Here is a 72,089-nt window from a genome sequence, read left to right on the forward strand (position 1 = left end):
TAGCATCTATAAACCCTTTGTTTTCAGAGACCTTTTAGTCTCAAAAGTTTAATTTAACTTTCTGGAATTAGCTTTTCTTTTTTTTACTCAACATGTTCTAGACAGGTTGACATATGAAATAATTCAAACACTTAACTGTTGTATAGTGATCTATTGTATGACTTGACCATACTTTATTTTATGCATTTTTCCAAAAGATGAAAGCACATGTGATGAATTTGAATACATTCTGGTTTATCTGCAGGGTCCATAGGATCTTCTATCTAAGCAAAGATATCATCTTCAAATAACAACTGGCCTTCTCTCTCTTTTTTTCCAGTTATTCAATTGTAAACTTCTTTATTTCCTTGTCTTATTGCCTCCATTAGGACTTTCAATACAAGAATTTATTGTAGAGGTCAAAGTGGTCATCCTAATCTTATTTTAATTGAATGTAAAACTTCTAAAATTTATTTTTTAAGCAAATATGTACTCTAGGCTTTATAATTATTCTATCAGGTTAAGAAAGCTCCCAAACTATTCCCAGTCTGGTAAGACCTTTATAATGAATCAATGTTAAAAATGACTAAATTTTTAAGTGCTGCATTCTTTTGGATACTTTTTTGATTCTGTTAAGATATCAGGATTTTTTCACTTAAAATTCTAATTAGGGAACATAAATATTTTTTTAAACTTGAATTAGAAAACTCTTGCATTAATGATAGAAATCCATCTATTTTAGACTAGATGAGTAGAGAGGAAATGATCACATCCAACAGTCATTACATATGTATATCCATATTCCAAGGTTCAAATAAATTAATTTGTCCAAAGCCTCACAAGCTAGAAATTTAAAGATAGTGGAAAGCCAGGATTCATCATCAAGTTCATTTACCTCTATAATATTTGTATGCTTCCTATTTCCCACAAACTCACACACACACACACACACACATACACATACACACACACAAACTCTATGTATATGTGAAAGATAAGTAAAATTGTTACGATTTAGATAAGAGGTGTTCCCTCAAATCTTATGTATGAGAAATTTTAGAGGTGAAATGATTGGGCTATGAGAGCCTTAATCTAATCAGTGCCTTAAACCACTGAAAGGGATTAACTGGGTGGTAACTATAGGTAGGTAGGGGGTGGCTGGTAGCTGGAGAGGTGAGTCTCTAGGGGTATGCACTCTCTGTCTCTCTCTCTCTCTCTGTCTCTGTCTCTCTCTCTCTCTGTCTCGCTCTCACTCTCTTTCTTTCTCTCCCAGCTTCCTGGTACCATGTCCTCCGTTACTTTCCTCCACCACACTTTCTACCATTATGTTCTGTCTCCTCTCTGGCCCAGAGCCTTGGGGTCAGCCATCTAATGAACTGAGACCTCTGAAACCATGATCCCCAAATAAACTTTTCCTCTAAAATTGTTCTTATCAGAACTTTGGGTCACAAAAGCAACAAAAAAGCTGAGTAAAACAGAAATGTATGTCTATATGTACCTACTAATACATCTATCTACACATACACATATTCATAGGATCATTTGCAGCTTATTTATTCTGACCTTGGGAAAACAAAAAATATAATACTCCTTGATTGAACTAAAAAAAGAGAAATGCCTTCTTTTGATTTAGATGAGTTGAATTTAAAGGCTCTGTAGCCCTGGGGCACCATGGTGCCCTGAAGTATGGGAACTCCTGTTACTGTTGGGAAGTAAAGCAGGGGCTCTAAGTTATAGGAAACAAAGCCAATACAGTTGCTCTGATAAGATTAATCAGAGCTGGGAGGTTGCACAGCCATTTTTACCTGACACAGAAACAGGATGGAGACCATCACAAACTGCGGACCGATAAAGAAGGCCTGTGAGATGTGGGATTTGGGTGAGAAAGTGTGACAGCTGAGACTAAAGCACAGGCTCTTTTCTTTCCTATTCCTCCTTCTCTATCTCTTTCCCTCTCCTTTTAACACAACCTAAAATGAAAGGTCATTAGAATAAGTTAAGAATTAAGAGGAAAGATACAAAAGTATACCTTGACTTTCTTTTTAACATTTTAATGATTCCCTCTTCAAATCAATTCCAAATACATCTTTAAAATGGTGTTACATAACTACTGCAACTTAGTGAAATACATAAATCTCAAGGTTATGAATCTGGGGAGACAGGAGAGGAAATATGTCAGAACCTTCAAACTTTATGCTAGGACACTACTGCCTCCCTGTGGCATGATTCCAGAATAACAAGTTCTGACTGTTCCAAGTTCCTCCTTCAGATCAGTTTTGACAGCCAATGTCTCAGCAGCCATGGCTTGGAACACAGAGAGTTGTTATGAATCTAAGGAAGACATATCTAGGGAGATATTAGACAGAAACACAACCACAAACAGTTACTCAGGTTTTTCTTTCAGGTCTCCCAGATATGGGGGCAGAGAGGCTAAAGAAAAGGACTTTACTAATGGAAAAAACCTAGGATTGGGAAGCACTTGAAGAATAGTGAGTGGCTTGTGAATGATTGTGCAGAAAGAACAACAGATATTGCATCGAGTCTAGACAACAGGCATTGTGCTTTCACATGTTATGTAAAATTGTAAATATATGAGCTCCGATCGTATATAATCACAAATTTTCCATTTATTGTCTATTTGACTGCAATACGTTACTTGGTCTTCTATAGTCCGTTTCCTTGTTTGTGGAATAGTGACAATCAGTAAGTCCCTCCATAAATTTTTGCAACATTTAAATAATGATCACAAAATTTTACAATAAACTCTTGCTTCTTTTCTCACAACATTTATAAAGCATGTAAAATTTTTAGTTAATACTATGAGTGGTTTATATTCCAAAAATTGTATTTTTAAAATTTTTATTTGTTCTAATTAGTTACACATGACAGTAGAATGCATTTTGACACATCATACATAAATGGAGTACAACCTCTCATTCTTCTGGTTTACATGATGTAGAGTTATACAGGTTGTGTAATCATATATGCACAAAGGGTAATAATGTCCAATTCTTTTTACTATTATTTCTACCCTCAAACCCCCTCCCCTCCCTTCACTCCCCTTTGTCTAATCCAAAGTACCTCTATTCTTCCCAAGCACCCCCCCACACACACCTTATTGTGAATTAGTATCCGCCTATCAGAGAAAACATTCAGCCTTTGGTTCTTTGGGATTGGCTTATTTCACTTAGCATGATATTCTCCAGTTCCATCCATTTATTGGAAAATACCATAATTTCATTCTTCTTTAAGACTGAGTAAAATTCCATTGCATATATACCACAATAAATTGTATTTTTAAAATCCATAGTGCTCTTTCTATATTTCAATCAAGTAAGGCAAACACACTGTCAGCTGAGCTGTTTCCCAAGTTTGGGGCAGGGGGGATGAGATTTGAAGGTGAGAGAGAGGCTCTGCCTTTAAGATGCTTTAATGAGAAGGAAAGCTATGTTGACAGCTACAGTGCCACATAGTGAGGTATCTTCTACCAGTGTGACAGGATCACTGTGGGAATTCTGAGAATGGAAAATTCTTTCTGTATCAGATGGTAAGGGAAATCTTTATACAGAAGCTATTTGTCTTAGCCTTATTCAGATAAGCAAGTGTTAGGAAGAGGAGTGAGGAAAAAGTCATATAGGCGGAGGAGACAGTTTGTAAAGAAGTAAGTGAGCACTTTTTAGGGTTTTACACACAGACACTGGAGTCAAACAGGGTTGAGTCTGAATCCTACCTCTGCCCCTAACCTCCTTTTTGACCGTAGGCAGGCCTCCCCTTTCTCCATCTCCTGGACTAGAAACAGCTCTGATAATTGCTCCCTGTCATGGTAAGTTGTGATGAATAAATGAAATGTGCACATAACATATTGCCTAGCTGTGTTATTATTAACATCCTTCTCTCTTCTAAGTTGCCATCATCTGAAAAAAGTAAGCTATCCATTAATTCTCAGCTTTTTTTCTCTTTCAGAAAGCAGAACAAACCTTATTCAGTATACAATTAGTTTTAAGATAAATCTGAATCTCAGAAACACTAAAATGAGAAACAAAATGTGCATCTTAGAATCAAGGAAAGTGTATCATCCTCATGAAGACTGTCTGCAAAGAATCTTTCATGTCATGCTGAATATTTGGATTTGATCTTATTGTTAAAATCCTTCCCTTCTTGCTAGTTTCCAGGCATTTTGTATGTAGCTCTTAAATCATACATACTTATTCATATGAAGTCTGTGTTTCTCATGTCCCCTGCACAAAGTGGATGTTCCACAGACTGAAATTAAGCGGAATCGGACCAATTTGGGAGAGGGGTGAGGTGAGAGGTGACCATTTAGGACCACATGCTAGAATTCCAAGGAATGGACATAAGCTCAGTGCCAAATAAATATATTTTAAAAAGCCATTTCTGCCTGAGCCTTATTGTTGACATCTCATTTGAACACCACCCCACCCGACCTTGCATTTGGCAGTCTGAAAACAAAAACTAAGTACCGGAATCATCAGCACCACCTATGGATTTACTAAAAAGGCAAATTCTCAGGCTCTGCTCTGGATCTATTGAAATCAGGAACTCTGGCTGGGGCCCAGCAACCAGGTTTTATTCTAATTCAGGATTTGGAGGCCTTTCTAACAACCTCCTGAGTGGTGCTGGTGCTTCGGGTCTGAGGATTACATTTTGAGAAGCACTGAACTACAGGAAGTTGAGCTTCCAGAGCTTCAGCCAGGGCCAATTACTCGGATGGAAAGTTGGCTCATCTGAGCCTCTGTCTCATGGGGTGGGTAAGTCCACCTCAACACATGGTGAGCCTCTCTGATTGGCTGTGGGCTCTGGCTTTGGCTTCTCTGTCTGCTTGGCATTCTCTCCATTCACAATGACACTTAAATATTGTGCTAGGGAGAAACAATGGTGATCCCATCGAGCATTATTAGACAGAGGGTGGAATGATGGGGGAGTGAGATTCTGACCGGGTGTCTTGGGGTCTTGTTAGTGCAAAGCTGCACTTGTCGTCTCCTTGGGCCCCAGTAGCTTTTGCCTCCTGTAGCAGATCCCAGGAAGCTTAGCCAAGTGTGTAGAAGCAGCTCCCCAGTGTGTGAGCCCAGGAACAATTGCTGAGGGCAAGGACAGCCTGGGCTTTATCCTCCCTCAGCTAGAGACTTCTTAAGAAGTTGGCCAGATGCCCATCTTGCCTCCAGCTTCCTCTTAACAAAAGTTCAGAAATGCAGAAAAGTGGCAAGGTACCCATGAGGCTTCCTGAGCCACAGCCTGAACTGCCAGCGCCAATTACAAGCACAAATTGCCCTTTGCCCACTCTGAAATGGTTCAGAAGCAAGCTGGGACAATATTCTGGATTTAGAGAATGCCTGTTGATAAAGGAGAGCAATTAGAACAGTTAAAGCTCTGGGCTACAAATACTGCAGTACTGATTTAAACACACATGGATTTTGTTGGAGGGGTGTTTGAACAGGACAGGCTCCTTCTTTCCACGTTGTTCACATATCCTTTCTATTGCTGTTTTGTTGTGACAGCCAGCACTCCGTTGACCTCCATCCCTGATTAACATAGTCATTTAGTACATGGCTCACCCAAACATTACAGCATCTCAAGGTCATTGTCCTCCACTTACTGCATTCCCAATTCCAATCCTGGTGCTTATGACACAGCAGGTGCTTAATAAATATTTACAAAATAAACTAAAATTATATCAACTGCTGGATCGCTAGTCATTATTGTCTTAACCCTGACACTTTCCATCTTCTCCACAGAGCACACCTTGGTGGTGGTTGTTTGTTTTTGGTTTTGTTTCTTGTTTTTTTTGTTTTTTGTTTTTCCTGTGGAGGGGGTGTACTGGGAATTGAATCCACGGTGCTTAACCACTGAGCCACATTCCCAGCCTTTTAAGCTATGTTTAGAGACAGTAACTCAATGAGTTGCTTAGGGCCTTGCTAAGTTGCTGAGGCTGGCTTTGAACTCATGATCCTCCTGCCTCAGCCTCCCAAGCTGTGTTATTTGTTCTTTTAAAAAATCCCAGACTTCATCTTGGTGCTACCCTGCTTCTTGTTTTAGAAAGACTGAGATGGTGCCGCAGGAGTGAGCAGTTGTGTTCCTCTAGGCTTTACTGAAACATGCAAATATTTGACTTTTATTTTCAAATAGAGATTTTAAGCAGTTTAATAGAACTTATCAAATCTCTTCTCTTATTGTGCAGCCAAGTTTTTCAAAAGCATGTCCAGGTATGCTGACATTATCTCCTACCCATGGATTTTATTTTATTTTTTTTAAACCTCACTTCCTCCTGCAAGTTGGCTCCCTTCTATCCTCCTTTTCAGGAATTATCTACTTTTTGTGTGCCAATATCTTCTTCTTGTCAATGTTTGACAATATCTTCCTCCTTTGGTTTCTTTATATGCTTGAATACCGTGAATTACATTTTCCTAGTCTTATACTTATTTTTCTGAGCTTGATATGTCCTGCTGTCTGAATGGTGGAAGTCTCAAGCCAGGACTTTTAGAGCTTGCTGAGGTTGTGGGGCCCAGTGACGCTATTCATCAATGCTATAATGGTTCTCTGAGCTTGTGGCAGGACAGAACTTCTCAGGTACCTCGAAGTTAGTATGGCCATATATCTTGTTTGGACCAATGGAAAGTGAGTGGAGGTGATGTGTCAGGTCAAGGCAGGAGTTTTAAAAACAGTGTTTGATTTTCCATGTTTCTGTTTTCCTAACTCAGTGATTGCTGAAGCATGAAGAAGGAGGCTCCCTCAGTCTGAAGACCTGACTGAGGCTGGCAGAACAGAGCTCTTTCTTCAAGCCCATCCAGAAGGGACACACAATGAGAGCAAAAAATAAATTTTTCCCATTTCAGCCCATTGAAATTTGGAGGATTATGGCAGGGGATCCTCAAGACTTCTTGCAGACTCAATGAATGACTAAAAAAAATCTACATGACTAAGAAACTGCCATAATTGTGGTTGCAGATTATTTAAAGGGAAAGGGCAAAGTCAAAATTAGCAGAGGAAAAAAAGCACAGGTAGCAAAGTCCAGAGGAAACCAGGTATCCCCTGACCATAGTAACACAAAGGCTGTCAGGGGATTAATAGAAATATATTCCTGTAAGATTTTTCTATGATTTGTAGAGTTACAGAATATTGCTTGAAGGTAGACCCTAAGCTAAAAGACGTAAACTGTACATCATAAAGCTGTCCCTAGAGGAATTTAAAAAATAACTAGAAAAAAATGAACAAGCAAAAGAGTGGCAGCTAATACACCAACAAAGGAGATCAGATGGGATCATAAAAAAACAATACTCAATCCACAAAGACACAGAAAAAGGTGGAATAAGGAAACAAAAACAGCTAAGACAGCCAGGTGTGGTGATGCACACCTACAATCTCAGCTATTCAGGAGGCTGAGGTAGGATGATCATAAGTACAAGGCCATCCTGGGCAATTTAATGAAACCCCATCTCACACTGATAATAAAAAGGGTTGGGGAGTTGAGGAGGTAGCTCAGTGGCAGAGCACTTGATTAACATGCACAAGGCTCAGGGAATCCTCAGTACTCCAATAAAAAAGAAGAAAAGACCCCAGCTAAGAGAATTAGAAAACAAAGAGCAAGATGGGAAAACTAAACCGAAATATATCAAAAATAACAATAAATGTAAACTAAAAGTCCCAGTAAAGGCAGAGATAATCAGATTTGGTTTAAAAAAAAAATGAAAGACCTAAACTACATGCTGCTTCCTAAGAAACATAAAATCACTAGTATATCAAAAGGAAAGTGATAGAAAAAGATACACCAGGCTACAATTAATCAAAATAAAGTCGAAGTGGCTTTATTAATATCAGACAAGGTAGATTTTGGAAGAAAGAATATTATCAGAGTTAAGGAGGGTCATTTCGTAAAGATTAAAGGGCTCTCAAACATACATAGCCCACCTGTGTAGCTAACAAAATATATAACACAAAATTGAGAGAACTAAGGAGAAATAGACAGGTTCACAATAATAGATGGAATTTCAACACTTCTCTCAAGTGTTGTTAGAACAGTAGGCCAAAAGTCAGAAGTTTATAAATGACTTGGAAAACATTTTTAATTTATTTGACATAATTAAAATATATATAATGCTCCATCAAACAGCAACATAATAGACATTCTCTTCAAGTTCACATGGAGCAGTTTCCAAGAGATGCCACATTTGGGGCTATAAAACATGTCTTAATAAATTTTTAATATTTAATTATAAAATTATTTTCCCTGGGCTCAGTGGTAGAGCACTTGCCTCACAAGTGTGAGGCACTGGGTTTGATCCTAGCACCACATAAAAACAAATAAAGGCATTGAGTTCATAGAAAACTAAAAAAAAATATTTTAAAAAATCATTTTCTATAATATAATGGTGTATTAAGAATTGTAATGCAAAAATAAATAAATGAATAAATAAATAAAATATTAAATAAAAAATAAAGGTATTGGGTCCACTCATCTAAAAATATATGTATTCAAAATTTTTAAAACAAAAGAACCATAAGGAATTTTACCTTTATTTATAAGTAAAAAGAACCAATCAAATATAAATAAATAGACTAACGAAAGGAAGTCTAGCAGAGTAGCTGAAGGAGAGTGAGGGAGGCCAGGAGGGGATGGGGAGGGAAACAGGGGGATTGTGAACTGAAATTGAATTCCATGCATGTATGAGTTTTGTCAGGATGAACCCAACTACTATGTAAAACTATAAATCTCTAATTTTAAAAAGGGAGGAATCAATAAAACAAAAACTGGTTCTTTGAGAAGATGGATAGAATTGGTAAATCAATAGCCAGATGTATGTGTGTGTGTGTGTATGTGTGTGTGTGTGTGTGTAAGAAAGAAAGGAAGCGGGACTTTTTCAGCATTAAGAATGAGATAGATGACTTTACTACAAAGTGTATAGATACGAAAAGGATAGTAAGGAAATATTTTTGAAAAACTCATCATTTCAATAAATTTGAAAATGGACATATATATTGAAAACTACAAACTATTAAAGCTCATTGTTATGATTTATATATGAGATGTCCTCTGAAAAGCTCATGTGGTAATGCAGGAATGTTCATAGGTGAAATGATTAGATTATGAGAGCTGTAACCTAGTCAGTGGATTGGATTAATAATCTAAATGGACTACTATAGGCAGGTGGGGCATAACTGCTGGAATCAAGTCACTTGGGTTATGCTCTTAGCATTTTTATTTTGTCCCTGGCTCCCATCCCTTCCACACCCTTTCACTATGATATTCCTGTACTGGAGTTACCCAACCATGGATTGATGGACTGAAACTCTGGAACCATGAGTCTACTCCTCCCCTTTTCTTTCTCCCCGTGTGTGTGTGTGTGTGTGTGTGTGTGTAAAACTCAACACAATTCTAATCAAAATCCCAACAGACCATTCTGTAGAACTTGACAAGCATATTCTAAAATTCACATAACAATGTAAATCATTAGGAGTAATCAACACAATTGAAACATAAAAGCAAAGTAAAATGACTTACATTGCTTATTATAATGCTATGATAATTAAAATAGATCAATGGAACATATAAAGTAGTTCAGAAATTGATTCACCAACATATCGCTTGTTTATGAACAGAAGTGCAGAGGCATTCAATAGAAAATTGTGTTAGAATGGAAAAATGCTCAACTTCTCTAGCAATTAGAGAAATGCAAATTAAAACTACACTGAGATTTCATCTCACTCCAGTCAGAAGGGCAATTATCAAGCATTCTAGTAACAATAAATACTGGTAAGGATGTGGGGGGGAAAGTACACTCACATATTGCTGGTGGGACTGCAAGTTGGTGCAACCACTCTGGGAAGCAACATAAAGATTTCTCAGAAAACTTGGAATAGAACCACTATTTGACCCAGTTATCCCACTCCTCGGTATATATCCAAAAGATTTAAAATCAGCATACTACAATGACACAACCACATCAAGGTTTATAGCAGCTCAATTTAAAAGAAGCTAAGCCATAGAACCAACCTAGGTGCCCTTAAATAGATGAATGAATAAAGAAAATGTTGTTTATATACACAATGGTGCCGCAGTCTGGCTGGGTACAATCAGGAGCCACTTGTCAAAAGAAACTAACTTTATTTTTAGAACCACACACGCCAAACAAAACAGCCTCTCAGGAAAAACCCTCAGAGCCCCAACTGCCACCACCGGCTTTCCACAAGCCTCTCTCTCCAACACAAGCCTCTCTCCACCTCCCCCACTCCTCCTGCTCTTGAGGCCGATTGGCTGGGTCACCTGGGCAGAGCCAAAAAAGTCCCCCAATAAGCAGCTCCGTGGTCTGAAAGGGCAGGGAAACAGCCCAATGAGCATCACCGCAGAGGAGCCAATCAGCTAGATGTTGCTGGGGCCGCTGTGAGCCAATCATCAGCCGGCAGCTGGAAGTTTGCTGGGGCCCCTTCGGCTGTGGCTCTCAACACAATGGAATATTACTCAGCCATAAAAAATGACTATGACTTTTGCTGGTGAATGGGTGGATCTGGAGACTATCATGCTAAGTGAAATAAACCAATCCCAAACCCAAAGGCTAAATGTTCTCTCTGATATGCAGATGCTAACACACAATATGCAGGGGAAGAAAAAGAGTGACATTCAGTGGATTAGTCAAAAGGAAATGAACGGAAGGGAGGGGAAGGGAATAGGAAAGATATTAGAATGAATCAGACAAAACTTTCCTATGTTCTTATATTAATACATGACCAGTGAAACTCCATGTCATGTACTATCACAAGAATGGGATCCTAATTAGACTATGTTATACTCCATATATGTATAATATGTCAAAATACACTCTACTGACATGTATATCTAAAAAGAATAAAAAAGAAAATTTTGCTAGAGTAATTAAAGGTCAACAAGTAGAAAAAAATAAATTCAATCTATAACTCTTCAAATATTAACTCAAAATGGATCATTGTGAGGATATGAAACAACTTGAAATCTTATACACTGGTAATAAGGATATAACATGGTACAGAAACTTTTGAAACTAGTTTGACAGTTCATTAATATTCTAAATATACAATCCCTACCATATGACTCAGCTATTCTATTCCTAAGTATTTACCCCAAAGAAACAAAGCATATGTCCATACAAAATTCTATGCATGAATATTCATAGCAGCTTTATTTGTAACAGAATCAAACTGAAAATAACCAAAATGCTCATTAATAGGCAAATAAAAAAACAAACTGTGGAACATCCATATGTGGTGGGTTAAATGGTGCCCCTCAAATAATATGCCCACTCAGAACCTGTACATGTAACTTTATTTAGGAAAATGGTCTTTATAGATGAATTAAACTAAGGATCTCGAGAGCATCTTAGGTAAAGGATTCACCTAAAATACAATGACAAGTGTCCTTAGAAAAGAAGGGAAGGAACACATCAGAGAAGTTTTGTGAAGTCAGAGGCAGAAATCGAAGTAGCACTTCTACAGAAATTGTAAAGACTGCTTGCAGCCACCAGAAGCTAAGAGAAAGGCATGGGACTGACTCTCCCTCCATGCCTGGAGAAGGAACCAATCCTGCTGACACCTTGAAGTATGACATCAGAAGTATGGCCTCCAGAACTGAAAGAGAAGAAAATTCTGTTGTTTTCAAAGCTACCAAGTTTGTGACCTTTGTTATGGCAGCCCTAGGAAACTATTATGCCACACAACGCAATTCTACTCAGCAATAAAAAGGAATGAACTATGAATATGCACAGTAACCTGAATGAATCTCAACACAGTCATTTTGATTGAAAGAACTTGTACAAACGAGTACATATTATATAATAATTTTATTATATAATATAAAATTCTAAAAATTGTATACTCTTCTAAAATAACAACATATCAATAGTTGCTTCAGGGCAGCGAGGGGAGAACGGCAGAGAGGGCTGAGATGAAGTATTACAAAGGGACACAAGGAAACTTTGGAAGTCGTGGATGGATTCATTAGCTTGTTTTGTTGATATTTTCATGAATGTATACATATGAACTTACCAAATATGTGCCATTTGTTACATGTCAATTATATCTCATATAAAGTTCTCAAAAATGTGATATAAAACTAGTTTTTTACCCACTTGAATCAAAGTGTGAAATATGATATGTCAAGAACTATGTAATGTTTTGAACAACCAACAATAAAAATTTTTTTAAAAACTAGTTTTTTTTTGTATGTTTGTGTAAAACTCTGACCACTTAGATATTTTTCTTCCTCTCCCTCTAGTTCCCCTTTCTCTAGGTGAAGTCTGTCTGCAGGGAGAAGTGATCTCATGGCAGCAGAGGGGTGCCTGTCCTCTGCGGGGTGCCTTAATATCCTCATCACTGGTCTACATTAATAAGGCCATGTCTTCTTACCCATGGGAAGGGTCAGTACAGACTTGATTGGCTTGTTTATTCTACCTACATTTGATTTCCTTCTATATGTGTGTGAGACTCTGGGTTTGACCTCCAACATACACACATCCCACAATGTCTGAGTTCTTGCTATTTTTCAGGTAAAGTTCTTAGCACTATAGATATAATCAATCATCATCAAGACCAAACAAAGCCTTATGAGCTTACATTCTATGAGATGAAATAGACAAACAAACATGACTAACAGGTATTCCTAATGTCCAGGGTGATCAAAAAGAAAATTAACTCAGAGTAAAAGCCTTGTAGAGTAGTAGCAGCTGCTGCTTTCGATAAGGGATACACAGAGACCTCTCGGAGGAAATGTCATTTAAGCAGAGACTGGGGTTAGAGAGTCAATCTAATCTTTGGGAGACAAATGCCCAGGAAGAAGGGACAATAGGTATGAAAATCCTGAAGCACAAGGATACCCTTGGCACGTTGAGGAAGAAAGGCCAGCAGGACTGGAGCAGTATGAACAGGAGTTGTTAGGAAACGACATGGTGGCAGGGACTCTGGATGTGGCAGGACAGTGTTCTTTGTCCCTAAGCACAATGCAAAGAGAACACAGAGTTTTAGGTAAGGAAGTGATGTGATCTGTATTCATCCTAAAGTGATCATTCTGGCTACCACCAGAAGATAAGAATGGGCCAATTAGGAGGCCTGGCAGGAGTCCAGGAGATGAACAATACAGTTTGGCCAGGAGGTGATGAGACGTGATCAGATTCAACACACACTTCGAAGGTACAGCCAACAGAATTTTCTGATTATGACAGAAAAGTGATGATTTTAAAAAATATATTTTTAAAAATGATGATTTCAAGATTTTTTAACATGAGAACTGGGCAAATGGTGCCACCATGCCATATGATGGGAAAGAATAGGTTTTCAAGGTGGGTTGGATTAAGAATTCAGTTTTGCTTAGTGAAAGATATAGGGTAGTTAGAGAAAAGTAGGAATTTGAGTTGTCTATGGGATGCATCTGGCCATAAAAAATAGTCCGTATGATGAGGAATGATGAAGGGAACTTGGACTCTTGTTATAGTTTAAATATGAGGTGTCCCCCAAAAGCTCATGTGTTAGACAATGCAAAAATTTTAGAGGTGAAATGATCAGGTTATGAGAGCCTTAATCTAATAAGTGGATTAATCCACCAATATAATTAACTGGGAAGTAGCTATAGTCAGGCAGTAGGGTTGGAGGAGGAAGGTCACTAGGGTGTGCCTTTGGGATTTATATTTTGTCTCTGGTGAGCAGAGCTCTCTCTTTCTACTTCCATGTCATGAGCTGCTTTCCTCCTCCATACCCTTCTGCCCTGATGTTCTCTCTCACCTTGGGAACCTCAGCAATGGTGCTGGCTATCTGTGGACTGAGACCTCTGAAACCATAAGCCCCAAATAAACTTTTCATCCTATACATTGTTCTTGTCAGGTCTTTTGGTCACAAAACCAACAACAAAGAGATGACTAAATAAACTCCTTGTGGAAACCAAGGTAAATAAGGAGAGAGATCATAAAGGAAATAGCTCAGATGCTCTTAGAGAAATAGGGAAGGTAACTTCTAATTAGAGTTATCTTCTTGAGACTAATCTTTTAAGCAGTTCACAACAGTAAGAAGGCAGTGTTCAGATGGGGCCCATGGTGATCTCACTAGTAGTACTTGGAGCTTTAACATCAAAACCAAGGATGGGACACTGTGCCTTTCCCTTAAATCCTGCTAAAGACAAGCATAGGGTTAATTAGATATCCATCCCTTATCTGTGGTAACTACCCTGACATTTTGTCACAAGTTAAATGCATTGTGACTTCACTCCAGATTTTAAACCTCCCCTTCTCTCCACTCTGTATTTCATTTTTTTAAATATTGATACATTTTATTACATTAAATTCTTTTTTTAAAATTCTGAATAGTGTAACTGGGTATGGGGGTCTATGGATAATATCTTCACAATCTTCATCTAAAACTATTCTAAAAATTTTAAATATATTGAAAACTATATGACAAGAAATCAAGATATAATTGGATAAAAACATAGTTCATATAGATTGAGATTTTTGGTGTATAAAGGACTCTTACAAATCACTAAGAATTCAAATAGTAGAAAAATAATATATAGTAAAGAAAATACAGATGTGATTAGGTCATATCTACTTAAGGTCAACTGTGTCATATGATGTAACCTAATCAAAGGATTAAAATCCATGAAATCCACAGTCCTGGGGCCTCTATACAGTATGAACACCAGCAAGATAGATAGTTTTAGCAGTCACTTTAACAACCACTGACAAAGTTCAGCTCCATTGATTCATTAGGGAATCCACTCTGTATTTCTGCATGAGAGCTCGTTGGATCTTTCCCACCATCAGTGGGCAGGTTATGGGAACTGGAATGTACTATCTCATGTCCTACCTACCCCAACACACCACACTAAAATTCCTGCTATGCCATGACCACCCCATGATGGTATTGCATCCTCTCTGGGGTTGCTCCTCCTCCGGATCTATTTTCAGGGAGAAGAAAGGCCTTGTTCCTTCTTACATTTCTAGAAACATTGAGGGATTTTACATGCACCATCAAAAAAAAAAAAAAAAAGAAGAAGCAGGTCCCTCAGAGTTTCACACCTATACCTAATTTATTTCTTCTCTAATATTCATTTCCTGCCTCTTTTTGAGTCTGTCCCCGTCTCCCTCTTCCTCTCCCTCTGATTTTCTTCAGGAATTTTTTTTTTAATTTTTTCTATGGTTTTTATTATCATTCACTAACTTTTGATGATCTTCCAAGACAAAGACTTTTAGAATTCAAAACACCATTTTTCTCTCAAGAACCTAGCTCTTAAAGCTATGTTTAAGAGATGCTTCAGGCCGTATTTTGAAATTTGTATTCTTCTTTCAGACTCATTCCTGCCAGTCTCTCAGGATCGGGGATGGCTAGTGCAATGGGCAGAGGACAATGAGGCAACAAAAAATCTCCAAAAATAAAATTTAAAATTTCATAATAGTATCCCTTTATCTTACCATTATCCTGTGGATTCAGTGGAGCCTGGGATGCGGCTGGGAGGAGAAAGCCAACTGTCCCAACTCTATGAAGTCACCGCTGAGGTCACAGAGTGTTGAGAGGGAGGGGAGGTCAGATGTGGGGAGCAGAACATTCCTGCAAGATGAGGCTCAAGGAGGGGGAAATCTAGAAGAAGTGGGGCAGAGTGTGATTTGGATAGCCAGGCAGGTAAGTTTCTGGGCATAATGGACCTGGTTCCTGACCGGGGTTTGGCAGTAGTGAAGGGTGGGAGTGGGAGAAGCAGGAGGGAAACTTCTCACGGGAGGATTTGTCTCTTACTTGGATCACTGCTTTGGACTTCAGTTCAAAACCTGGAACAGACTGACCTCTAGCCTATAGTTCTACCAAGCAAGATGCTGACTGGGGCGGGTGGGGTATTTGCCAATATTGAATTTACCAAACACTACTTCTTCCCTGCCCTAGAGCCCACCTCAACTCATGAAACCTCCAGTCAACTCCTTACCCCCAACCTTAGATATTTTTCTGTATAAGTTACTAAGGAGATTTTAACTGAGCTGAATTCTTCCTTCCTCTCACTCTTATCTTTTTTCACACATATGTACATACATACCTCCCCCAACACACACACACACACACACACACACACACACACACACACTGATCCATTCAAAACACAGATGCTTTCTGAACTGAGACCAGGACCAAACTTCCTGTCCAGTGGGTAAGTGCTTTCTTCTCACTATGTGTCTGCCTCTCCCCTTATTCACTTCTCCCCAGTACCTGGAGCTCTCTTCAGCTCCAGGATCCTTGGTTCTTGTGCAAGAGCAAATGGCAGAGCATGCTTACCAAGATCAAAACCAAGAGGCAGAAATGGCATCCATGGAGCAGAGAAGGTAAGTGGGATGAATGATGATTCTCAAGAATCCTTAGAATGAATATACTATATGGGAGAAGAATTAGGGTCACCTATCACCTGTCTCCCCTCTCTCTTCGCCTGGTTGTCCTTGTTGTGGTAGATGGGGACTTTCACATGTCCCCCTTTTTCTGTATCTCCTCAGTGGAAAAGGACAGTCTGTCACAGTAACTCAAGAAAATGGGCATCAGTTGCAATTCCTCAAGGAGACAGTTGGGTATTGCATCCTAGGGACATTTGTTCTTAAAAGGATGACTTTTTCTTAAATTCTTTATGTCCTCAATAGTGTAAATCAAAGTCAGTCACATACCTTGGGCTAGGGTGGTAAAGAGACCCAGAAGCTGCTGCTTAAAGCTAAATATAAGCCAAAGCAATTTCAGCCATTAAGTCAGGGGCAGAGGGAAGAGGCTTTCTGAAAGTAAGCATACAGATCAGGAATTGGAACTTGGCTTAAGCCTTTGAACTATGCAGCAGTGTTTTGTTTTTGTTCTTGCATTATTAAGGATTGAATTCAGGGGTGTTTCTACCACTGAGCTACATCTCCATTCCTTTTGATTTTTTTACTTTGAGACAAGGTCTCACTAAGTTGCAGGCTGGCCTCAAATTTAGAATCCTCCTGCCTCAGTCTCCCAAGTAGCTGGGATTATATATATGTGTCACCACGCCCAGTGCAACAGATGTTTTGAGATTAAAGCTTGTAGGAATTAGGGAAGAGAGAGTAGAGGATTTTTGGGCTGCCTATCTCACTTAAGTGCCCAGAGTGGTTAACAAGGCCTCAAGCCTGAGAGCTAATACGGAATTGAGAAGCCTGAAGCTTGGGAAAAGATAAAACCTGCTCTAAGAGCATGCATTGTCTTCCAGACGGCTACAGAACCCTGAAGAGAAAATAGTGATTAGATATTGGAGTCTCTTTCACTTATATATGAAAAAAAAAAAAACACATAAAACAGACCAGAGTACTACCTTCTGATGAACAGATGATTTGGAGCAGTGAAAGTGAACAAGATTAAAAATAATCCTAATAATAATGTTTGAAATAACAGTTACAAAGGCTTCCTACACTCCTCTGCCAAACCCTTAAGATACAAATCATTCCTCCTGTTTTATAGATAAGGAGATAGATTCATACAGGCAGAGACTTGCCAAAAATCCTAGAATGAGAGAATCGTGAGGGTAGAATTCAAAATATTCTGTCCCTAAATTCCAAATTCTTCCTACTGCAATGGAATTAGTCTTCCAATAACTCAACTATGAAATAAGTGGGACACAAGAACTTAGAGCAATCAAAATAGAGTAGAATCAAACAGACCTGCTTTTACACTACTGTTACAGCAAAGCCTTGGTTTGCTGCGTAGCAGAGTGGACAACTCACACCTCCCTCACAGGACTGTTTGTGGATAGGGTATGTGGATCAAAGCACCTACCTTAGAGCCTGGTTCTTTGAGCCATTTGAGGATATAACCACTATACTTCCATTGTGAGTCAGTCTCTCACTTGTGCGTCTGCCTCTTTCTGCCACTGTTTCTTTATTCTTCCCCTCCCTACCCCACTTTTCTCCATTAACACACACACACACACACACACACACACACACACTTCTTTTTCCCAATGTATTTGTGTCAATTATTCACTACCTCTGTTGGCAAGGGTTTGAACTAAAAGTCTGGTGGAGAAAACATAAGGTGAACCCCAGTTCTGTTATCATTTCCCAGGGACAGGTAGACAGAACCCTTGAGAGGAAAAGCCATCAAAGTAAAGGTGTTTGTAGAATAAGAGGCATGGCTTGAGCCGGAGTGAGGAACAGCTGTCCCAGTTTCCATGGGTGAATACCTCTCCAGCAAAGTTTTATGCATGATTCACCTGATATGGTGGCTCCCAGGGAGATTTCTATTCTGTCCTTTGCTATTTGGATCAAAGTTCTTCAAGATTCCCCAACTAACTGGAGATCTGTTGAGATCACCGTCTTCTTGGGCTCAGTTACTGCTCTCTTCTGTGTTCCCTGACTCCTCTTGGTCACACAACTTCATACCCTCATTTGGAATGATGTATGGCAGGAACCCCAGACCAGAAGTATAACAATCCTTGGGTTCTGAAACATGTTTTCTCCTCTGTCATATTTCCCCTTTTCCCCTTCTGAGAGTCCCATCCAAGGGCCCTGAAACAATTCTAAGATGTAATGAATGTCTTACCCCTCCCTCTTCCAGTTTATTACCCTGGCTTCCTGTGGCCTGCCACCCCTACATAAGTCTACACATGACCAGCATATCCGGACTGTTTGCTCAGGACCCACTATAATGGTAGATCAGATTGGTTGCCTTAGTTTCACCCAATCTTATTCCTGTCCTTCTGTCAGTTACCTGCCTAACCCTGTATACTATACAGCTACTCCTTCTTCCAGGTGACTTTGGCACTGATTCTAGTAGTATTTAGGAATGAGAGCTTCAGTTGTGCTGTCCAGAATAAACAAAATCTTTCAACTGCTTCCTTAGCATTCCATCCCCATCCCTGCCCCATCAGAGGACATGAAGAGACAAGGGAACATATTTAAGAGGGTCAAAAAGAGCAGCATTTTGATAATTGGATGTACCTCATCAATAAGCACCTGGATAATTTAACCACTTAAGAAGAGTGAAAAGTAGGAAATAGATACAATTAGGCAGGAGAAAATGGTATGATTTAATAATAATGACCATCACCTTCACCTCCATCTCTTAATCCTTTGAATCTTCAAAGTTCTATCACAATAGCCAAGATTCTGGGGAAAATAAAGCTGCAAGTCCCAGAGGAGATATGAGAGTCCTAGCAATTCTTCCAAAAATTTTGCATAGAAACTTTTAAAGGATTCCTTTTTTTTCACCACATTGATGTCTATTTTGTGAATATTTTGTAAGGGTTTTTTGAAAATTTTTACTGGTTATTTTTAGTTATATATGACAGCAGAATCCATTTTAATATAATTACACAAGCAGAGAATATTGAAGAATTCTTGCTAGGAGTTGTAGGATGGAGTTAGGAGAAACCTTTAGCTTATTTCCCTCTCCTCATCAGATTTCTATCATCCTTTCTTTCTAGCACATCCATTGAAAAGACAATCATACCACAGGTGGGTAAGACATCCAAGTCCTTTGGGGATTCCTGGGGATAAAAGGAGGAGAAGAGGCTACAGCCAGAAGACAGAAACGCTGTATCTTGGAGGGTTTGTGCTTTGTGGTCCTAGGGTTTGGGGGCTGGCTGGTAGGTCATCATGTACCAAGATCAGTTAGCAATTCCAATACCACACGACTCCAGAAGCAGGCAGGCTACATGGGTATTGATATAACAGGGGGATTTATAGGTCTCTTTGTACCTGGTCACCCACTAATTAGATAAAGAGTTGAGCAGGAGATGTGAGCTGAAAATGACTAAGCAGGACTGAAGGAGAGTTTGAGCTGTGTGAAATATGGAGAGTGACTTTGGGTGTCTATTCCAATTCCAAGAAACATCTTTTATTCCACCATGTCAGATTCTGGGAGAGTTAGGGTAACATTGCCAAGATATGTCTCTTATTTCAACAGGAAAGAGATATAAGGATCTCAGAAACCCTGTGGGACCAGGTGAGTACAGAAGGGTCACTTTTGATGTTATGGTGAGAGGTAGAAGAAGGGAGAGAGAGCTTAAGAGAGGAACACATTTCCTTCTCTTCCCTTGAGCAGTTTGCTGATTAATGGTGAAGGATTACCATGCGCCCTCCTATCTTTTTCTATTACTCATTCAGTCCCAGACCTTTAGAACTCTTCATGCCTGTTCTTTCTTCCCCTTCCAACACCACCTGTTTGAAGTTGTCATAAGTCCTGTTTGTTTGAAGTCTGGTTTTAAGAGTGTCTAATCCTCCAGTTCTTAGTGACTGCCACAGACCTAAATAAAAGCACAGATTTGGTCAGATTCAGTTGATAGAGTTATGATCTGAGCCCTACAGTGAAGGCTGATATATCTTTGCATTTTTTAAAAAAATGTTCATTTTTTTAGTTACAGTTGGACACACAATACCTTTATTTTATTTATTTATTTTTATGTGGTACTGAGGATCGAACCCAGGCCTTGCATGTGCTAGGTGCATGCTCTACCACTGAGCCACAACCCCAGCCCCGATGTCTTTAAGCCATTTTAGATCAATTATTCACCATCTCTGTTTACAAGATTTTAGATTAAGACTCACCCTGGAAGAGAAAACGCCTTGTGAACCCAAGTACTGTGTTATTTTCTCTCCCCTCCACACTCCTTGGGGAAAAGAATTTTCAAAGTAAAGGTGTTTTTAGGATCAAGGTCATGGCTTGGATTAGAGCAAAAAACAGCTGTCCCAGGTTCCATGGAGAAGCACCACTCTAGTTAGCAGAATTCTGTGCTTCTGGATACTGGCCATTTTACCAGTGAAGTATGAGAGGAAGAAAGCAAAAGAATATGAACCTGGATGTGAAGAATTGTCTTTCCTGTGGTTAGGAAAAAATTTTATATTGATTCCATGTTAAGGGAGTATTACACCTTAAGAATTAGACAAAACAGTTTCAATTGATTTAGAGAGATTCAGTCAAAAAATGTCTTCCTTTGTGGAAGATAGTTGAGACAGATATTCTGTAATAAGTGAAATTGTTTCATCCCATCAATAGGGTGTTGTGTTGTTTTATATTTATTTTGAATTTATAGTATGTCCCATATTTTAAAAAGCAGGAAAAGATAATTTGGAGAATTTCACCCATTTTAATTAAAAAAAAAAAACAAAGCTTCTTCTGCCAGCCTCCACTGAACATACTAAATGAGTAATTTTTATTCTATTCCTAATGACTCCATAAGTTTTACAAAAGGAAGTAATCTTTTTCATCACAATGCTGTACATTAGCATAACTATTTCATATTCTTACAATTATTGTATTAGCTAAAGAACAAGTTGCTTTTATAAAGGTCAGAAGTTCATCCTGTTGATAATCAGTAAATAATTGGATACCTGTAATATAGCAAAGGGTAAACAAAGGGTTGCTGAGAGGAAATAAATTGATAATTGGCCCAGTCCACTCCTTTGACTATTAATCTTCCATGTGCACTATTATACACAAATGAAAACTACTGATTATCTAAAAAAAAAAAAAAAACAAACTTTAACCAAACAAGATACCATTACCTGTCATAAAGCTTGCCCTTTTCCTCCAAATGAGGCAATCCAAAGTTCCAACAATCATTGTAGATACAATAGACATTGTAGATACAATCTATCTACAGCTGGATAAGTATAAATTTACTTTTCTATGAAATTGCCAGAACTTTTTCCAAAGTGACTCTGATTTTACACATCCCTAAAAACAGAGTTTTAGATGCTCCATATCCTCACCTATTAGCTGTTGTTCTTCAGTGTATTATAACCTAAATACAAATATGTGCTGGTTTTAATAGCTATGCTTAGTTTCAGAACAAGGACTGATTGAACAGAAATGAAATATAATAGTAATTTTCATTACACATTTTGTTCACAGACCATTCTTCGAATGCTTCACTGCATTTCACCCATTTACCATGTGGAGAAATGGCGGCCAAAAGATATGTAAAGAATGGAAATCAATGGGAGTTTATTGCTGGCACAAGAAAGCCACAGTCCCTTTGCATTCGTACTCCATAGTCTAATAGTTGGGAGATTAGTTTACTTGATTCTCTACATAAAATCCCTTTGTAATAAAGTAATGTATGTTAATATTAATTTTTCTATATTTTCGTCTTTAGGTACTGACAGCTTTTAAAGATATACAAAATGAGGTGAGATTAAATCTTGTTTCTCTAGATTTTCTGGCCTCATCGCCTGCTCTTGATCTCACTTTTTCCATGCCCTACTGAGATGTTGACTCTGACTGCTGTTTTAGCTTCGTTTATTCATCTAGAGATTTCTCTTTTCCAAGAACAGCACTGACTTGTCAGTCCAGACATCCAAGGCAAAATGCCTAATAATTCCCTCGAGGAAATGTGATAATATAAAGAGAAAAACTTATTTACCAGGATTTTTCTCAGCAAAAATACTCTGGGTGGTTATATAAAATGCTGATAAGTGGTGAGTGCAGAGGAGTCCCCAAGTGGCATAATAAACTGCCTTGTTAGGTAAGTATGTCTATTAACTGCAGGGAAGTGCAAATTAGAGGCCAGGACTAAAGTTTTGGGATAAAGAGAGATGAGTCTCCTCCTTTGCTCCATACAGATTCTCCATACAGATTTCAGTCTATTTTCTGAACACTGATCTAATAAATAATATAATCAAGCATGCACTATATTGTTGGCCTTCCCCGAACACTGAATTATTTTAGTTTGTTCAAGGTGCTGATACATCTTGGTCCTGTCAAGATCACTGTCACATTTTTTTTCTTTTTGCTCTGTTTACAGCAGAGAGTAATAGGTACTCCCTACACATAATTATTAACAAACTAGTTACATAAACGTAGGAAAACATATAACTTGGGAGAAGTATAAACATCATAAACCAGGGCAAACGGGAAGCTTCTGGTACAGATTTTTTGATTAATCTAAAAGATATAATTTCATTAAAATTAGAATCTAAATGTAATTCAAACTTCCTGTAGTCTTAGGAACAGTATATTGCTCTCCTTTCTTGGAAGGAATGATGGGAAAAGGGATTGAGAAGTCCTTAAGATAAGTTTCCTGTATTTCACCAGCTGGACCACTTTTGGCCTTAGAACTGAACCCCTTTTTACGGACGGTGGGAGAAGCCATGCTATTGTATCCTGTCACAGGGTCTGAACTTAACCTTCATGATATGACAGCCTATGCTTTTCCTTGGCTGTTGGTAAAAAGGAGCACTAGATAGAAATCAGAAGGTTGATATTTCCATCGGGTTTTGCCTCTGGGTTCAAAATACTTCCACCTTCTCAGAACTTTAGTCTCCTGAGGTCTTAATCTCCTCCAAGCAGAATTTGAGCTAATAGGAGGAGGAGGAGCTTGTTTAGAAGGGGTTTTTGTGTATAATGACTTCCAGCCACTCAGGACCTACATATAAAGTTAACATCCATCCAGCATCACACTGCTGAAGCCCTCTTCTGGTGTCAGATACAATCCCTGCTCTCACAGAAGCCCCAGGCTGATGCATACCAGACAACACCCTAGTTAAAGATATAAGGGAAATTTTTGTACTTTTTTTTTATTGGTTGTTCAAAACATTACAAAACTCTTGACATATCATATTTCATACATTAGATTCAAGTGGGTTATGAACTCCCATTTTTACCCCAAATACAGATTGCAGAATCACATCGGTTACACATCCACATTTTTACATAATGCCATATTAGTAACTGTTGTATTCTACTACCTTTCCTATCCTCTACTATCCCCCCTCCCCTCCCCTCCCATCTTCTCTCTGTACCCCATCTACTGTAATTCATTTCTCTCCTTGTTTTTTTTCCCATTCCCCTCATAACCTCTTATATGTAATTTTGTATAACAATGAAGGTCTCCTTCCATTTCCATGCAATTTCCCTTTTCTCTACCTTTCCCTCCCACCTCATATATCTGTTTAATGTTAATCTTTTCCTCCTGCTCTTCCTCCCTGCTCTGTTCTTAGTTGCTCTCATTATATCAAAGAAGACATTTGGCATTTGTTTTTTAGGGATTGGCTAGCTTCACTTAGCATAATCTGCTCTAATGCCATCCATTTCCCTGCAAATTCCATGATTTTGTCATTTTTTAGTGCTGCGTAATACTCCATTGTGTATAAATGCCACTTTTTTTTTATCCATTCATCTATTGAAGGGCATCTAGGTTGGTTCCACAGTCTAGCTATTGTGAATTGTGCTGCTATGAACATCGATGTGGCAGTATCCCTGTAGTACACTCTTTTAAGGTCTTCAGGGAATAGTCCGAGAAGGGCAATAGCTGGGTCAAATGGTGGTTCCATTCCCAGCTTTCCCAGGAATCTCCATACTGCTTTCCAAATTGGCAATGTACAAGAGTAACCTTTTCCCCACATCCTTGCCAGCACTTGTTGTTGTTTGACTTCATAATGGCTGCCAGTCTTACTGGAGTGAGATGGTATCTGAGGGTGGTTTTGATTTGCATTTCTCTGACTGCTAGAGATGGTGAGCATTTTTTCATGTACTTGTTGATTGATTGTATGTCCTCCTCTGAGAAGTGTCTGTTCAGGTCCTTGGCCCATTTGTTGATTGGGTTATTTGTTTTCTTATTGTTTAATTTTTTGAGTTCTTTGTATACTCTGGATATTAGGGCTCTATCTGAAGTGTGAGGAGTAAAAATTTGTTCCCATGATGTAGGCTCCCTATTTACCTCTCTTATTGTTTCTCTTGCTGAGAAAAAACTTTTTAGTTTAAGTAAGTCCCATTTGTTGATTCTTGTTATTAACTCTTGTGCTATGGGTGTCCTATTAAGGAATTTGGAGCCCGACCCCACAATATGTAGATCGGAGCCAACTTTTTCTTCTATCAGACACAGAGTCTCTGATTTGATATCAAGCTCCTTGATCCATTTTGAGTTAACTTTTGTGCATGGCAAGAGGAGGGGATTCAGTTTTGTACTTAAATACTGAGGTAAGAATAAAGTCAAGCAAAAGAGGGGATGGAAAGGTGGAATGGAATTGGGATGTGCTTTTTTCCAATTAGGCAAACACAGGACCCAGCACAAGGGCATTCTAATGCAGAAAAACTACTTTGACTCAAGTGAGCTGGGGGGGTGGGGGGGTGGGGCAAAGCATTTTACCAGTAGCTATTTGCCCTGAGGTAAGTAACAGGGATTCTTTAAAAAGTCCTCCACAAGTACTTCAAGGTTCTTTCAGAGGAAACACAAGAGATTCGGTGAGAAAGGTAAAGTAGGCCAGAAATAATAAATGAGGTAAGCTCCCTGTGTGAATAGTTACAGCTGTAAGTAATGAACTGTTTTTCTCCCAGCCCTAAAGAAGCCACAGCTTGCTCCTATTTACCTATCCATGCATTATTCAGTAGTTCTGAGTTTATCCTCTGTGCAGGGCATTGTCGTCAGTGGTTTGCCTTGAGAGATACAAAGGCAATACAAATTCCCAAGAAGTAGATCTATTCCCAAGAAGTTCATATTTCCCAAGCAGGTATCTGTACCCCGGACCTGGGCTATACCTGGTACACTGAATCCAGATAAGAACATACCCCTTAGTCTCTGAATTCTCATTGTTTTTCAGCTGCAGGAAGATGCCCGGATTCGAGGTAAAAAAGAAACATTCCAAGGTTTGAATAAGGGAACAAAGGATGAAATGGGGGAGGAAATACGGAGGAATTCATCCCAAAGTCTCATCTGGGGGTCTTCCATTTGGCTTAGAGCTGGAGAACATGTCCTCTTTTCATTTCCACCTCCAATTAAGTTGGACATTGATTTTCCTTAAAGCCTCCATGAGCACGCTAGACTCAACTCTGACCATTCCAGTTAACCTTAACCCATTTGGGCAGCTAAAACAGAATATCATAGACTGTCTGGCTCATAAGCAACAGACATTTATTGCTCACAGTTCTGGATACTGGGAAGTGCAGGATCAAAATGCTGGCAGATTTGGTGTTTGGGGAGGGTCTTTTTTTTTTTTTTTTGCTGTTTTTCACATGGTAGAAGGGGCAAGGGAGGTTACTGGGTTCCCTTTTTATAAAGGAAATAATATCAGGTAAGACCCTGTCTGACTTTTCTTCCAAGCCTGGTCAATCACCTCAAACTGGCCTGGAAGAATCCTTTGTGAGATACTCAGGAAACTTTTCACTTTTTTTGACCGTTAGGGAGGTCAGAATGGGGAGGTCAGAATGTCAAAAAGTCAAAAGGGCCAGGATTTCTTCTGCTTGAAGGATGTTCTCCTTTATCCAAGGAAACTTGATTTCATTAAGAGTCCTCACAACTTAATTATTTCCCAAAGTCTCCACTTCTAAATACCATCTCACTGGGAATTAGATTTCAATCTGTGAATTTGCAAAAGACACAAGTTATGCAGTCTATAGCACCTGGGCAGGAATGAAAGGATGCCTTTCTCCCTGGGAACTGGTGTTGAGGGCCTAAGGACACTCTCAGCCCTTTAGTTCAGACATACTTCTTTTCACCAGAGGAGATATGCCAGCACAGAGGAGAGCAGCTTTCCAGCTCTGCAAGGGCTTAGCTTAGCAGGAATAGAAGCATGGGGAGGTCAGAATGAAATGATTATTCAAATTAGTCAATTTATAGTTCTTAAATGCCAAGATACAAATTCTAATGTTTCAGAAAAATATCCAAAATATCCAGGAACCCAGAGTTATATCAAAATCATATGTGGAGCTTCTCCCTCCATTCATCCAAGAAAGAAAGTATAAATCAAGGCTTTTCAAACTTTTGCATATATACAAATCATGTAGTTTCCTTATTTTTAAAAAAACAGTTCTTATTCAGTAGGTCTAGGTGGGTTTGTAGTTCTGAAACTGGCTTTCATATAATGCTAAAGCTGCTGATTAACAGATGACACTTTGATTATCAAGAATGTATATGACAACCCAAAGAGAGAAACTTCAATGTAAATAAAGATTAAATAATATTTAATTCAGAGACTTCCATAGGCCCATGGAAGGGTTGAGGAGACTTGAGCTGTGGATCCAGGAGGCAGAAGGAAGATAAACCCTAAAGGAGATTCTTACTACTCTTGAGGTCTCTCTGGTATTGGAACACTCTGTACTTTTCTAGCTCTTCCAACAAAGCAGAGTGCCAATATCCATTGGGGATCCTTAAAAACAGACTATTCAGGTAAGACCCCGTCTGACTTTTCTTCCAAGCCTGGTCAATCACCTCAAACTGGCCTGGAAGAATCCATTGTGAGATACTCAGGAAACTTTTCTCTTTTTTTGACCGTTAGGGAGGTCAGAATGTCAAAAAGTCAAAAGGGCCAGGATTTCTTCTGCTTGAAGGATGTTCTCCTTTATCCAAGGAAACTTGATTTCCAAAGGTCACCGCAGGTCCCTGGGAACCCCTTTCTCATTACCCAAACTATAAAAATGTGGATGTAGAATCTAATGGCTAGCGTTGATTTTTTTTTTTTTTTTGCTTCCTGAAAGGTGAGGGAGGAAAGCAAAATTCAGGTGAGTGAGAAGAATTCAATTCTCTTTATATCTATTTTCCATACAAAAAAAGGGGAAGGTAAGATGTGTTCCTGTGGTAATGCCCTGAGATGAGGCATTTGATTAACTCCTAAATGACCAGCACTGGTTAAACAGAGCTCCAGTAGCCACATTCACTATGCTTCACAAACAGCTGGTGCCACATTCTGCAACTGCCTCTCTGATAGGTCATCAGTATTCATTCCCATGAGTCTTGCCCCTCCCACTTTGACTACTATACTCCAAACTAAGGATGTGAGTTTGGCAATTGGGGAGAGATTTCCACACCCCAGTAACAGAATTCCTCCTTCCTGTATCCATATCTCAGGAATGAGCAACCGCTCCGTGACATTCATATCATCCTCATCAAAGACTGGGTAAGTGGCCTTATTCTAATAGTCTCCAAGGGAGATGACATCCACCTAGATACGGGTGTGATATCCAAGAATATAGGTAGCTCTGAGCCTTGAGCTTTCAGAAGCCTCCCTCCTAAAAGAGCAAACGTTCGTCCTTTGCCACTCTCCGGTAAAGCTGAACTACAGAGAAAGAACTCCCACCTCCATTTAAATCCCTGTCAGAGATCCCTAGAATCCCAGGGTTAGCCCTAGGCCTCAACATAATAGATTTCAGGAAATTCTCTTTATTCAATTGAGCAAATAAGGTAACAGAAAATGATAGAATAAAGGAATAAAGAACTAGAGACTTAGAATAAAGTTAAAAAGAAAATTAACAAAAGTTTAAGAGTCCCCAAATTGGGAGATGTCAGAAATCTTTTACATGAAGACAAGGAGAGGGGTTGGGGCTTAGTGGTTGAGTGCTTGCCTAGCATGTGCAAGGCCCTGGGTTCGATCCTCAACACCATATAAAAATAAAGAAGTAAAATAAAGGTATTAACAAATATAACTAAAAAATAAATATTTAAAAACAAGAAGATGACAAGGAGAAAAATGATCAGGTTACCACACCAGAGACTTAATTTAGACATTAGGAATAATTTCCAATAGCAACACTGAGAAACAGAGCCCTGAGTAGTCGTGAAAGATGGTAACATCCTGCTTCAGAAGGCTTTAAAGATATGCTTTTAAAAATCAGTTTGACATGTTTTAGATATGGTCCCTGCCTGAACCAGGAAAGAAAGATGAACTCCCTAGGTCCCTGTTTGAACATAATTTGTCATTATCTCAGAGAGTTGGCCCTTGTAAAATAAAACCATGCCTTTTAAAGAGATTGATCATTATGCTTTAACCTTCTCAGTGCTGAAACCATGGAAGGATTAACTGATAAGTGATCTCATACCGACATAAATTGTAATGTAATTATTATAAACCTTTACATATAAGAACCACTTTGGTCAAAAATCCTTTGAGTCTATGATCTTAATAATCCTCTAAAGCATGCAGGAGGAATTTTCTTGATGAAAACATAGGCTCAGTCTGGTTATGACACTTAATCTCCTAGTGCCCAGTAAGAGCTTTTTCCTGTGGGCCCCATATTCATCAGGGAATTGCAGTCCCAGAGCCAGTGCTGCCCATTCCTGGTGGAGTGTGACAACAAAATCCCTAGGGTCAGTGGAGGCCAGGGAGGGGGAGAGCAAAGGGTGGGACATCTTTCCCTCATTCATCCACAACTCCTCTCATTTTGGCACAGAAACACCAGGCTTCCAGATTTCGCTACACCCCCAAAGATTAGATCAGAGTTCAGCACTGGAGTGAAGCCATCAAGAACCCCCTCCCACAACCTGAAGATACAGGACTCTGGCCAATCAGCTTACCACCCTGGACCCTGACATTACCATCAAAGAACAAGGACTCCTCTGCTCCCATCAGATGTTTTACCCAGTTTGCCTTTCCCTCAACTGCCATCCTGCCTACCCTGCTGTACTCAGGAACCCAAGCCTCATAGTTACTTATCCCAACATGACTGAGCAGCACCTGGCAGATTGGTACCACCCAGTGCAAGAATCTCCACGGAATGAGAAGTTAGAAACAGAAGGGCAGAATCAGGCTGGGATTTTTTGGCCTCTGTGATTAAGACAAATAGCCAAAGAGAGTGTGTCAGGTATAGATAGTTCTGTATAGAAAGGAGTATTCAGGAATTAGTGAGATAAGTTATGGAATACAGAGATGGAAAGGTAGCAGTTTTAAAATACACTGATAAATGTGAAGCCCATCATTTCCTTCTGAAAAAAAAGGAAACTTGCATTACTTTTGGGACTTAATTCGGTATCAAGAGTCGAACACAGTACTTGCATAATCCGCTCCTTTGCCAGGGTTCTATTTTGTGTGGTACTTGAGCATGAGGCCTGCAAAGGCACAGAGTGGGGGACAGTCTATTTCCTCAACCCCTTTAACCCTCCTGATTTCTAGGCTCATCTGACACTCCACATGAAAAAGAAGACTGTCTCTCTTGACCACATCCTAGATGGCCCTTTTTTAGGACTCATTGTGAATTCCTTTCATGACAGAATCTGAGTTATAGGTGATGGAGAAAATTGGTTTCATCTCCCTGTGACTTTTTACAGTGAATCTGTGTTTTCTTAGTCTTCTTTCAAATATTTTACTGTTTCCCCTATAAATAATTGAAATTCACAAGATATTCCAATATTTTAGCAACAATATGACATGTATCTAAAGGAACACATACACTCACAAAACTTCTGTCATCGCTCAAGACCCAGTTTGGGTTCAGATATTAATGCAGAAAGTTTTCTTTCTTTTTAGTACAACCTAGAGAGCAAGCATAGGGCAGCAAAGGTCCTGAAGTGGATGATGCTTAGAGAGAATATGGTCTTCTAGATCTCCTCCTTTAGATCCTGTTTGCTGTCTTGAGAGATGGGCAGGAGGGTAGAAGCATCACCACGACGACTGTTTTTACTGCAGTGCCACTTGCCTAGTAAAATACCTAGCAAGGAGAATAAACTTAATTTTTTTCTGCCCATGTGACTATATCTAGAACTCAGCTCAGTTGGCTGAAAAAGAGAAGATATTAGATAAATATCACTGGACCAGGAAGAGAGATTTGTGACTGTGGGCAGACCTGCCACAGCTTATGGTTGTAACCGGGAACTTGGAAATCAAGTGAGACCCAAGAACATCCCAATTGCCAAACAAAGGAGCCTGCAAACAACAACTGAGGAAATAAATGTGACATAAAAAATTGACCTCTTGGTTTTCTCTTGGGTTGTAGAATGTAGCAATGAAATTTTTGAATTATGATATTGAATTTGATTCAAAGAACAACATTATATAATGAGAGAAGACCTGGATTATAAAGTCAACAATTAAATTCTGAATTTGTCTAAGTTAATTTTCAGTGCAGGCATCAGTTTTCTCTCATACAATTAGTAGGCATAACTAGCAAATGCCCTGAAGTCTCCTTTCATTTTTAATATTCTGTGTACTATATGGTTTTGGTATACCATTCCAACAGTAACCTATCGCCATCTATCCAAGCTGGTGACCTATGCTGGGTTCACAAAATCTGACTATTCCAATAACTTAAGAAAATGGTGAAGAAAGCACACAAACACAGAAATATCTTTTCAAAATCCAGGGATGGCTCTGTGACCTTAGGGGTCTATGGAAAGAAAGACAGACACTGGAATTCTTTATTCTTATATAGGGGACACACAAGGGGAGGTTCCATGGAACATTCTATCCCCAAAAAGGCAAAGGTAGGATAATGAAGGAATAGGTGGGTGTAATTCAACCCCATTGGGTGGCGCCCACTCCTGGAGCCACATGTTCCTTATCCAAGTGGAGATAAACCCAATGTTTTGCAGGGTGCCATAACTGTTCAGCACCACTTTACTCAGGACTTAGAGGTATGCACATAGCTTCAGGAGCCACTGAAGTGGCTCCTGACAGTAATCCCCCTACCTAAGGAAAGTCTACTTACTCCAAAAGTATTTCCTATGAGAAAGGATTATTTCTAATATTCATCAAAGATGGAGATATTTGCAAACAAAAATACATTACCTGGCAAGGAAGATAGAATTGTTACGTATTTTCTAAAGAAGATCTAAATAAGTGAACGTAAGTATACAACAACGAATTTAATCTTCAGGGTGAGAATTTGTCACACCAGTATAATGATAAGCAGAATGCATTATAGCAATAAAGTAAGTTTTTAAAAATTTTCACCTCATTAGATGGTCACTTGACATTAGTTTTAATATAATTTTACATTATTAAGATTTCATAAAATTAATGGAGAATTTTTAAAATAAAGGATACCATAATTATTGTGTTGTACCAAAAACAAAAACTAGACCAGGATACCCTCTATTCACCTGTTAATTCAACAGTATTAAAAATGCTTTCAGGAAGAGTCATCATAGCAGATTAGAGAAAGGCTGCATTTCCGATTGTTCTGTGGCTCAGGATTCAAACAGCAGGAATACTGCTTCTCAGTGAAGTGGGCAGAAGAGGGAATTCACTGAAATTCAGTATCAGAGAGTCAAAGTCTCTTAGAAACTCAAAAACCAGGTGTAATGAACAAAGAACAAAACAGAGTACATTGAGGTTAATCTGTTTGTGGCAGCAGCAGTGGCACTGGTTCACCAGAGAGTGGAGGGATAACAGAAATCTGATGAACAAATATGGCATAAAAAAACCCATGGATAAGGTCTGAACTTATCTCCTCCTCCTCTATAGTCATCACTTTCTACATCTTTTCTGTTCCCTCTGTTCACATTTTGAACATTCTAAACTTTCTTTTACCTTCCTATGATATTTTCTTTTAAAGATCTATGTTTTGGAACCATTTGGTTATATAACTCCTGCTCCCACCACTCGTGTTGTTACAGTTACTAATACTGTGGATGGTGTAGTTGACACCTGCTGTTTAATAGCAGATCGAGTTCATGGCTATTTATTGTTTTTGCTATTGGCAATTGCTGACCTCACCATTCCTGTTTTTGTGGTAATTAGTGTTGTAAACATCACATACATAATGCTGTATGTTATCTATTTTAGTTGTTTCATTTGTTTCCCATTTTTGGTGCTTTGAATCTATAGGGCCACTACAAGTTCACAGGGTAGAGACTCTACTGCTAAACTAAACCCAGCCAAGAGAGCACAACTTGCTCCACACACAAATTAACCATGCTCAAACTTCAGTGATACTTTAATACAAAGAATATCAAAGACCAAAAAAAAAAAAAAAAAAACAACAACAAAAAAAACTAATGACCAGGCCCCAAGTAGGAATGGCTAGGGGTTGGGAGGGGTTCAAGTCCCACTCATGGACATCCACTCTTAACAGCAAAAACATTAACACAAAAACTGTGGATAACATGCCTATGAGGGTGCTCATTCTAAATCACTCTAGGACACATTGGCAAGAGGAGGCTGTACCCTAACAAGGCCCAAACATATGAGTAAAAGAGAAATCCATACCAACATAGGCTCAAACCCCAAGAAAGGAATACAAGAAATATACAAAAAAGTAACCTGGCCCCTTATATAGTTCATAATTCACCAGCAACTGACTCTGAAGATATTTAATTAAATAAAAATACAAAAAAGAATTCAAAAGAATGACTATAAAAATAATCAAAGAATTCCAAGAGAACACAGAAAAATAACTAAATGAATTAAGGAAATCAGTTACAGGGTATAAACAAGCAATTTAATAAAGAGAAGAAGATAATGAAAAAGAACAGAAACCTTGAAAATTAAAGGCACAATAAATTAAATATGTTCAGTTGAAAGTCTATAATAGAGTAGACCATGCAGAACACAATCTCAAAAAAAAAAAAAATACCACTCACATGGACTACAGAAACAAGTAGGGGTTTCCATCCTCATATCAAATAAAGTAGACTTCAAGCCAAAGTTAATCAAAAGGGATAAAGAAGGACTTTCATACTGCTCAAGTGAACCATACATCAATAAAACAAAACAAATATAAATATATATGCCGCAAACAATGGAGCATCTACATTCATCAAACAAACTAGAGAATTCTCAAGTTCAAGAATCAAATAGACCATAACACAATAATTCTGGGTGACTTTAACACATCTCTTTCACCACTGGATATATCTTCCAAACAAGAGCTGAACAAAGAAATTATAGAACTCAATAATACAATCAATAACTTAAACTTAAATGACATACATAGAACATTTCATCCATCAATAAGCGAATACACTTTCTTCTCAGCAACACATGGATCTTTCTCTAAAATAGACCATATATTATGCTACAAAGCAACTCTTAGAAAATACAAAAAAAATAGAGATACTACCCTGGATTCTATCAGATTATAATGGAATGAAATTAGAAATCAATCATAAAATAAAAAATAAAAGCTATTCTAACACCTAGAGACTAAATAATTTCTTATTGAATGAACAATGGATTGCAAAAGACATCAAAGAAGAGATTTAAAAAGTAAAAAATTCTTAGAGGTAAATGAGAACACTGATAAAACATATCTAAATCTCTGGGACACTATGAAGGCAGTACTAAGAGGAAAGTTCGATGCATGGAGTTCATTCCTTAAAAGAAGAAAAAGTCAACAAATAAATGACTTAACATTGCATCTCAAAGCCCTAGAAAGAGAAGAACAAATCAACACCTAAAGCAGTACAAGACAGGAAATAATTAAAATCAGATCTGAAATCAATAAAATTGAAACAAACAATTGAAAAAAATGACAAAACAAAAAGTTGGTTCTTTGAAAAAAATAAATAAAGTTGATAAACCTTTAGCCATGCCAATGAAGAGAAGGAGAGAGAAAACTCAAGTTACTAACATCAGTGATGAAACGGGAATATCACGACAGATACTACAGAAATACAGAAGATAATTAGAAATTATTTTGAGAATTTATACTCCAGTAAAATAGAAAATACTGAAGGCATTAACAAATTTCTAGAATCAAATGATTTACCCAAACTGAACCAGTATAATATACATTATTTAAACAGAACAATTTCAAGCAATGAAATAGAAGATGCCATCAGAAGCCTACTGACCAAGAAAAGTCCAGGACTAGATGGTTACACAGCCAAGTTCTAGAAGACCTTTAAAGAACTATTACCAATACTCCTCAAATTATTTCATGAAATAGAAAAAGAGGGAACACTTCCAAACTTATTCTATGAGGCCAATATCACACTAATTTCAAAACCAGGCAAAGACACATCAAAGAAAACTTCAGACCAATATCTCTAATGAACACAGATGCAAAAATTCTCAATAAAATTCTGGCAAATCGAATTCAAAAACATATCAAAAAAGTAGTGCACCATGATCAAATGGGGTTCATCTCAGGGATGCCAGGTTGGTTCAACATACAGAAATCAATAAATGTAATTTATCACATTAGTAGACTTAAAGATAAGAATCATATGATCATCTCAATAGATGCAGAAAAAGCATTCGACAAAATACAGCATCCCTTCATGTTCAAAACTCTAGAAAAACTAGGAAGAACAGGTACTTCTCTCAACATTGTAAAAGCTTCCTATGCTAAGCCCCAGGCCAACATCATTTTAAATGGAGAAAAATTGAAGGCTTTCCCTCTAAAAACTGGAACAAGATAGGGATGCCCTCTTTCACCACTTCTATTTAACATAGTTCTTAAAACACTGGCCAGAGCAATTGGATAGACAAAAGAAATTCAAGGGATACAGATAGGAAAAGAAGAATGGTACAAATTAGCACTATTGGCTAATGATATGATTCTATACCTAGAAGACCCAAACAATTCCACCAGAAAACTTCTAGAACTAGTAAATAAACTCAGCAAAGAAGCAGGATATAAAATCAACACCCATAAATAAAAGGCTTTCTGTATATCAGTGACAAATTCTCTGAAAGGAAAACTATCCCATTTACAATAGCCTCAAAAAAATATAAAATACTTAGGAATCAATTTAACAAATAAGTGAAAGACCTTACAGTGAAAACTACAGAACACTAAAGAAAGAAATTAAAGAAGACCTTAGAAGATGGGAAGATCTCCCTTGTTCTTGGGTACACAGAATTAATATTGTCAAAATGACCATACTACCAAAAGCACTATACAGATTTAATGCAATTCTGATCAAAATCCTAATGACATTCCTCATAGAAACAGAAAAAGCAGTCATGAAATTCATCTGGAAAAATAAGAGACACAGAATAGCTAAAGCAATCCTTAGCAAGAAGAGTGAAATAGGTGGCATCACTACATCAAACCTTAAACTATACTACAGAGCTATAGTAACAAAAATGGCATGGTATTGGCACCAAAATAGACTTGTTGACCAATGGTACAGAATAGAGGACACAGAGACTAACCCACATAAATACAGTTATCTTATATTAGACAAAGGCGCCAAAAACATATATTGGAGAAAAGACAGCTTCTTCAACAAATGGTGCTAGGAAAACTGGAAACCCATATGCAACAAAATGAAAATAAACCCCTATCTCTCACCATGCACAAAACTCAAACTCAAAGTGGATCAAGAACCTAGGAATTAAACCAGAGACCCTGCACCTAATAGAAGAAAAAGTAGGCCCAAATCTCCATCATGTCAGATTAGGCCCTGACTTTCTTAATAAGACTCCTGTAGCGCAAGAATTAAAATCAAGAATCAATGATGATGAATTGAAACTCAAAAGCATCTTCTCAGCAAAAAACAACAACAAAAAAAAAAAAAAACAGAAAATTTTTACCACACACACATCAAATACAGCACTAATCTCTAGGATATATAAAGAACTCAAAAATCTTAACACCAAAAAAAAAAAAAAAATCAATAAATGGGCCAAGGAACTGAACAGACACTTCTCAGAAGATGATATACAATCAACAAATATGTGAAAAAATGTTCAAATCTCTAGCAATTAGAGAAGTGCAAATCAAACCTATTCTAAGATTTCATCTCACTCCAGTCAGAATGGCAGCTATTATGAAGACAAACAACCATAAGTGTTAGTGAGGATGTGGGGAAAAGGACACACTCTTACATTGCTGATGGGATTGAAAATTGGTGAAACCAATTTAGTAAGCAGTATGGAGATTCCTTGGAAAACTGGGAATGGAACCACCATTTGAGCTGGCTATCCCACCTTGGGTTTATACCTAAAGGACAGCATACTGCAGGAACACAGCCACATCAATGTTTATAGCAGCACAATTCACAATAGCTAAACTGTGGATCCAACCTAGATACCCTTCAGTAGATGAATAGATAAGGAAAATATGGTGTATATATATACACAATGGAATTCTATTCAGCATTAAAAGAGAATAAAATTGTGGCATTTGAATGTAAATTGATGGAGTTGGAAAATATAATGCTAAATGAAGTAAGCCGATCCCAAAAAACCAAATACCAAAAGTCTTCTCTGATATAAGGATGTTGTTTCATAATGGAGATTTTGGGGACCATGTAAGGAATGGAGGAACTTTAGATAGGGCAAAGGGGTGTGGGGGAAGGGAGGGGGCATGGGAGTAGGAAAGATGGTGGAGTGAGACCGACGTCATTACTCTAAGTACATGAACGGTGTGACTCTACTTTGTGTTCAACCAGAGACATGAAAAATTGTGCTCTATTTGTATAATATGAATTGAATTGCATTCTGCTCTTATATATAACCAATTAGAATAAATAAAATAAAATAATTGAAAGAACCATAATTCCAAAACCAGTTGAAGGTAGTAACTAATTAAGATCAGAGCTTAAATTGATAAAATGAGAATAAAATAAAACATACAAATGATCAATAAAATGAAGAGTTGGTTCTTTGAAAAGATAATCAAGAGTCATGAGTCCTTAGCCAAACTAATCAAAACAAAAATAAGATCCAAATTAACAAAATTAGAGGTGAAGAACGAGAAATCACCACAAACATCACAAATCCAGAGGATCATCACATATTATTTTGAAAACTCCAATAAATTAGAAAATCTGAAAGAAATAGACACATTTCTAGACATATATGACTTGTCCAATTTGAATCAAGAAGACAGTAGGACCAAGAAGTCCAATACCAAGCATTGAGATAGAAGTAGTAATAAAAGACTTCCAACAAAGAAAACCCCAGGACCAGGCAGATTCTCAGATGAATTCTATCAAACTGTTAAAGAACTATGTCATTGTTCCCCAAATTATTTCATGAAATAGAAAGGGATGGAACACTTCCTAATTTACTCTGTGAAGCCCAATATCACCCCCATACCAAAACCAGATAAGGACATGTCAAGGAAAGAAAACTACAGACCATTTTTTTAGATCTTAAAAATTCTTAATAAAATATTAACAAATCATGTTCAACAACATTTTAAGAAGATGGTATGTCATGACCAACTTGATTTTATCCCAATGATGCAAGGATGATTTAATATACACAAATTAATGCACATAATTCACCACATAAATAGCACAAAAATCATGTACTTATATCAAAAGATGCAGATAAGGCCTTCAACAAAATTTAGCACCCATTCATGATAAAACACAGAAGAAACTAAGGATAGAAGGAACCACCCAAAACATCATAATGGTTATCTATATATGACAAATCCAAAGTCAACACAATAGTGAATGTGGAAAAACTGAAAGAATTTTCTTTAAAGTCCAGAACAAGATAAGAATGTCCACTCTCACCACTCCTATTTAATATAGTACTAGAAATTTTAACCAGAGCAATTGAGGAAGAGAAGGAAATAAAAGGGATAAAAATTAGAAAGGGAGAAGTCAAATCATCCATTTTCAGATGATATGTGCCTATTTTTAGAAAAATCCAAAAAGCTCTACTAGAAGACTGGTAGAACTAATAAATAAATTCAGCAATGAAGCAGGTTACAAAATAGAAATACAAAAATCAATGGCTTGCCTGTACACCAATAATGACTCTGCCGAGAACAAAATAAAGAAAACAAGTCCATTCACAACAGCCTTTAAAAAGTACCTAGGAATAAATCTAATCAAGGTAATGAAAAAAACTCTATAATGAAAACTATAGAACATTAAAGAAAGAAATTGAAGAAGACACACATGGAAAGACTTCCTATTTTTATGGATAAGCAGAATTAACATTATTAAAATGACCATATTATCTAAAGAAATATACATATTCAATGCAACCCCATCAAAATACCATGATTTTCTTCACAGAACTAGGAAAAAACAGTATTAAGATTCATTGGAAGAATAAAAGATCCAGAATGGGCCAAAGCAATTTCATGTTTTAAAAAATGCTTGGGTCATCACAATATCCAACTTCAAATTTTACTACAGAGTTATATTAACATATATGGTATTGGCATAAAAACAGCACACATAGACCAAAGGTATAGATTAGAAGGCACAGAGAAAAACCAATATACATACAGTCATCTGATTCTTGACAAAACTACGAAAAACATGCTGGGAAAAAAACAGCCTTTTAAAGAAATGATTCTTGGAAAACTAGTCATCCATATGTCAAATAATGAGACTAGTTCCTTATCTCTCACACTGCACAACATTTAATTCAAAGTGCATCAAAGACCTAGATATTAGACCAGAAACTCTGCAACTCCTAAAAAAAATGTAGTATCCACACTCCAACATATAGGTGCAGGCAAAGACCTTCTCAATAGGACCCTCAAAACACAGGAAATAATGCCAAAAATAATAAATGGGTGGCATCAAATGAAAAGAAACAATTAAGAATGTGAATAGAGAATCTACAGAATGGAAGAAAATCTTTGTTGGCTACTCTTCTGACAGAGGATTAATAAACAGACTATATAATTAGCTCAAAAAACTTTACCACCAAAAAAACAGATAACCCAATAATAAATGGGGAAATTAATTAAACAGACACTTTTCAAAATAAAAGTGGCCAACTACAAATGTGAAAAACAATGTTCATCATTAGCAATTAGGGAAATAGAAATTAAAACTACATTGAGTATAACATTCTAATTAGGATCCCATTCTTGTGGCTGAAGATGATGTGAAGTTACATTGGTCATGTATTTATATATGAACATAGGAAAGTTATGTTATGTCCAAAAGATATAATAAAAAATTTTTTAAAAACTATACTGAGATTTTATCTCACTCCAATTAGAATACCATAAAGTATACAAACAATAATAAATGCTGTAGAGTATGTGGAGAAAAAGATATACTTTCACACTGTTGGTGGAGAAACATAGTATAATGTCTGTTGTAGTGTCAATACCATGCTGTTTTTATTACTATAGCTCTGTGGTATAATTTGAGGTCCAGAATCGTGATGCTGCCAGCATCACTCTTCTTGCTCAGGATTGTTTTGGCTATTCTGGGTCTCTTATTATTACAAATAAATTTTTAAAGATTTTTTAGTTGTAGGTGGACACAATATCTTTATTTATTTTTTATTTTAATGTGGTGCTGAGGGTTAACCCTAAGACACGTGCTAGGCAAGCACTCCACCACTGAGCCACAACACCAGGCCCCTTACAAATGAATTTTAGAACTTTTTGGTTTTTGTTTTTAGTTCTGTGAAGAAAGTCATTGGTATTTTGATGTGGATTGCATTGAATCTGTAGAATGCCTTCAGTTTTATGGCCATTTTATATTGATTCTACATAGCAAGAAAATTGGAGGTGTTTCCATCTTCCAAAGTCTTCTTTGATTTCTTTGTTCAGTGTTCTATAGTTTTCAATGTAGAGGTTTTTATTTCCTTAAGTAGATTCACTCTCGAGTTCATTTGTTTGTTTTTGTAATTGTGAATGGGATAGCTTTCCTGGTTTCTTTTTCAATAGATTTATTATTGGAGTACAGTTTATCTTGTGGCCTGCTAATGTGTTATTTGTTCATCAGCTCTAGAAATCTTCTGATGGAGTATTTTGGGTCTTCTAAATGTGGATAGAAGACACAGGGATGAATCCACATAGATAACAGTCACCTAATACTCAACAAAGTTGCAAAAAACATTGGCTAAAAGAGATCCCTTTTAACAAATGATGCTGGGTAAAATGGATATCCATATGTAGAAGAATGAAACTAGACCCCTGTCTATCACTCTGCAAAACAAGTCAACTCAGAGTGAATAAAAGGCCTAGGAATTATACAGAAACTCTGAACTGCTAGAAGAAAATACAGGCTCAACACTCCAACATATTGGCACAGGAACCAACTTTCTCAACAAGACTCCTAAACCATAAGAAATAAAACCAAGAGTCAATAAATTGGATGGCATCAAATGAAAAATCTTCTATACAGCAGAGGAAACAATTAGGAACATGAAGAGAGCCTACAGAATTGGAAAAGATCTTTGCCATCTGCTCCTCAAACAGAGGATTTTAATATCTACACTATATAAGAACTTAGTAACTTAGCACCCCCCAAAATTATGCAATGAAGAAATGAGCAAGCTTGCCGGGCTCGCGCTGGGGCTGAGCATCAGGCTGGCAGCAGAGGCGCTGCATTCGGAGCCGTCCCGGAGCCGGAGATGTGGCCCTCAAGAATCTTGAAGTCAAAGAAAATGCCCTGAGTCAACTGGATGTGCCCTTTAAAGTTAAAGTTGGTCATATTGGTAATCTTAAACTTAGAATTCCATGGAAAAACCTTTATACTCAACCATTTGAAGCTGTATCAGAAGATATTTATTTACTCATAGTGCCTTCTTCCAGAATAAAATATGATCCTTTAAAGGAAGAAAAATGGGATCCAACATGGCGGCGAGAGGGGAGGCAGCGCTTTCAGTACCTCCTCAACAACGGGGTCAGAGAGACGCATGGATATGCTTAGATTCGACCTGCTGAGAAACTCCTAGCAAAATTCCACTAAAGAGAGACCGGCCGGGAATCGGTAGGATTTTTGGAGGTGACAGTTTGCGCTAGATGAGTGAATCTCCGCCATGCAGCGCAGAGGTCTAGACCCGCCAGCCGCTGCCCGCGCGACTTGGCAACTGTTGGCTGCCTGCACGCGGCCCCCGCGTCAGGGCAGATAGCCTCTGAGGCGCAGCGCAGCAGGAGCGGTGCAGGGACTCTAGGAAGAGGTCTCTCACCAAGCCTTCATGAAATAGTGAACCGGGAGCTGAAACCAACCAGAGACAGACCAGTCCCACCCCTCCCTTCGGACACTCCGGCAAGGAGCCTGGGGCCCGCCATAGCAAAGAGATGACATCATCAGAGTTCCACCGACAGAATTCCTTCCCAGCGGAATCCACGTTAGCAGGTGTGTGACTCCCACCCCCTCCAGATACAAGCAGCCAGGAAACCACGGGAATCTCTCCGGGGGCATGTCTGTAGGGAAGCAGAGGGGATTCCAGATCCCCACCTCCCCTTAACACCAGCGGCAACACCAAAGATCTTAGCCACCAGTTTCTGGGGGCGTGCCCACCAAAGGGGTCCGGAAAAATTAAACTGTTGGTTCCCAGATCACCCCACCACAGCACTGGGGCTTAGATGAATGACAGAGAGGGTGTTCATCATTTGGGATATAGGACACGTGGTGGGGCTGCAAGTGTAATCAGATCCTTGGGGAACCGCCTCTGGTGAACAGGACCTGGCTGGCTGGCTGGGAGGAGGAACAGGGGGAGGGGCTGGATAAGTGAAAGGGCTCTGGACTAACAGGATTGAGAGACTCCCAGGAGCCACCGTACAGGGATTTCTGTCAGCACATAGAGGGCAGAAGCTCGGCTCAGAGGGCACAGCTCCGCCTATTGGAAGAGAAGAAAATGGGATTCAGCCATAGAACAGGGGATGCCAGCATGGCAGAGATCTGATGTCATCGGAGAGCGGCCGAGGAGAGAACTTCATCAGTGCCAGCGGCGACGGAAACAGTTGGTCCCCTGGTAGGGAGGGTGAGTCACAGATACCCGAGTCTCTCTCGCTTTGTCGTCGAGTCAGAGGGGAGAAGCGGGGCCGCCGCCCGCGCCCGCAAGGTAGGCAGACCTGCAACCAACCTGCAGATCAGGCCCAGCGGTCTGCAGGCGTGGTAGGAGGGGCAGGGCAGAGCCGCCGCCCACGCCAGCAAGGTAAGCAGACCTGCTACAGACTGGCGGATCAGGCCCAGCGGCCTGCCAGCGTGGTACACACTTCACCCCAACTGGAGTAGGGGCATAGCAGAGCCTTCGCCCGCGCCCAGATCAGGCCCAGCGGCCCGCCTGTGTGGTGGTCAAGTGACCCCAATTGGAGTGGGGGCGGAGCGGAACTGACACCCGTGCCCGCAAGGTGGGCAGACCGGCGACCAACCTGCAGATCAGGCCTAGCGGTCCCCGGGCATGGTAGGAGGGGCAGGGCAGAGCCTTCGCCCCCACCTGCAAGGTAGGCAGACCTGCGACAGAACGGCGGATCAGGCCCAGGGGTCCGCAGGCGTGGTAGACACCTCACACCAATTGGAGGAGGGGCAGAGCAGAGCCCCCACCCGCACCTGCAAGGGAGACTTTTCAACTATACAAGAGCAATATAAATATATAGGGGGGAAAAAAATTTCAAAAACACAACAGTTTCACCAAGAAGAAAGAAACACAAGCAGTATGAAAAGACAAGGAAAGAAAGGACTACAAGCAATGCAGGTCAACGCAACTTTAGATGAGGTAACAGCTGCAGCAGATGGAATGTCAGATAAAGAATTCAGGATATATATGCTTCAGATGATCTGGAGTATCAAGGAAGACATTAGACAGCAAAATCAGACAATGAAAGATCACTTCGACAAGGAATTACACAAACAAATCCAGGAAGCAAAAGATCAACTATACAGGGAGATAGAGGTTATAAAAAACAAACAAACAGAAATCCTAGAAATGCAGGAAGCAATAAACCAACTTAAAAACTCAATTGAGAATACTACCAGAAGAGTAGAACACTTAGAAGATAGAACATCAGACAATGAAGACAAAGTATTTCAACTTGAAAAGAACATAGACAGCTCAGCAAGACTGTTAAGAAATCATGAGCAGAACATCCAAGAAATATGGGATAACATTAGGAGACCAAACTTAAGAGTCATTGGGATACAGGAAGGTATAGAACTCCATACCAAAGGAATGAGCAATTTATTCAATGAAATAATACGAGAAAACTTCCCAGACTTGAAGAATGAGACAGAATCCCAAATCCTAGAAGCCTACAGGACGCCGAATGTGCAAAATTATAAGAGATCCACACCTAGACACATTATAATGAAGATGCCCAACATACAGAATAAGGAGAGAATTTTAAAAGCTACAAGAGAAAGGAAGCAGATTACATTTAGGGGCAAGCCAATCAGGATAACAGCTGATCTTTCAACACAGACTCTGAAAGCTAGAAGATCCTGGAATAACATATTTCAAACACTGAAAGAAAATGGGTTCCAACCAAGAATTGTGTATCCAGCGAAATTAAGCTTCAGGATGGAAGATGAAATTAAAACCTTCCACGACAAACAAAAGTTAAAAGAATATGCAGCTAGAAAACCATCTCTTCAAAACATCCTCGGCAAAACATTACAGGAAGAGGAAATGGAAAATAACAATGAAAACCAACAGTGGGAGGTAGGACAGTAAAGGGGGGGGGGAATAATCAAAGAGGAAAACAAACCATGTTTAGTAACATAAATAAACAAATATGGCTGGAACAACAACCCATATCTCAATAATAACCCTAAATGTTAATGGCTTAAACTCACCAATTAAGAGACACAGGCTAGTAGAATGGATCACAAAACAAGACCCAACAATATGCTGCCTACAGGAGACGCATTTGATAGGAAAAGACATACATAGGCTGAAGGTGAAAGGTTGGGAAAAATCATATCACTCATATGGACTTCGGAAACAAGCAGGAGTGTCCATACTCATATCAGATAAAATAGATTTCAAGCCAAAGTTAATCAAAAGGGATAAAGAGGGACACTACATACTGCTCAAGGGAACCATACACCAACAAGACATAACAATCATAAATATATATGCCCCAAACAATGGTGCAGCTATGTTCATCAAACAAACTCTTCTCAAGTTCAAGAGTCTAATAGACCACCATACAATAATCATGGGAGACGTCAACACACCTCTCTCGCCACTGGACAGATCTTCCAAACAAAAGTTGCATAAGGAAACTACAGAACTCAATAACACAATTAATAACCTAGACTTAATTGACATATATAGAATTTACCACCCAACATCAAGCAGTTACACTTTTTTCTCAGCAGCACATGGATCCTTCTCAAAAATAGATCATATATTATGTCACACGGCAACTCTTAGACAATATAAAGGAGTAGAGATAATACCATGCATCCTATCTGATCATAATGGAATGAAACTGAAAATCAACGATAAAAGAAGGAAGGAAAAAGCATACATCACTTGAAGAATGAACAATAGGTTACTGAATGATCAATGGGTTATAGAAGACATCAAGGAGGAAATTAAAAAAATCTTAGAGATAAATGAAAACACAGACACAACATATCGGAATCTATGGGACACATTGAAAGCAGTTCTAAGAGGAAAATTCATTGCGTGGAGTTCATTCCTTACAAAAAGAAAAAACCAACAAATAAATGATCTCATACTTCATCTCAAAATCCTAGAAAAAGAAGAGCAAAACAACAGCAAAAGAAGTAGAAGGCAAGAAATAATTAAAATCAGAGCTGAAATTAATGAAATCGAAACAAAAGAAACAATTGAAAAAATTGACAAAACTAAAAGTTGGTTCTTTGAAAAAATAAACAAAATCTACAGACCCTTAGCCATGCTAGCAAAGAGAAGAAGAGAGAGAACTCAAATTACTAGCATATGGGATGAAAAAGGCAATATCACAACAGACACTTCAGAAATACAGATATAATCAAAAATTATTTTGAATCCTTATACTCCAATAAATTAGAAGACAGTGAAGGCATAGATAAATTTCTTAAGTCATATGATCTGCCCAGATTGAGTCAGGAAGATATAGACAACTTAAACAGACCAATATCAATTGAGGAAATAGAAGAAACCATAAAAAGACTACCAACTAAGAAAAGCCCAGGACCGGATGGGTACACAGCAGAGTTTTACAAAACCTTTAAAGAGGAACTAATACCAATACTTTTCAAGCTACTTCAGGAAATAGAAAAAGAGGGAGAACCTCCAAATTCATTCTACGAGGCCAACATCACCCTGATACCTAAACCAGACAAAGACACTTCAAAGAAAGAAAACTACAGACCAATATCTCTAATGAACCTAGATGCAAAAATCCTCAATAAAATTCTGGCGAATCGGATACAAAAACATATCAAAAAAATTGTGCACCATGATCAAGTAGGATTCATCCCTGGGATGCAAGGCTGGTTCAATATATGGAAATCAATAAATGTTATTCACCATATCAATAGACTTAAAAATAAGAACCATATGATCATCTCGATAGATGCGGAAAAAGCATTTGACAAAGTACAGCATCCCTTTATGTTCAAAACTCTAGAAAAACTAGGGATAACAGGAACATACCTCAATATTGTAAAAGCAATCTATGCTAAGCCTCAGGCTAGCATCATTCTGAATGGAGAACAATTGAAGGCATTCCCTCTAAAATCTGGAACAAGACAGGGATGCCCTCTCTCACCACTTCTGTTCAACATAGTTCTCGAAACACTGGCCAGAGCAATTAGACAGACGAAAGAAATTAAAGGCATCAAAATAGGAAAAGAAGAACTTAAATTATCACTATTTGCAGGTGACATGATTCTATACCTAGCAGACCCAAAAGGGTCTACAAAGAAACTATTAGAGCTAATAAATGAATTCAGCAAAGTGGCAGGATATAAAATCAACACGCATAAATCAAAGGCATTCCTGTATATCAGTGACAAATCTTCTGAAATGGAAATGAGGACAACAACTCCATTCACAATATCCTCAAAAAAATTAAATAAAATACTTGGGAATCAACCTAACAAAAGAGGTGAAAGACTTATACAATGAAAACTACAGAACCCTAAAGAGAGAAATAGAAGAAGATCTTAGAAGATGGAAAAATATACCCTGTTCATGGATAGGCAGAACTAACATCATCAAAATGGCGATATTACCAAAAGTTCTCTATAGGTTTAATGCAATGCCAATCAAAATCCCAACGGCATTTCTTGTAGAAATAGGGAAAGCAATCATGAAATTCATATGGAAAAATAAAAGACCCAGAATAGCCAAAACAATGCTAAGCAGGAAGTGTGAATCAGGCGGTATAGCGATACCAGACTTCAAACTATACTACAGAGCAATAGTAACAAAAACAGCATGGTACTGGTACCAAAACAGGCGGGTGGACCAATGGTACAGAATAGAGGACACAGAAACCAATCCACAAAACTACAACTATCTTATATTTGATAAAGGGGTAAAAGCATGCAATGGAGGAAGGATAGCATCTTCAACAAATGGTGCTGGGAAAACTGGAAATCCATATGCAACAAAATGAAACTGAATCCCTTTCTCTCGCCATGCACAAAAGTGAATTCAAAATGGATCAAGGAGCTTGATATCAAATCAGAGACACGCCGTCTGATAGAAGAAAAAGTTGGCTACGATCTACAGTCGGTGGGGTCGGGCTCCAAATTCCTCAATAGGACACCCATAGCACAAAAGTTAATAACTAGAATCAACAAATGGGACTTACTCAAACTAAAATGTTTTTTCTCAGCAAAAGAAACAATAAGAGAGGTAAATAGGGAGCCTACATCCTGGGAACAAATCTTTACTCCTCACACGTCAGATAGAGCCCTAATATCCAGAGTATACAAAGAACTCAAAAAATTAGACAATAAGATAACAAACAACCCAATCAACAAATGGGCCAAGGACCTGAACAGACACTTCTCAGAGGAGGACATGCAATCAATCAACAAGTACATGAAAAAATGCTCACCATCTCTAGCAGTCAGAGAAATGCAAATCAAAACCACCCTAAGATACCATCTCACTCCAGTAAGATTGGCAGCCATTATGAAGTCAAACAACAACAAGTGCTGGCGAGGATGTGGGGAAAAGGGTACACTTGTACATTGCTGGTGGGACTGACTGCAAATTGGTGCAGCCAATTTGGAAAGCAGTATGGAGATTTCTTGGAAAGCTGGGAATGGAACCACCATTTGACCCAGCTATTCCCCTTCTCGGTCTATTCCCTAAAGACCTAAAAAGAGCATGCTACAGGGACACTGCTACATCGATGTTCATAGCAGCACAATTCACAATAGCAAGACTGTGGAACCAACCTAGATGCCCTTCAATAGACGAATGTTTAAAAAAAATGTGGCATTTATACACAATGGAGTATTACTCTGCATTAAAAAATGACAAAATCATAGAATTTGCAGGGAAATGGATGGCATTAGAGCAGATTATGCTAAGTGAAGCTAGCCAATCCCTAAGAAACAAATGCCAAATGTCTTCTTTGATATAAGGAGAGTAACTAAGAACAGAGTAGGGTCAAAGAGCATGAGAAGAAGATTAACATTAAACAGGGATGAGAGGTGGGAGGGAAAGCGAGAGAGAAGGGAAATTGCATGGTAATGGAAGGAGACCCTCAGGGTTATACAAAAGTACATACAAGAGGTAGTGAGGGGAAAGGGAAAAATAATACAAGGGGGACAAATGAATGACAGTAGAGGGGGTAGAGAGAGAAGAGGGGAGGGTAGGGGAGGGGAGGGGGGATAGTAGAGGATAGGAAAGGCAGCAGAACACAACAGACACTAGTATGGCAATATGTAAATCAATGGATGTGTAACTGATGTGATTCTGCAATCTGTATATGGGGTAAAAATGGGAGTTCATAACCCACTTGAATCAAAATGTGAAATATGATATATCAAGAACTATGTAATGTTTTGAACAACCAACAATGAAAAAAAGTATAAATATGTCATACACCTGATGTTAATTTTATGACAAAACTAGTATAAATAAAATAATTTTAATATCCATATAGATCTCCTAAAGAAAGACAATGTTCTAAAATGGACTTGAATGTTCTAATTTCCTTACATTTCTATTTTGATTATTTAAGTACTTGAGAAAGGATGGAAAAAATCACTATTAAGCAGTCTAGCTTGAATGATAACATCTTAGATAAATAAGTGTAACTACTGGTTTATTATAATAGTCAGTTATGACTCAATAAATGGTAGATTGAATAAGTAAGCTCTTCTCTAAATTAAATTTTAATCACTAAGCATGTTATAGAGCCACTGTGTACTTTAAATATATATGAATTCATCAATCATTAAAAACTGACTGAGTGATTTAGGCAAATGAATGGTTGGATTCCTTACCTTAAGTGAAGCATTTTTAAAATTCATTTAGCACCAACTACCATGTACACAGCAAATTTACCTGGGTAAATTGCCTTGGAATATGATTTCTGGACTTAATGAGAACAATCCAGCACAGGAATGGCCAGGACCAGGAAACAGGCTTAGCTAGCATAATAAATGAGTCATGGATGAGCCAAACAAAGATCCAATTCCAGTAGGTCGGAACGAAGCCAGAGCTTATGGATAACAGTTGGTGTCCAAAGAGGCAGGCATTTCAATGAACCAGACCTGAAGGTTTGAGTAAAGTCAAGAATCATGAAAGGAAATGACACTTAAATACCAAGAAAAATGTCTCAGAATAAGGGTCAATGGGTAAACCCAAATATCCTCACACCTGATTTATACAGGACTGAATGCTCTATTTCTCCATTTTAAGATGGCTCTTTTTAATAATGGAGAGATAAATTCTATTTAGAAGGTCTTCTTCCTGTGGGACAGGAACAGTAATTGTTGGCAGTTCCAGAATGATTTAGGTATCATGGCAAACTCTCATAGTTCTAAGAGCATAGGTTCCTGAAATTCTACCCCTACTTTCCTTATTTCCCATTCAGACTGAGTGAGTGGCCCATGGCATGGACCCTGGTATGGTATTCTTTCAAATCACCTCTTCCTTGCTTACCCCAAATCCTTGCCCTTCACAGGGTGCATATCCATCCTGGAAAGTGACTCAGTATCAGGAGCACAGGATTTTTAGTTCTCTGTTCCCTTGTCCTTTCTGGAATCTGGATGCCCTTCCTTTCTCAGAAATACTGATTTTGAGTCTTTTTATCCTTTTAAAGCTGGGGAGGCCCCAGTGTGATTCCAAATTCTAAAATGCCTTTCAACTGGGGAGGGAAGGGCAACAGTCTTTAGTAATTTTAATTCAGTAAAGAACAGCAGTCATAGTGGCAAAAAAAACTTTAACTCTGATGGAATTACACACCATGAGGATTTATTATTTATCTTAGTCTACACCTGTAGATGATGATGATGATAACAATGATGATGATGATGATGATGATGATGATGATTTACACTGAGCAATATTGTACAGATTTTTAAAATATGCTTTATGTGTTATCATATTTAATTCCCATGACATTTGAAATTTGAAAGAGTACAATACCACAACTCTAATAGAATAAAATAGTATTTCAGTTTCAGCAAGGAAACAGAAGTTAAGCACAGATATATAATATGCACAAAGTGAAGCTGGGATTTGATCCTAGTCTGATGCAAGAGCCTATATTCTTAGTCATTGCACATATTGTCTATCTATATTCTAGGCTATTACTCTTTCTTAAATGTATGTGTTTTGCCAAGTATACCTTGCTATTTTTCCGTCCTGATTCTTTAAATATTTGGCTATGACTTCATAGAAAAATATCTTTGCTTAAACATTTTGCTCAAATAACTTCAATGTGATGGAATTACTGATTATTTCTAAGTCACTCTGAAAGAGATCATTTCAGTCAATCATATGTGATTTGATTTCTTGTATTTATCTCAATGTTCTTTGAAATATGACTTTTTAAATGTAGACATCTTATTCATATTTATGTTCCATTATTTTCTAGATGATTGTGATGTTAAAAGAGAACCATTGAAATATGAAAACCAGATAGAGAAGAATAGAAAATTCACTGTCATGAATTTCCAGTTTTAGGGATCAACTTTTTCAAACGGCCTTCAGGAAACACAGAGCCATCACAGAGTTCATCTTCCTGGGACTGTCTGCGGACCCCTGCCTGGAGGCTCTGCTCTTTGAGCCATTCCTAAGGATTTGGTTCTGAACTGCCATAAGAAACCTGATGCTGCTGCTAGTGATCAGTACTGAATCTCACCTCCACAACCTTTTTTCTGAGTCACTCCTCTTTCTTGTCACCTCTGTTTCTCTTCAGTTATGGTACCCAAGATGCTGGAGAACCTTCTGTGTCAGAAGAAAACAATTTCAATAGAGGGCTATCTTGCTTAGGTCTTCTTTGTGTTAATTACTGCATGGACTGAAGCCCCTCTGCTCTCAGCAATGGACTATGACGGCTATGCCTCCATCTGCCACCTACTGCTCTATGGCCAGAGGATAAGTAAGTAGTGGTGTGAGCTCTTGGGGACTAGACCTTCTGGAGTCTCTCATCAATATCCCTCTAGCAATGGAAATGGACTTCTGTGATATTCATGCCATCCCACACAACAGCTGTGTGCTATCCTGTCTCTTCCCTCTGTCCTGCTCTGACATCTCCACCAACTTCACGGTCATGCTGTGCTCCAGCATCCCTCATGGTATTGTAACTTGCCTTTCAATCTCTTCTTACACCTGCACTGTCTCCACCATCCTGAGCGTCACCTCTACCTTTGGCAGAAGCAAAATTTTTTCCACAAAGTTCTTACCACAACAATCATATTCTATGGCTCTGACTTTCTCTACTACCTCATGCCAACCTCAGTCTCCTCCCTGGAGTTGATCTTCTCTGTGCAATACAGAGTGATCACTCCTATTATGAATCCCCTCATCTACAAGGAGATAAAGGCAGCGGTGAAAAAGAACACTGGGGGAATACTTACAATGTTTTCATTGGCTGGAAAAAGAAAGAGGATAAGAGACAATTGATATAGAAACACAGGTAGCAAGACATTGGGTGAGTGGACATAAATCAGAACTTCCTGACTACTTAACTACTTATGATGTCAAATTTGGCAAAATAAATTTAAAATGCCTATTTTTTTTAAAAAGGCATGGAGCTACTTGAGAGTGAGTCATTCAGTTCAATAAGAAAGAGGCAAAGGAATGGATTAAATATTAATTTTATACTGTAAGATTTGATTGTAAATATATGCATTAATTATTTTCATTTTATATCACATATCTTTGTTAAGGTTTATTTGGGATAAATTATTTACCATTATTTATAGTTGAATTGTGGGACAATATTGAAAGCCATAGCATTTCTAAGTAGGTAAAGGCCTGAATCTTCAGAGAAAAGACACAATAAATTCATAAGTTATTGGAAATTGATTCAGGTTAAAGTTGCAGGAAGAGAAATATGTGAACCACCCTTATTGAGACTGAAGACTTCCCAAGTGTTTGTGCCTCCTGCCTCAGACTCCAAAGTCCCTGGGATTACAGGCATGTACCACCACAACTAGCAAGACTAGGATTTTGATTGAGACTAACTCCACAGAATAAGGTTAGAAGAGGTGGTACTCTATAATATTGAGTCTTATAATTCATGAACAAGTTATATCCCTTCATTAGGTCTTTATCATTTCTCTCAAAATAATTCTAGCTTTTATTGAAAATTTCTTGTGAACATATTGTGAAGTATATTAGTAAGCATTTAATGTTTTTAATTCCACATAAGTGTTATCATGTTTTTTCTTCATATGTCAAATATACTTTGTATACAACCAGACATGAAAAAATGTGCTTTATATGTGTAATATGAATTGTAATGCATTGGCTGGAAAAAGAAAGAGGATAACAGACAATTGATATAGAAACACAGGTAGCATCTATAACAACTTAGAATAAAAAATAAAATTAAAAAAAATACAAAATGGGGCAGGGGAATGTGGTTCCGTGGTTGAGTTCCCCTGAACTCAATCCTTAGAACCACGTCCACCAAAAAACAAAAAAGAATGATTAAGAACTGGAAAAATTTTTAATCTTGATGTTTATTGTTTAGACAGGTATGTCTAAATCACTTGAGTATTAAAGTGATTTCATGTATATTATATTTCTTTAGAACTTTAGTTGAAATTCATATGTTCATTAAACTAAACATTTTAAAGTGAAAAAATAGTTGATTTTTGTATACCCAGTGACCTTAATAAATTAATTATTTATTTTTAAGGTTTTATTAATATTCTTTGGGAATTTTTTAGTGTGTGTATGTGAATAATACTCATCTTTCAAATGACTGGCATTTACTTTCTCTTTTTTTCAGTGACCATCTCTTCAATGTAAAGTAAAAGTGACAGTATTAGGAATTGTTGGCCCATCTCTTTTTCAACTATTCACTTTTTTATGAAATTAACTTTATTTTTATTATTTTAATTGAACAAATTTATGGGATACAGTATAATATTTTAATGTATACAGTGTGTAGTGATCAAATCAGGGTAGCTAACACTTCCAATAAGATTCTTTTTTCAGATTAAGAAAATTTTCTCCTTTTCCTAATTTAAGTGCTTTCAAATTTTATCAAATGAATGGCATTTCTATTGAGCTATCTCCTTTTACTAGTGAATGAGGTGAATTATATTGGTTGATTAAAAAAAATTACACATGCATTCCTGGAATCAATCCTACTTAGGTGCAGTGTATTTTTATTATGAGACACTCATGTGATTCTTGTCTTTACTGATGTGATGAATTAATGTTTATTGATTTCCATATGTTGCAACAACCTTGAATCCCCGGGATGAACCCCAATTGATCATGGTGCACTATTTTTTTAATGTGTTTTTGCATGGGATGTCTTGAAAAGAAAACTGGCTATGTGTTAAGATACCTCATTTCACTTTTACCACAGGCTAAACTGACTACTAGTAACACCCTGGCTAGATCACACCCAAATTCACAGCTTCTGACCAAAATCAACAAATATCATTGGAAAAGAGTTGCTGCTAAGGGTCAGATGACCACAGATGTGCACTCCAGGAAGTCGAGCAACTCTAACCCTTATTCTATTGGCTGCCACTCTGATTCCTTTAAATAAATAATTTTTGTATGTTATCCAGATTTTTAGTTGCTCTGTGTGTGTGTGTGTTTACCTGTAAACTAAACTATCTTTCCCTTAACAAAAGTCACCTTTCTCTGAATAACAAATACACATTGTATTTTTTAATTTTTCAATAAATTTCATTTACTGCCATGCTCCAGATTCAAGTTTTAAATTTTAATTTGTATGTTGATACCATTTCAAAGTTATGAGGAAAATACAAAAATCAATAAGGAAATAGAGTTAGTGACCAACACTATAAACCAACAGTCCTAACACAGAGCAAGCACTTCATCCAACAACAGTGGCCATGTTCTCCTCTGCATTACTCCAGGATAAGCCATACGTTCAGCCAATAAAACACATCTCACTTGATCTTTAAATATGTCATCATTATCTTGAAAACATGAGAATGCATTGGAGAGTGAACAACCCTAACTTTGCAATTCCTTAATATCATTAAATATTCAAGGTTCAACTCAAAAAACTTAACACCAAAAAAACCCAATAACCCAATCAATAAATGAGCTAAGGAACTGAACAGACACTTCACAAAAAAGAAATACAATCCACCAAGAAACATTTGAAAAAATGTTCATTATCTCTAGTAATTAGAGAAATGAAAATCAAAGCTACTCTTAAGATTTCATCTCACTCCAGTCAGAATGGAAATTATCAAGAATACAGGCAACAATAAGTGTTGGCAAGGACCTGGAGGAAAAGGTACACTCATACATTGCTGATGGAACTGCAAACTGGTGCAAGCACTATGGAAACCAGTATGGAGATGCCTCAGAAAATTTGGAATGGAACCACCATTTGACCTAACTATCCCACTCCTCGGTTTATAACCAAAGGACTTAAAATCAGCATACTACAGTGACACAGCTACATCAATGCTTATAGCAGCTCAATTCACAATAGTTAAAATATGGAACCAACCTAGATGCTCTTCAACAGATGAAAGAATAAAGAAAATGTGGTACATATACACAATGGAATATTACTCAGCCTTAAAGAAGAATGAAATTATGGCATCTGCAGGTAAATGGATGGAGTTGGAGAATATCATGCTAAGTGAAATAAGTCAATCCCCCAAAACCAAAAACGGAATGTTTTCTCTGATAGTATAGGTAAGAATGAACTTTGATTTGTGTAGAGGGGAGAGAAGGGAGGTTTGGGGTTGTGGGGATGGGAAGGATGGTAGAATGAGACAGACATTATTAACCTATATACATGTATGATTACACTACTGGAGTGACTCAGCACCGTGTATAGCCAGAGGAATGAGAAGTTGTGCTCCATTTGTGTCAAAATGTATTCTATTATCATGTATAACTAATTAGAACAAATAAAAAAGTTCAGTGTTCAAAAAAAAGCAATGCTCAGAAGAAAACATATGACTATAAACATCAATGTATGAGAAGAAGAAATGCCTCAAATAAATAGGCTAACTTCTCACATTAAGGAATTAGAAATAGAAGAACAAATTAAACCCACGGCTATAATAAAGAAAGAAATAATAAGAAGGTAAATAGTCAAAAGGCATCAATAGATGAGTGTAATATTACATACAATGGAATATTATTTTTCAATCTTTAAAAGAGAGTAGATTATGACATATGCTCCAATATGGATAAAACTTGTAGACATAATTCTAAGTGAAATAATTCTGTTATAAAAGGACAAATATTGTATGATTGCACTTACATGTGGTACTTAGAGTGGTCAAGTTTATAGAAACAGAAACTAGAATGGTGGTTGCCAAGGGATATGGAGAGGAGGGAATGGAGGATTAGTATGAACAGAGTTTCAGTTTGCAAGGTGGAAAGAGTTCTGAAAATGGATGGTGATAATGGTTACAGAACAATGCTAGTGGACTTATGCCAAAAAACTGTATACTTAAAAATGAATATGAGGGGCTGGAAGTGTAGTGCAGTGTTAGCGTGCTTGCTGAGCACACACAAGGTCTTGGATTCTAACCCTAGCACCACAAAAAATGATTATGATAGTAAATTTTATGTTATGTGTATTTTACCACATTTTTTGTGTGTGGTGCTGGGGATTAAACCCAGGGCCTGGTGCATACAAGGCAAGCACTTTACCAACTGAGCTATATCCCCAGCCCTGTCACACTTTTTTTTTAGGTGTAGATGGTCACAACACAATGCCTTTATTTTTATGTGGTGCTGAGGATTGAACCCGAGTCCTGCCCATGCTAGGCGAGCACTCTACCACTGAGCCACAATCCCACCCCACACATCACACTTTTTTAAGAAGTAAAATGTGTTATTACTTCTCACCCACTAGAATGTCCAAAGTCAAATAGAGTGAAAATACTAAGTGATGGTGAGAATATTCAGCAAACCAAAAGCTCAGACATTGTTTTTGAGAATTTGAAATAGTACAACTTTGGAAAACTATTGAGCAATTTCTAATCAAGTTAAATTTACAAGTACTTTATAGCAGAAAGCCCATACCTAGATTTATATTCGAGAGAAATGAGAGAATATTTCCATAGGATATACTTTTATAGGAATCTCAAGGCAGCTTTATTCAAAGAACAAAATGGAAATACCTAAATGTCCAACATAGCACCTATAAACCAATGTAATATACTCATCTAAGTGTAATAAAAAGCAATTAACTATTGATATATGCAAAAATATGGACAATTCTCAAAACTTTTGGCAAGCAACAGAAAATAGACAGGATTTATAGTTAATCAATCTATCCACATAAAAATCAAGAAATCAAAACAGTTGCCTTTTGGAGTAAGAGGTGCAATGTGGAATTGACTGAAAAGAGCCACAAGAAATTCTAAGGGGGTTTGAATCTTGATTTGGTGTACACATTTGTCAGAACACATCAGACTGTTCACTTATGGTCTTTGCATTTGCTATATGTAAAATACATACCTCAATAAAATAAATAAATATTTAGAGCTCATCTCACTGTTTTGCTGAGCACCTCTACACACAAGGCACTATTATAGCCACTGGAGAAACATGCATAATCCTTGCCCTCATGAGCTTTCTTTGAAATAGTCACATACACCCACTTTTTATGCTTTTGTTGTCACATTATAGTTATGCATCATAGTGGGGTTCATTTTGACATAATCATGCATGCATGGAATCTAATTTTGTATGTATACTTTTGAGGGGTGACATTATATTAAGGTACCTCAGTTTTTTTACTTGACTGTGAATTTATCCAAATAGTATCTTGTTCATCTTGTATCTCAAATAAATACCTAGAATATTATCATCAGTAAACAAATATATTTCATCTTTGAATGAGTTTTTCTCTCTTAAATGATTGGATCCCAGTCTTTTTGATATACTAACAGACATGCGCCATCATACAAAATAGGACAACAATTTTCTCACAAGAGAGGTAAACAGTGCTGACACTGTTTTTGAAATGATCTTTCAAAGATAAATTTCATATTGCCTGAGTAGATGCTTATTTTATTGAATAATGCATTTCAAAAGACAAGGCTACCTCTTTAAAGAAGATTCATTAACCTAAAGCAAAAGCCTGTGATTGCCCTCATCTTTACACTATTCTTTGCAACACTGTTGTATGGGATGAAAGTCTATGGATAGACCAGATGCTACTTAAATATTTCAAACATAACTGTTTCTGATTTTTTAAATTTACTTGATCATCAGAATATCCAGACTAAATGTATTTAAAGACAGGGTTAATATGAATATGTGAAATAAAGCTGTCTGATGAACTTTATCTTTTTGTACACATTCATAGATAATTTCCAAAAAAAAATCACTCCTGATGGCCACTAAAATAATACTTCCCAAGTGCACCAAACCCTAGGGTTTAAAATTAGAGTTGCAACCCTGAAGTTGCAAAGCCTGCATCTGTGAAAATGCCCTAGGATTGACACAAACCTCAATTCATTTAATGGGGTTTAATTTTGGCTTCAGACTTTGACCTTGGGGAATACAGCTTTCTTGAGTTTCTGTGCTCCACCAGTCAAATTACTTGATTCCCTTCAGCTACATTATAACTGAAAACTATGTGCATCACTTATATTCTTTGTCCCGTATTCACCATCACAATCACAAGGGCAGATAAATGAAGAGAAGCCTCTGTGATTGGGTAGGGAGTGACATGAGAGAAGTCTCTTCTGTGCTCTTTTCAGAACCTGAATGTTTTCTGCTGCATTTGTGAGTTAAAGTGACAGGACAAAGATGAATTTCAGATGATAAGTATCTTGAGCTTCTCTTCCTGAAATATTCTATTTTCCTTCACTCATGGTGACCTACAAATAGAAAAAAAAATTGTTTGTGCTTTTTGTAGTTTGGCTCTAGAAATATTAATTTCCCTATGCATGGACATTCCTGGATCAAAGATGACTTCTTATGCCGTGGTAAGACAAAAACTAGAAGACGACTTTTCTTCCAGGAAAAGTCAGACCTCCCTGACTCCTCTGCTCGTTCTCCTTATTCCTACATGGAGACCTCTAGGTCCAATTCCTTCACCTTATCTAATCTTCCATGCCTGGCTCTTTCAGGCAAGCCTTTTTTACCTTGAAGCCTCTCCTTTCCTTTTTCCTTGTGCTAGAGGCTGTGTTCTGGACCCTTAGGGTTTTGTCAATTTTACCTTCTCCGAGACTCTCCAGCCACTCTTATAATCCACTAACTAATCCACTCTATGTTCTCTGAAGTACTGAGAATACACTGGCTATAAAAACTGCATTGATCTGGGAAACTGAGACCAAGAGCTAAGAGGTTCCCAATCCAAGGAGGAGTAAAGTCACATCAAAGTAAATGATGAGATTTTAGTGACATAGAATCTTTCTCCTCTTCTAGACTTTAAATGTAGTTGCTATAAAGAGATTTTTGGCTCTTATTTTTTTAATAGTTTTATTAGTGCATTATAGTTATTCATTATAGTAAGGTTCATTTGACATAATCATGCATGCATGGAATGTAATGGGCTCCATTTCAGTCTCCAACACTTCCTCTTTCCCTCCCCTCTCCTCCCTTCCTATTTCCCTTCCTCTGTTCTACTGGTCTTCCTTCTATTTATTTATTCATGCTTTATAGACATGCATGAAGGTGAAATTCATTGTGGTATATTCATATATGCACATAGTATAAAATTGCAATTTCATTTCAGAGTTCCCTTCTGTGGGAGGACCCCTTTTCTGTCTCTCCTCTCTCCCTCAGCCCCCTTCCTCTATTCCACTGCTCTCCCATCTATTGTCATGAGACTTCTCCACTCTTTTCTCCCTTATTTTCCTCCAGCTTCCACTCATAAAAAATAACATTCAGTCCTTGACCTTCTGAGTCTGGCAAATGCCATATTTTCATTCTTTTTTATGGCTGGGTAAAACCCGATTGTGTATATAGACCACATTTTCTTTGTACATTCATCTGTTGATGGGCACCTGGGATGGTTTCATAATTTGGCTATTGTGAATTGCACTGTATAAACATTGATGTGCCTGTATCAAATTTTCTCTATTTCAGTTCTTATTAACCACACTATCAACTCTGGTCAACAAAGCTATTGGTGGTTTTAAAAAAAAAAAGGAGGATAGGGCATTAGTCAGAGAAGAATTCAAGGAAAGTCTTGGGATTTATGAGGCTTGTTCTATGCATACAGAGCCTATGCATTGTGGCCTATTTTAGATACCCAAGGATACCCAAAGTCTTTCTATTCTTCTGAGTATTTTATATTCTCCAAATTAGTTACCTAGACCATTTCTGCCTTCTAGCACTCAACTTGTCTTACATTAACCCATGTATCTGTTCTGTAATTTATGCAGTTAACTAGCATTTTCTGCATAATTACAGGAGATCAAATGGTCAAATTGTGAGACATTTCTCCTTGGAATGTCCTCCATTACCTGTATCCATGGAAATTTTATAAGATCACAGGACCTAAAGGAATTAATAATATTAAATGATATAAATACATTTTATCCTCAGAACTGATTGGATTTTACATTTGAGTAGATATGAAGTAGAATTAATTCAAGGTGATATAAATGTAGACATAAATCATAGGATGGAAGGTGGAAATTGTCAAGGTTTTTTTAAAAGTGATTCAGAAAATGCAGGCTCTTGTTCACTTCTTTTTAAGATGATAAATACAAGATACCAAAAAGAGACCTGTCTGACATGTTCAAACACAGTTATCCAAGTAAATTGATAAATAACACCTAAATAACAGGATTTCATTGGACCCCACTCTTGATTTTCCCTGTGTAAACACCCAGGTTTTCCTTCTCTTCTTCTTTTACTAACTTTAAAAAATAGATATTTAGTTTCAATTTAAATCAAGGTAGCAGTGTGTCCTTTTGGAAGGCGAGTGAGCAGAGTTTGTAATGAGTGTCAACCTCTCCCTGCAAGGTTAAAATGATACTCTGTCTTCACTTGGTCACAATTAGATGAGCTATGTTGTGAACCAAGGAACCCTGCCATTGAGCTTCCACCTGGCTTACTGAGAGGTTGTGTAGAACCTTATCATGGAAAAGAGGTTTTTAAACATGTATCTCTTACTCAAAATTTCCCCAACATCCCTTATATATGTTAGATATGACTTAAGACTAAGTGCTCAGGATCTAAACGGAACTCTGTTCAGCTCTACATTGAGAGTAAATATGGAAACATTAAAGTTAATATCTGATCAAAAAAAGTAATTCCAAATGCTGAGGAGAGTCTTTGCTACTAAAGAACACAGAGGAATTTGTTATTTCAACAGAATTATAAAGAAGAAAATTTGACTTTTTCATCTTATCATTCACCCTCACTGATGACTGAATTTAATTTGAGCCTCCATCCTGGGCTGCAAATTAGTCATCAGATGAAACCAAGAGGTAACTTGAATATGGGTTTCCAGTAAAGATCTGAAGTATGGAAACTTGTCTAAATCCTCAAAGGGGAAAGCCTGGAAGAACAAATACAAAGACATTCCAATGGTCCAGCAAGAATAGAATCTTGTTGGACCATTGGACCATAGAATCAATGTCAGACTGCAGTATCAGGTAAAATCTGAGGGATTCAGAGTAGATTTAGAGTTACATTGCACTTACAAGATTATTGTAAGGAACTACTACACAAGGCAAGAGAGCTCATTAAGGAGTAGTCTGTGTATACAATGATATTCCAGGTTTTAAGTTGGATGTGAAAAAAATTAACAAGGGAAATAGATCATCCCCAATGTTGGAAAGTACAATAGGGAAACCAGGACAAATAAGTGCATTCACACAATAGTTCTAGACAGATCAAGCAAGGTCATTTACCTAATATTCTAAGTAGGCAGACTTATGCAAAGTAAATCCACAAATATTTGAATAGTTAAAAAGATAGATGACTGAATTGACTCAGTGAATAAAAGCATGAATAAATAAAAGATTAGATGGATAAATAATGGATAAAATGTTACATAAGTTATGAAATTTAGATAAGTTGTTAGATGAATAAGATCATGGTTTCAAACAATCCCCAGTTAAGGACAACAATCAGCTAATAGGTGTGAGCTGCACTCTGAGGAAAGAAATATTTAGATGCTATTTGAAGATGAGTCTTCTGTTAGTCCTTCAAAACCACTATTAAGTGAAACCTTAAAATCCACATCTTTCCTTTCCCCACCATTTACAAGTCTCCCTCAAAATTTGATTTTGCTTTTGTTTTGTTTTGTTTTGTTTTGTTTGCAGTGGTGTAATCAAACCCAAGACTTTTGCATGCTAGGCAAGCACCCTACCACTAAGCCATATCCCAAGCATGGTTTATTTCTGAAACTAGAATTCAAGCTGTAGATATCCCTTGAGAAGAAATGTACATAGTATGTCCTATTTACTTTATCCTATCATTCTTTCTACATTCAACAAATATTGCTGAAGACCCACTATGTGCCCCTCAGTCTGCGATGTGTGCAGGATTTAAGATAAATAGATGATTGGATAATAACCCTTATAGTCCAGAGACAGGTAAGTGGATTGGTGAAAAAAAGAATTGCTACTCACCTCCTACTAAAATCCAGGGCAAGATAGACATCCAAGTGAAAGTACAAAAATAGTGAAGAAAGAAAGAGGTGAAATTGTCCTCTGAGTCAACATAATGAAATATATCAGAGACATATGACAAGTACAAATACAGTAGCTAGAGAGTTTCAGTCAGTAGTACTGAGCAACTGCAAGAAGTAATGAAGGTTTGGGCAACTGAGGAAAACAAAGAAAGAACAACTTCTTTGGAAATATACTAGATTAAAAAATTCACTTTAATTTTTACAGCATAAAAGCAAAGACCAGTCAAAGAAGATAAAGTCAATTAATCATGGAAAAATCTGGAAAACAGTGAATTTATTTTGGGGTTATTTAGGTTAGAAGAGTCACGTAGAGAAAGAGCACCAGTGTACTGATTTCACATTCAGAAGTTGCTAAGGAGGCAAGTGGGTGAGAAAAGAGTTCTGGGATGGAAGGAAAATAGGTAGGAAATCTGTGAAGGAGACAAGTTGGGGGAGTGATGAGGTAGAAACTCAGAGGTGGCATGAGGAGTGACCACTGCTTCACCTTTTTTTCTTTGTTCCAGAGGAAATGTCCTCTATAATGGCCACAGGAAACCACAGCATTGTAACTGAGTTCATCCTCCTGGGACTGCCTGCTCAGCCACACATCCAGGCGTTGCTCTTTGTGCTGTTCTTGGGGGTTTACCTTCTGACCTTCACGGGGAACCTGTTGATGATACTGGTGATCAGGACTGATTCTCAGATCCATGCCCCCATGTACTTCTTCCTCAGTCACCTCTCTTTCCTGGATCTTTGCTTAACATCAGTCATTGTGCCCAAAATGTTGGACAATCTTCTGTCCCAGAGAAAATCAATCTCAGTAGAAGGCTGCCTGACTCAGGTTTTTTTTATATTTTCCACCGCAGGAATTGAAGCTTTTCTGCTCTCAGTGATGGCCTATGACCGTTATGCTGCCATCTGCCACCCCCTGCTCTATGGCCAGATGATGACCAGACAGTTGTGTGGGGGTCTGGTATGGGCCTCATGGGGACTGGGCTTTCTGGATGCTCTCATTAACACCCTCATGGCTTGGAATTTGGACTTCTGTGAGGCTCGTGTCATGCCTCACTTCAGCTGTGAGCTGCCCTCTCTGTTTTCTCTGTCCTGCTCTGATGTCTCTGCCAACTTTGCAGTCCTGCTGGGCTCCACCCTCCTGCATGCCCTTGGGACCTTCCTTTTGGTCTTTTTCTCTTACACCCGCATTGTCTCCACTATCCTGAGCATCAGCTCCACTACAGGCAGAAGCAAGGCCTTCTCCACCTGCTCCTCTCATCTCACTACTGTGATTTTGTTCTATGGATCTGGTTCTCTTCGCTATCTCATACCAACCTTAAGTTCTCCGATGGACTTGATTTTTTCCATCCAGTACAGTGTGGTCACTCCCCTAGTGAATCCCTTTGTCTACAGCCTGAAGAACAAGGAAGTAAAAGCATCTCTGAATAGAATGTTGAGAAAGGTTTGCAACATTTTAGATAGCAGAGGTCAGGCAGGGAATGATTGGAAAACAGAGTAAAAATGCATCAAGATGGGTAGATAGCAATCATTAGAGAAACTTTTTTAAAATTAATATCAGATACAACAAAATATCTTGGAAGGGGACTCTCTGGAATCCTCAAAGAAAGGTCAAGAGGCACTTCCTTGCTTTGGCTCATATTTAATGCTCAGAGACAATGGGTCAGATAATTATTTCAATCTAGAAGACTGGTGACAAACTTATTCTGTAAGAAGAAACTTTTATGAAACATTCTCATAAGGCTTATCTTTGAAAAAGTTATCTACAACCCAAATTCTCATTTGGATCCATGGTGATTTGAGATTCAGGGGGCAAGCTTTGCTAATATAGAGTGATTATCTCTGATAATAACATAAACCTGAGAATCAGGGGTTGAGAATAGGCTTGGGATGATCTTGAACTGGAGAGGAACTTGTAGAAAAGACAGAAGGATATTGGCTGGGGGAGGGAGCACTATTTTAGGGCAAATCCAGACTTACTGACACTTTCCATATTCTGTGCATTTCTCTCCTGGCACCTTCACTTGGAAAGTGACAAAGAGGAGAAAAACTACTTCCTGCGGTGGCCAGCAGATTTCTGTCCCTAGAGGCAGAATTATTGAATGAAAACACGGAAAGGATACTGCCTTGCCTATTCTAGAAACAGATTGGCTGCTTCTCATTTCTCTGCTGTGCTTCCCATTATCTAAGCCCAACCAGAAGCCCTACCTGGGGAATCTGCAAAATGACTTCACTGACATTTAGTCCAAGTAGCACACAGCCAAGTACATGGGACAAGTTGGGGCTGAAAAGCAACAGAAAATTAAGTCCTGTACTAGATAATCATGTAAATGTAAACCTCTCTAGGCAAGAAAAGCAGACAAAGCTGGATGTGGTGGCACATGCCTATAATCCTAGATACTTAGGAGGCTGAGGCAGGAGGATTGCAGATTCTAGGTTACCCTGTTCAGCTTAATGAGACCCTGTCTCAAAGTTTAAAAAAAATGTAAAAGGGACACAGGCTCAGTTGTCCACACCTGTAATCCCAACAGCTCAGGAGGCTTGTGAGTTCAAAGCCAGCCTCAGCAAAAGCAAGGTGCTAAACAATTCAGTGAGACCCTGTCTCTAAATAAAATACAAAATAGGGCTGGGGATGTGGCTTAGTGGTTGAATGTCCCTGAGTTCAATCCCTGGTACAAAAAAAAATGTAAAAGGGGACTGGAGATGTAGCTCAGTTGTAGAGAGCTTGTCTAGTGTGCACAAGGCCCTGGGTCCAATCCAGGTACCACAAAAAAAAAAGAAAGAAAGAAAATGAGATTTAAACAGGTGAAATAAAACAGAATAGAAGGAAAAATGGGAGGAATAAGAGTGGTATGGTTTGGACCTGGAATGTCCCCCGAATACTCATGCATTGGAGGCTTGATCCTAATGCAGCAAAGTCAAGAGGTGGGGCTTTTGGGAAATGATCACATCATGAATACTCTTACTAAGTCAGTGGATTAATTCATTTGATGGATTAACAATTTGAATGGACTACTTGGAGGGGGTGGAAAACTGTAAGCAAGTGGTGCAAGGTTGAAGGAAATAGGTCATTGGGGGCATGCCTTTGGGGATTTATCTTGTCCTGGCCCTTTCTCTTCTCTCTCTCTCTCTCTCTCTCTCTCTCTCTCTCTCTCTCTCTCTCTCTCTCTCTCTCTCTCTCTCTCCCACGAGCTGAGTAGCTTTCCTCCACCACACCCTTGTCCATGATGTTCTGCCCTACCTCAGGCCCAGAACAATGGAGCTGGCCAACAAAAGAATGAAACCTCTAAAACCCTGAGCCAAAATAACCTTCCCTCCTTTAAGGTGTCTGTATCAGGTATTTGGTCACAGAAATGAAAATCTGGCTAACACAGTGGGGAAATTAAAGAAGGAAAATAATTCAATCAGGGTCAGAAAAACAAAGGAAAAAGAAACTCTTGGAGATACAGGAATTAGAAACCTAAGTCTGTACATGCAGTAGCACCCTCAGTGGCCTGAGGGACTCACTGCACCAACAAACACCCAGAGAAGGATTTTAATGAAGCAAAGAATTCCTCTGAAACTATGTTGAGGCAAAATATCAGGTGGAAGACCCAGTGGTTCTTTCTGCAACTTTGGGATCCCTGGGAATTTCTAAACAGCCTTGAGAAAGAGGCTCACCTTCATGGCCTCCTCAGGTCCATTTTGTACCCTTCTACCATTTGTGCATCTCTTCAAGATTTAGGGAATGCTCCAAATTCAACCAAATATATTTTCCTAAAAGAGCTTTAAGTTAAAGTAATTATGTCTAATAATCTATTGAGGCACTCATGGAAAATATGCATTTACCTAATTACAGAATTTCATTTAAGGTAGACTAGTTTTAGGTCTTTCCACAGTTTTGCCTAATTGGATGTGTTTTCCAATCTTGTTTACTTTGAGAATCTCAAATTTTTTCAGCTTTCTCTTTTCATTGTGTGTGTGTGTGTGAGTGTGTGTGTGTGCTTTGCTGGGAATTAAACCCAGAGCTTCAAAAATGTTAGGTAAAGGGCTGGGGATGTAGCTCAAGCAGTAGCCTGCTCGCCTGGCATGCACGGGGCACTGGGTTCGATCCTCAGCACCACATAAAAATAAAATAAAGATGTTGTGTCCACCAAAAACTAAAAAAAAAATTTAAAATTCTCTCTCTCTCTCTCTCTCTCTCTCTCTCTCTCTCTCTCTCTCTCTCTCTCTCTCTTTCTCTTTAAAAAATAATGTTAGGTAAATGCTCTACCACTAAGCTATATCTTAAAATCCCTTTTTCTTTTAATGGCATTATTTTACTTAGCATTTATCACATATTCAATCTATAATATGTGATTCACCAAAGTTATCCATTTTAAGCTTTCTTATTTTTGTATTTTCTTACATTTTTATACTATGAGAAAATAGGTACAGCCTGAGGTTTCTAATTCCTGTAGCTCCTTGAGTTTCTTTTTTCTTTGTTTTTCTGACCCTGATTGAATTATTTTCCTTATTTAATTTCCCCTATAAATCAAGTTAGCACTCTTCTGATTTTTTCTTCCAATTTCTTACCTTATAAATGAAAACATGTGATAGATACCTAAAAGCAGTTTAGGTTACATTGTACTTTGTTTCTCACTTTTTTTTCTTTTTGGGTACCAGGAATTTAACTCAGGGGCACTTGACCACTGAGCTACATCCCCAGCCCTATTTTCTATTTTATTTAGAGACAGGGTCCTACTGAGTTGCTTATCACCTCAATTTTGCTGAGGCTGGATTGAACTCATGATCCTCATGCTTCTGTGTGGTGAGCCGCTTCTGCCGTTTCTGCAGACTATGGTCGCCATTACAAGATGACGCTGGCTCCACTGTGGTCTGTGACAAACAACTTCTTATCTGGGAAAGTTGGCACATGATTTTTCACCACCCTGTGAGAAAGCTCCACGCGGCAGCTTTGCATTGGGGCTTGGGATGCTTTATTAAGGCTGGGAGGGGCATCCGAGAGAGAGAAGAAGAAATATCAAGGGCCTGAATAAACTGCTGAAAGAAGATTCCCGAGTTGCGTCTTCCTTGCAGGCAAGGGGTCGCGACAAGTGGTGCCGAAACCCGGGAACCAGAACTTTCAGCAGTCAGGGGTGGTGCACCGGTTAGTCCCAGGTAAGTGGGATCCGCGACTAAAGCGGGGTTAGTCCCAATAAGTGGGATCCGCTATCAAAGCGGGGTTAGTCCCTAGTAAGTGGGATCCGCGACCAAAGCGGGGCAGCTCCTCTGTAAACACAGAGAGAGCCTTTCATTTTATTGCCGCTGCACTGTGTACTTTCGCTTCTACTTTCGCTTTTTTTTTTTTGTGCTTCCTTTGTTGTTGTGTCATGGGTGCCGCATCTTCAAGTCCGCTTCTCCTGGCCCTAGATGGCCTGTTGCGTTCCAAGGGTCTGGAAGTGAAACATAGTACTTTACAGAGATTTTTACAGAAGATAGATATCGCTGCACCGTGGTTTGCATTTTCGGGCAGCCTTACTGTACCTAGTTGGGATAAATTAGGCAAAGATCTTGACTTTGCTTCTGAGCAGGGCATATTAGAGGGTGGGGTGATACCCCTTTGGAAAATGGTCCATGGTTGCCTTACAGATGGCAGATGTCAGGAAGCACTTACTAAAGAACAGGAGGTTTTAGAGCAATTACATGAGGAAAAATCGGAGACGGCAGAAAGTGAAGTGACTCGGGAGGATGGGAGTGTGCGGAGCATGAGACAGGGGAGGAAACGGTTGTATCCAGATCTCAGTACGCTGCGTACACCCCCATGCGAAAGTGGGTCAGAGGAGGAGGAGGATGAGGAGGAAGAGCTCGGGAGGCTGTCTCGTCAGCTAGGGAGTTTAGCTATAGGAGAAGGGAACAAAGATAAACAAGGGCTCAAGAAAAGCGATCCCCCGGATCCACCGCCGTATGGTGGGGGCGTTTCGGGGAGAGCTTTCCATGCCCAAACATGGAGGGCTGTTCACGCTGAGATGGGTCTTGCTTATCCAGTTTTCCAGGATGACAACAGGGGAAGAGTCCATGAACCCTTAGATTTTAAAATTGTGAAGACCCTGGCGGAGTCTGTACGCACTTATGGGGTGGATGCCGCCTTCACGCTGACTCAGGTGGAGAGTCTGTCTAGATACTGTATGACTCCCTCTGATTGGGCTAGCCTTGTTAGGGCTTGTGTTTCCCCGGGTAAATATTTGGACTGGAGAGCATTTGTGCTAGAGGGCGCTATAGAGCAGGCCGCCCAAAACCATGCGGCAGGACACCCCCATTGGGACAAGGATATGCTCTTGGGACAGGGTAGATTTGCAAATCAACAGACAGGATTTCCTCTTGAGGCATATGATCAAATTAACAACATTTGCATTCGGGCATGGAAGTCGCTTCCAAATAGAGGAGAGGTGTCTGGTAATTTGACCAAGATTCTACAAGGCCCTACAGAACCCTTTTCAGATTTTGTAGCAAGGATGGTGGATGCCGCTGGAAAGATTTTTGGGGATCCTGATAGAGCCATGCCCCTTATCAAGCAATTGGTCTTTGAGCAATGCACCAAGGAATGTAAAGCGGCAATCACTCCTTATAAAAATAAGGGCATAGAAGCATGGATGAAAGTGTGTAGAGAGATTGGAGGACCTTTAACTAATGCAGGTCTTGCAGCTGCTGTCCTTCGGATGGCAAAAGGGGGCAGTCCTGGTGCCAGAATATGCTTCCATTGTGGTCAGCCCGGTCATTTCAGACGTGAATGTCCTAAAAAAGATAATTTTACTGGACCCCCTCACGGTGGCCCTTCCAATGGCCTTCGTCAACCGGGGCTATGTCCAAAATGTAAAAAGGGGAAGCATTGGGCAAAAGAGTGCAGATCAGTGAAGGACATCCATGGACAGCCTATTTCAGCTGGGCCAAAAAACGGCCGAAGGGGCCCCCGACCCCAGGGCCCACAAATATATGGGGCAGTGGAGAATGTCACACCCAAACCCGAGACATGGCCATCTCTAAGCCATCCCATGAGACGCGGAGAGCCACTACAGGTGCCGCGGGATTGGACCTCTGTTCCACCTCCAGACTCGTATTAACACCTAAGATGGGAGTCCAATTGGTGGAAACTGAGTTCAAAGGGCCTTTACCGCCTGGCACTGTAGGTTTGCTAATTGGACGTGCATCCTCTACCTTACAAGGTCTTCATGTCTTTCCTGGAGTCATTAGCCCTGATACTGTAGGGGCAGTAAAGGTTATGGTGGAGGCTCCAAGGGGCATTGTGTCTATTTCCCCAGGAGACCGGATTGCCCAATTGCTAATTCTACCCAGTCTGCATACCCGCTTTCCTGCTGATTCCTTTTCAAGGACAAGTGATGAGATTGGAGTCACTGGAGGGAATTCTGTTTATTTGTCCTTAGATATGAATGACCGTCCTACTTTAAACTTAACCATAGAAGGCAAATCAATTTTGGGATTACTAGATACTGGAGCAGATCGTAGTATAATTGCACAAAAGGACTGGTCAAAGGGGTGGCCGGTGCAGCTCTCAGATCAATCACTAAGAGGTTTGGGATATGCCCAAGCCCCTCAAATCAGCTGTAGACATCTATCTTGGAAGGACCCAGAAGGACACAATGGCACTTTTCAGCCTTATGTACTTGATTTACCTATCTCTTTATGGGGTCGTGATCTGATGAAAGACATGGGGTTCACTCTTAGTAATGACTATTCCCCGGTGTCTCAACAGATTATGCAAAATATGGGGTATAGGCCAGGTCTAGGACTAGGAAAACATCTACAGGGGCATAGGCATCCTGTGCAAGGTCATCAAAAGCTTAACAGATTTGGTCTGGGTTTTTCCTAGGGGCCACTGGGGCTCAAATACCCATAACATGGCTCACCGAGGAGCCTGTTTGGGCGCCTCAGTGGCCTCGTCCCTCGGTTAAATTGGCAGCAGCCCATAATTTAATCAAAGAACAACTGGACTTGGGTCACATCCAACCTTCTACTTCTCCATGGAATACTCCCATATTTGTTATTAGGAAAAAATCAGGAAAGTGGCGCCTACTGCATGATTTATGAGCAGTTAATGCTCAAATGCAACTTATGGGGCCCATTCAAAGAGGGTTGCCTCTGGTCTCCTCTATTCCTCAGGGCTGGCATATTATTGCTATTGACATTAAAGACTGTTTCTTTTCTATTCCTTTGCATCCTAAAGACTCACAACGTTTTGCTTTCACTCTTCCCTCGTGTAACCACGAGGAGCCAGATCTTAGGTTTGAGTGGGTGGTGTTGCCGCAGGGAATGGCTAATAGTCCCACGATGTGCCAGATGTATGTGGGGAAGGCACTCGCACCTCTCAGACATAAATATTCCTCCATCAAGATCATTCATTATATGGATGATGTGTTATTGGCCGCTAAGTTAGAGCAGACAGTTAATGAGGCCTATAAAGACTTAGTAAAGCTGTTAGCTCAATATGGGCTACATATCGCACCTGAAAAGGTTCAAACGGGGAATTCTATTGAGTATTTGGGAGCAATAATTGGGTATGACAAATTGAAACCACAAAAAATCACCATAAGAACTCAGGATCTCCAAACTCTGAATGATTTTCAAAAACTGCTGGGAGATATTAATTGGATAAGGGGATATTTACATATTCCTAATGGTGTGCTCCAGCCTTTGTATGCTACCCTTAAGGGTGATCCAGATCTTGCTTCTCCTCGTAGCCTCACCAAAGAGGCTAGGGCGGCCCTCATAACAGTAGAAGAAGCTATACAACATGCTACTCTATGCAGGCTCCAGAGTGATAAACCTTTCCAGTTATGTGTGCTTGCCACTATGCGGCAGCCTACTGGAGTACTGTGGCAAGATGGGCCTTTACTATGGATCCACCCACATATATCCCCAGGAAAATCTTTAGAATACTATCCTGATGCTGTTGCAGCGTTAGCACTTAAAGGGATTCACCAAAGCATTCAATTTTTCGGACAATCACCTTCTTCTCTTATTATACCCTATACTAAGGCTCAACTTAATGTTTTGTGTGCTACTCTAGACAACTGGGCTATTCTATGTTGCTCGTTTCAAGGGGATATTGATAATCATTACCCTTCCCATCCATTACTCCATTTTGTTAAAGAACATCCCATCATTTTCCCTAAGGTAACTTCACCCAATCCAATTCCGGGGGCTGTTAATATTTTCACTGATGGTTCCAAGTCTGGAATGGGAGCTTATGTCATTAATGATTCTCCCCCTGTTCAGCATCAATTTGCTCCTGGTAATCCACAATGGGTTGAACTGCAAATTGTTATTGAGGTTTTTAAACAGTGTTCTTTTCCTTTTAATCTTATCTCGGACTCCATTTATGTGGTACAAGCACTCAAAGTCCTGGAGGCTGTGGGAGCTATTAGTAATGCCCATAATGTATCTGCTTACTTTAATCAGCTTCAACAACTTATCTGTAGCCGCACTGCTCCTTTTTATCCAATGCACATCCGGGCTCACACCTCTCTTCCTGGTCCGTTATCACAGGGTAATGCCTGTGCGGACTCAGCCACTAGAGGCCAGTTGATATGCTTGGCTTCCTCCTTAGAGGGGGCTAAATTATTTCACCAGAATTTCCATGTTAATGCTTTAACGCTGCGCAGGCGTTTTTCCATTTCAAGAGCGGATGCTCGTCAGATAGTATTACAATGTCCCCATTGTGTCACATTTCTTCATCCCCCTACTTATGGAGTGAACCCACGGGGATTGAAGCCATTGGTTTTCTGGCAAATGGATGTGACGCACATACCTGACTTTGGTAACCTCAAGTATGTACATGTTTCTGTTGATACGTGCTCTGGAGTTATTCATGCCTCTGCTTTGTCGGGAGAAAAGGCACGTAATGTTATTACTCATTGCCTAGAAGCATGGGCAGCATGGGGTGCTCCTGCATCCCTTAAGACTGATAATGGACCTGCTTATACTGGCAGACAATTTACATCCTTTTGTTCTACCATGGGAGTGCAACTTACTCATGGTCTGCCTTACAATCCTCAAGGACAAGGCATTGTTGAGCGTGCTCATCGCACCTTAAAGGAAACTTTACAAAAACAAAAAGGGGGAATAGGAGCTGAACACACTCCTAAAGAACGCCTGTCCTTAGCTCTCTTTACCATTAATTTTTTGAATTTGGATATTCATGGTCACTCTGTGGCTGATAGACATGTGTCCCCTCAGCCCTCTGTGATTGGCTATGTTAAGTGGAAGGATGTTCTTACGGGCCAATGGAACGGCCCCGACCCCGTGCTGACATGGGCACGAGGAGCTGTATGTGTTTTTCCCCAGGATCGCACGGAGCCGTTGTGGGTCCCTGAACGCCTGACAAGAAGAGTCTTGACATCAACCGACCAGCAACAAGAGATACCACAGCAACCCTGTGATGAGGATCTTCACTCTGCTACGTGCTCTGGTTCTGGTGCTGGTGCCGATGGCACAGACGACACCAATGCAGTGGTGGGCAGTGGCACGGGCTTGGCCAATGCCGATGCCGGTTCATGGTAGTTCTAGTGTCCTCCCCACTCTTTTCTCTACCTCATGTGAGATGTCTGCTCCCTGGGCCTCTCCTAGAGGGGACGTGGAGCGCATTTTTAATC

General features: G+C 38.8%; 1 protein-coding gene and 1 pseudogene across 1 annotated transcript; both read left to right on the forward strand.

The window, feature by feature from the left end:
* The first annotated feature begins 15,641 nt into the window (after nucleotides 1–15,641).
* On the forward strand, nucleotides 15,642–51,282 carry LOC124087173 (olfactory receptor 8S1-like; annotated as a pseudogene).
* A 10,708-nt stretch (nucleotides 51,283–61,990) lies between these two features.
* On the forward strand, nucleotides 61,991–62,962 carry LOC124087174 (olfactory receptor 8S1-like). The gene has a single exon (XM_046435899.1). The coding sequence runs from the start codon at nucleotides 61,991–61,993 to the stop codon at nucleotides 62,960–62,962; it is 972 nt and encodes a 323-aa protein (XP_046291855.1).
* Nucleotides 62,963–72,089: the final 9,127 nt, after the last annotated feature.

The sequence above is a fragment of the Marmota monax genome, unplaced genomic scaffold (genome assembly GCF_021218885.2).
Source record: "Marmota monax isolate L192 unplaced genomic scaffold, Marmota_monax_Labrador192_F-V1.1 WCK01_AAM20220418_F8-fsc00012, whole genome shotgun sequence".
NCBI lineage: Eukaryota > Metazoa > Chordata > Mammalia > Rodentia > Sciuridae > Marmota > Marmota monax.

What these genes read in the sequence shown, in the direction of transcription:
- LOC124087174 (XM_046435899.1), top strand. Translation starts at nt 61,991, where the DNA reads ATGGCCACAGGAAACCACAGCATTGTAACTGAGTTCATCCTCCTGGGA.